At 38.8% G+C, this 72089-nt stretch overlaps 1 protein-coding gene and 1 non-coding gene across 2 annotated transcripts; both read left to right on the top strand.

Annotated features, from left to right (window-relative positions):
* The first annotated feature begins 33622 nt into the window (after window positions 1-33622).
* Window positions 33623-49338, top strand: Tmx1 (thioredoxin related transmembrane protein 1). The gene is made up of 8 exons (XM_042677899.1): window positions 33623-33902; window positions 37445-37560; window positions 40144-40189; window positions 43191-43319; window positions 46140-46185; window positions 46281-46382; window positions 46706-46772; window positions 48663-49338. The coding sequence occupies exons 1-8, from the start codon at window positions 33661-33663 to the stop codon at window positions 48839-48841; spliced, it is 927 nt and encodes a 308-aa protein (XP_042533833.1). The 5' UTR covers window positions 33623-33660; the 3' UTR covers window positions 48842-49338.
* Window positions 37684-37822, top strand: LOC122106579. Its single transcript, XR_006147207.1, has one exon. It is a non-coding gene; the product is annotated as a small nucleolar RNA SNORA70 (small nucleolar RNA).
* Window positions 49339-72089: the final 22751 nt, after the last annotated feature.

Raw genomic sequence — 72089 nt, forward strand, 5'->3', positions numbered from 1 at the left:
CCTGTGCCTGGCTATGAGTACATATCTTTTGGAATTGTGTCACCTTCTCCCTTGCTCTCTCCCAGTTTTTCCCTCCTGTTCCCATCCACAAGGTGCATAGTTCATTTTCTACATAGATAGTACTTAGTGAATACCACTGCTATATTTGTTCACACTTGTCCCACTTTTTCTTTGTTTTTGTTTTTTTTTTTTTTTTTTTGCTAGTCCTGGGGCTTAAACTTGGCACTGTCCCTGAGATTTGCTCAAGGATAGCACTCTACCCAAGTCACAGTGCCATTTCCTGCCATTTCTGCTTATGTGGTACTGAAGAATCGAACCCAGGGCTTCATGCATGCTAGGCAAGCACTTTACCACTAAGCCATATGACCAGCCCTTGTCCCACCTCTTCTGTGCCCCCACTTATCCTCTCAAAAACAAACTAACAAAATAAAACAGCATCAGCAGCAACAGCCTCTTGTTTCTGATTTTTGGAGTTCATTTTGTAAAGTATTATTTCACATGATCATATCTAGTGAGCCTTTGTGATTTGCTCTTATGAATATATTCCTCTGGTCTCGTGTGTATGTCTAGAGCCCTGTATAATTTATCATGTGGACACAATTTCTTATGTCATAGCTTTGCATATAAAGGATGTGTCAGTTCTTAGTTTCAAGTAAGTGAAATTCACTGCAGCTAGTTTAAGCAGAAAATGAATATAAGAAGTGATATTGGCACTACAAAAATCTTTTGGAGTACCAGAAAATCTTTGTTGAAGGTCAAATAACTCAGAGCAATGTGCAAATCCTACTCCAGGATGGCTCCTGTAGAGTTACCAGGTGGATTCAACACTGTGACTCACTGTTGCCCCAGAAAAAGCCTCTGGAAGCTTGAATCTCTGTAGTCACTTTTCCCAGAATGCATCTGGGCACCACTAACTTAGGTCACCAGTTACTGACCAGAGGTGTTGCATGAGTGTGGCTGGTTGGAGTAGCCTTTGACATTTGCTGGTGTCTTGTTACACAGGAGCTGAAGGGGAAGGTGAAGACAAAAGATCAAGACTATTCTAGCATGAGAAGTCTGTTTCTAGGGACAAGACAGACAAAATAAATTAACCACTTACCCTTGTGGGGCTTGAGTAAAGTGACTTTCCCCCTCTTAAGACATTTCCAAGTCCTTTCTTCTTGTCTAAGAAGTGGAATGGCTGAAGTACTGAGATGAAATCCTCTGAACTTGCCAATTTTCCAGCAGATTTTACCCAGTAATTAAATCAATAGGATGCAGGCAAAAGAAACCTGACTTATTTAACTCCTATTAGAAACTTAGTAATTAGAAAATTTAAATATACCATTGCCCTTATTGAACTTCAGGCTATTCTGTGTCTACTTTGTCTTACTTCATGCTTTTCATAAAATTTCCTCTTAAAACTGCCTTTGCTGTATACCAGAGGTTCTGGAAAGTTGTGTTTTATTTTCATTTGATTCCAAGAAGACTGTTTTCATCTCCCTATTCTTCATATGACAATGCCACTCATGTGACAAAAGAAGAAAATAAAGAAATAAGAACATTAAGGGGCTGGGAATGTGGCTTAGTGGTAGAGTACTTGCCTTGTATGCCTGATGCCCTGGGTTTGATTCCTCAGTACCACATAAACAGAAAGAGCAGGTAGTGGTGCTGTGGCTCAAAAAGGCTCAGGAACCTCTAGAGCCCAGACCCTGAGTTCAAGGACTGGTTAAAAAAAAAGAAAAGAAGAGACAAGAAAAAAGAATGCTCATGTCTGTAATCCTAGCTACTCAGGAATCTGAGATCTGAGGATCGAGGTTCAAAGCTAGCCCAGGCAGGAAAGCCCAGAAGTCTCTTATCTCCAATTAACCACCAGAAAACCAGAAGTGACATTGTTGCTCAAGTGGTAGAGGGCTAGCCTTGAGCTGAAGAGCTAAGGGACAGTGCCTAGGCCCAGAATTTAAAAAAAGAAAGAAGAACATTTTAAGAACATTTCTGTGTGAGACATAGTTTGTGGACTCAAGGTGATTTGTGATAAGCAAATGAGAATAAATTCTTAGATTTTTTAAAAAATAGTAACTTGATTTTGCTGATATCAAGTATTATTTTCTAGTAATTTTTTATTGCATTTTACAAAAAATAGTACATGGCAGTAAAGAAATATAAGAAATAGTCCTTTACAGATACTTTTAGAAATATTTAATATTAGTAACCTGTTGAATTATAGTATAGTGTAAAGTGTCTCATCTAAACAAGATCATGACTTTTCATGTAATCTATGAACACACCAAAATGGGCCCATTTGTTGCTAAAGCTGGTTTTATTGGGCCATCACATATTATGTTAGGACAATTCTACACAACAGACAAACTTACTGTAGTTCTCCCAGTATAAAGCTTCTTAGTACTGAGAAGATTAAGATGTGAATATTGAGAGAGCTGGTTTCATTTACTTACCTGGAAACACCCGATAGAAATAACATAATCCTTTGTGACCTTTCCCTCACCTTGAATTCTTTTATAGAGCAGCAGAGAGGTAATTAAAATTGAAGCATAAAATTAGTAAGATATGGCTGGCAGTGGTTAGCAAAAGACTGCATGAGGTTCATGTTCAATACAGCTTACTAAAGCTATGTAACTGAAGACATATCTGACTAAAGTTAATTAGAAGAATGAAAGCATCAATCTCTTAGTGACAGAGATTTATTTCTTTTCCAGTTTGAGTTCAGGGCCTGGGCCCTGTCCCTGAGCCTCTCTGTGCTCAAGACTAGTACTCACCCACTTGAGCCACAGTGTGCCACTTCTGGCTTTTTCTGTTTATGTGGTACTGAGGAATCAAATCCAGGGCTTCTTACATGCTAGATAAGCACTCTACCACTAAGCCACATACCCAGCGATATACTCTTAACTTTATTTTAGAACACAGAGTAGAAAAAAGGATTATTTGTCTCATAGGAAATTTTAAATTTGTCACTTTTATCATTTCTATTACAGGTATAATTATTGGTTATCATCAATCACTTCATTATGCATTCATTTGTTTAATGCATTTTTTGGTGCATTAGGAAATACTTTTGCAAACTAATAAGGATACAAAATAGACTAGAATAAAATTAAGCTTGAGAATTTTAAGATCCTCTTGCCCATGTGAAAAAGATGAGTTTCTTCCCTTTTTTTGAATCTATTATGTTTGGAAAACAGTCTGAAATGTCCATTGTTCTATTCATTCTAGCAGTCAGTTGTGCTAAAAAATGTGGGTACATCAGCATTCAAATGCTTTTGCTTAGATCATCTCTTAAGAAAACAGGTATGTTTTATCCCTTTCTTGAAAAAAGAGACCATAGGTATTTCTTAGATAAACCAGAAGAAGAGTCACAGAAAAAATGTATTGGTACTGGAGATTGAACCCAGGACCTGATGTATTCTATATACATGCTCTATCACTAAGCTACATCCTCATCACCATAAGAAAAAAAATTAATAGTACTTGGGTTTGGACTCAAGGTCTTGTACTTGCTCGGCAGTTAGTTTATCACTTGAGCCAGGCCCTTAGCCCTTTCCTTGTGGTTTTGGGGGTAGGGTCTCATGTGATTTCCAGGTTGGCCTGTACCACAGTCCTATTTACACTTTCTGAGTAGACAGGATGGTGGATGTGATCAGCCATACCAAGCTTATTATATTGGTTCAGATAGAGTATTATAAACTTTTTTTGCCTGGGTTAGCTTCAAAATTCAACATTCCCATTTTCCTCCTCTCTAGTAACTAGAATTATAGGTGTGAGCCATGGTGCCCAGCCTATAGCAAACATTTTTGATCCAATAACTCATCATCTAGAGTTTTGCCTGTAGTCAAATTGGTATAGCTATGCAAAAAACGATTGTAGTTTTATAATATTTATTTATTTATTTTGTCGGTCATGCGGCTGGGCACTGTCCCTGAGCTTTTAAGCTCCAGGCCAGGGCTCTACCACTTGAGCCACAGCACCACTTCTGGCTTTTTCTGTTTATGTGGTGCTGAGGAACCGAACCCAGGACCTCATGCATGTGAGGCAAGTACTCTACCACTGAGCCACCTTCGCGGCCCTATTATAGTTTTAATAAATGTCAAAAAATACCTTTCTACCTGCACATGTAATTGTAACCCCTCTGTACAGTATGTTCACAAATAAAATAAAATATAGAAAAAAAATACCTTTCTACTTGTTACCTCATGTTTAATACCCAGTTCTAGCATTTAATCAAACTTGGTCTACAAAATTTTTATCTTGAATTTTTTCTATAATCATTTAAACCCTTTTCAGTTGCTATTTCAAGACTTCAGTAAAACATGACTTTAAGACATTGTATGGGAACTATATTAACAACTATTTCAAAGTTTTCTGATTGAACTTGATACTTGCTGGACTTTTCTTTCATCTACACATAACCTGCAGGAAGCAAAATAGGGCTGAAGCACAATCTTTCAGAGGGAAAGAGAAGAAAACGAAGGCTATAGGGGGACCAGGTCTCCTAGGATTTTGGTTCCCTTGAATGCCTTGAATTTCCAAGTGTTCTTATCTATATAACCCAATACTCTTCTGTGCCTAATAAGTTCTAGCTGTTTTTCATGTATGAGTTTTAGAAGGAACATTACCATTAACAGTTAATACCCCACTATATCAGAAAAAATACCAAATAAAAATGGCAAGTGGGTGAACATTGAATTTACCAGCTAACACATTAATTATCCTAGGTGAGGTAAAAAGTGGGTGAAGTTAATACAGCTTTTCTAACTTGAATTGCAAGACAAAGCTTCATAGCCTGTCAACATATGCAACTTAAGTGCTATGTACATCACAATGTACAAATTTTTTTTTTGGTCTGGTCATGGGGCTTGAACTCTAGGCCTGGGCGCTGTCCCCCAGCTCTTCACCTCAAGGCTAGCACTCTACTACTTGGGCCATAGCGCCATTTCCGGCTTTTTTTCCCTGCTTATATGGTGCTGAGGAATCGAACCAGGGCCTCATGCATGCAAGGCAAGCGCTCTACCACTGAGCCACCTTCCCAGCCCTCAATGTACAAAATTTTATAAAAAAAAAAAAAGTTTTTTTTAAGTATGCAGCACAATTAACTAAACATAAAACACAAGAGCCCTTGTCTTCTGATGAACCAAGTCATAGCCTCTCCTTGACACAGTATACTATTACATAATTTCCGCCTCACCTAGGCAGAGAATTTTTGCCTTCTTTTTTTTTTTTTTTTGCCAGTCTTGGGACTTGAACTGAGGATCTGGGTGCTGTCCCTGAGCTACATTTGCTTAAGGCTAGCACTCTACCGCTTGAGTCACAGTGCTACTTCTGGCTTTTTGTGTTTATGCAGTACTGAGGAATGGAACCCAGGACTTTATGCATGCTAGGCAAGCACTCTACCACTAAGCCACCTTCCCTGCCCTAGGCAGTGAATTTTAAATATACAAATTCTGCCAATCACTGTAACTGATCAGTTGTTATTTAAGGCTCTAGAAATGCTACTTTTGTGAGATTTGCTCCATTTACTTCTATGTAGTTACAAAATTAGTATAGTACAATGCTGATTACTTTAGCTCATTTATGTAAGACTAGAGGCTACTTCTATGAATTCTGAAAGCTCACTCAAATTTGACATATATATAAACTCATTTAATTTTTATTTTGTTTTAAAAAGTTACAACTTCAGTAAGTTCAGATTTCTGCCTACAAATTTGGATTAAAAGCATATGTGAATACATAATCTCACATTAAAGTGTGATTTCTACACCTTTCTTTTCTTGTTTTTATTTGTAGGACCGAGACCAGGGCTCCAATTCAGTACCTGAAGTTTTTGCTCACTGGGTAGTACTCTACCAAATGAGCCTTACCTCCAGCTTCTCTTGATTGGTTATTCTTTTCTTTTAATTTTCTTGATTATTATTTACCCTGAGTATACTGAATATTATTTATTTATTTAGTCTGTTGTCGGGCCTGAACTCTGGGCCTGGGCGCTGTCCCTCAGCTCTTCAGCTCAAGGCTAGCGCCCTACCACTTGAGCCACAGAGCCACTTCTGGCTTTATCCTGCTTATATGGTGCTGAGGAATTGAACCCAGAGCCTTAGGCACGCGAGGCAAGCACTCTACCACTGAGCCAGCTTCCCAGCCCTGTTTTTTATTATATTTATAGAAAAAGCAACATCTGTGTTGAGAAATTTTGGAGACAATATCAAATTTTTTTATATATAAAATACAAAACTATATTCTTTATAAAGCTCTAAAACAGAAGTATTAATAAACATTAAATTTAGTCTGGCTAAATTTCTTTTGTTAAGATAAATTAAGGGCTGGGAAGGTGGCTCAGTGGTAGAGCGCTTGCCTTGCATGCTTGAGGCCCTGGGTTCGATTCCTCAGCACCACATAAGCAGAAAAAAAAAAGCCGGAAGTGGCGCTGTGGCTCAAATGGTAGAGTGCTAGCCTTGAGCTGAAGAGCTGAGGGACAGCACCCAGGCCCTGAGTTGAGGCCCCATGACCGGACGACCCCCTGCAAAAAAAAAGATAAATTAATACTTAATCCAGATCATGCAGTGATCACATTTGAAGTCTTACCTGTCATGAGAAAAAAGTAACTCACTTTTCTTGGCTAAACTACTCTGCAAGGAAGGAACTTTTTTTTTGTATATTTTTAAATGTAAAAATACTGTACAGAGGGGTTACAGTTACAGGAGCAAGGTAATGAGTACATTTCTTATAGAGTATTGTTGCCTCCTCCTTTGTTTTACCCCTACCATCCCTTTCCTCCTCTCACATCCACAACTACCCCCTTCCTGCCCCCTCCCCGGCTGAAGTTGTAAAGTTCCTTTTTAACATAGTGTTTTGTACATCTCACTGTTACAATGAGTCAAAATGTATTCCTGTTCAAGCATTTTGTTTTTTCCTTTCCCCTCACCAAGTTAGAGACGTGTATATACAAGATGCAGGGCACCAACATCAAATACAGTAAAAACAGGAGTTATTCTGTGGGAGAGGAACATATAAAGAAACAAAAAAAATCACATAGTACATTATAAATACATTAGAAACAATAACAAGAAAGAAAGAAAAATATTTGTGTCCCCATCTTGGGGACACATTTAACATCATCTTATCTGGTCATATGTACATAGCTTTTGACCTTTTCTGCTTGTCTTAGACATGTACTAGTTATTGCAAATAAGGGAAACCATAGGACCTATGTTTCTTTGGGCCTGGCTTTCTTCACTTAATAGAATTTTTTCCAAGTCTTTCCATTTCCTAACAAATGGGGTGATGTCATTCTTTTTGATGGAGGCATAGAATTCCACATTTTCTTGATCCATTCATCTATTGAGGGGCATCTGGGTTGTTTTCATATCTTAGCTATGGTAAATTATAATGTTGCGATAAACACAGTTGTGCTTTAGTATGGCCTTGTTTGTGATCATTTGGGATTGCTGGGTCATGGGGGAGCTCTCTGTGGCGAAGGAGGGAACCTTTTTAAACCAGAAATTGTGGATTCTGAGTCATGGCAAGCATCTTGGTGATGAGCTGATAGTTAATCTTAGTGTATTCTTTGGGTTTAGTATTTGAATTCAGCAGTCTTCTCTCATTAAAAGTAGAGGAAATGAAGGCCTTCTTTTTCAGAAGGCTGAGGCTATACTTAGAGCCTCTTCACTAGTTCATCATAAAGAAAATTACAAAGGATACCAATAAATAGCCAGATGGGAGAGATCTATGAGGGAAGATGGGGCAGAGGCTACATGCAGCTTTCATGTCCCATAGGGTACCTCCAGGTACCTCCACATATCAGCAACCAGGAAGCTCTTCCAAACCATTTTCTGTTGTTGTTGTTCATTTGTTTTGTGCCAGTCCTAAGGCTTGAACTCTGGGCTTGGGTGCTGTTCCTGAGCTTTGTTTTGTGCTCAAGGCTGAGCTCTACTATTTGAGCCACAGCTCTGCTTCAGCCATTTGGTGGTTAACTGGAGATAAGAGTCTCATGAACTTTCCTGCCTGGACTGGTTTTGAACCATGATCCTCAGCTGTCACCCTGTTGCTTAGCTAGGATTACAGTGTAAGTCATAGGTTCCCAGCTCCAAAGCCATTTTTATGGAAGGGATATTAATCATGTTGTCATGATTAGTTATTAACTAAATACTCAATCTTTCTCTTATCTCATTTAAGTGACTACCAAGAGTTATTTCATTAGAACAAAGGATGCTCCTATCATCTAGACAACTATAAATAGAAGCTCTGTGTCAGGAACATAACACCAAGACAAAATATTAGCCCAGAAGATGAGCCAAATCCAGCACACCTATTACTCATGCAATTATATGGTCTTAGGAAGTCTGTGCCAGGAACTTGAGATGGTACCTTTGGGACCCTAGACCACAGGCTTCTGGATTAATTAAAATTGCCACTACTGGGGCTGGGAAGGTGGCTCTGTGGTAGAGTGCTTGCCTTGCATGTCTGAGGCCCTGGGCTTGATTCCTCAGCACTACATAAGCAGAAAAAGCCAGAAGTGGTGCTGTGGCTAAGTAGTAGAGTGCTAGCCTTGAGTTGAAGAGCTGAGGAACAGTGCCCAGGCCCAGAGTTCAGGCCCTATGACTGACAAAAAAAATTAAGATGCATTGTGTTCACAAATTGACATGTTGAGTTGAAATCTCTTTGTATAACTACTTAAAATAAATAAAAATAAAAATATGATAAAAACGCATTTGCTTTGATGATCTATTCAGATTCTATTTAATTTTCCTAAACTTGAAGCTGCTAGGTGGTTTAGGAGACTTAGTTTTTGGTGAGTGGTTTTCTCTGTTTTTAAATTGTAAATCATATAGAAGGATGAGACCACTTCAGTTTTAGGTCACTGGCAGCTATCAATTACCTTTGTTGGGGAAATAAAAGGAGTAAGAATCATTCATGGTCATTTGAATACAAAGAGCCTGAGATGCATATCCATCTTAAGTTCTCTTTCCTATTCCTCCTCTCATGGTTACATTTTAATTTATATTGGTTCAGATCTTTCTTTCTTGGATTTTAATATTCATTGTTTACCGTTGTTTTATTGATTGCCTCTCATTTGTTTCCCAGATGATAGGTTTTCTCCAAAAGTACCTCATAAATCACTTTTAGCTTCTCTCCCATTTGAGCAGGATATATTCTTTTCTCATGATGGATGTGGTGGCAAAATTTGATCACAACACAAATGACAGAAAATTGGCTGTAAGCCACTGCACAGATTTCTACTTTTCTATTTCTCCCTGCTTTTGTAAAAGATGCCTTTCTTGAATACAACTCAGATTCCTGTTCCCCTTGATATGTTGACACATAACAACATCTTACATTTACTTGTTTTGCTTTTAGAAGTATTTTTAGTTCATCTAATTTTAATACTATCTGCCTTTAATCAGAAGGAACCACAATCTCTACAGAATCGTGTTACTTAACAAAGAAGCATTTAACAAATCCTTAAAATGCTATTTTACCACTAATAAGTGAGTTCTTTGAACATTTATTAACATAAACTGATTTGCTATTGTAGCTTATGAAGGGGAGCAGGTCTTTGCTTGTGGGAGGCGTTGTTTGAGTCAACATTTTTATACAGAGTTTATATAGATAAAATATCCCCTTATTTGTGCTGTTTGTACTATGCTCCCTACCTCCTTCTCTCAGCAACAGTTGGCCCAGAGTCTATAATGGAACTGAAAAAATTACTGTTGTTTCATGATATCATAGCTGGCTTAACAATGCAATGCAACACATTATATATGCATTTGTATTTGATGGGTAAAACAGACCTAATGTGATGCTATATAAAAATATAGCACAGGGCTGGGGATGTGACTTAGTAGTAGAATGCTTGCCTAGCATGCATGAAGCACTGGGTTAAATTCCTTTGTACCATATAAACAGAAAAAGGCAGAAGTGGCTCTGTGGCTCAAGTGGTAGAGTGCTTACCTTGAGCAAATGAAACTCAGTGACAGTGCCCAGGTCCTAAGTTCAAGCCCCAGGACTGGCAAAAAAGAAAACAAAATATAGCAATATAGCAATACAATATGTACAAAATATAATACATGATGATGATAAATGACTGTTATTCGTTTGTGTATTTATTATTTATTTATTTGCCAGTCCTAGGGCTTGAACTCAGGGCCTGGGCACTGTCCATGAGCTTCTTTTGCTCAAGGCTAGTACTCTACCACTTGAGCCACAGAACCACTTCCAGCTTTTTCATATAGGATAGGCAAGCACTCTACCACTAAGCCACACTCCCAGCTATAATCCTACCAACTCAGGAGGCTGAGATTGAGTATCCTGCTTTGAACCCAGACCAGGCAGAAATGTCCCACCAGCAAAAAGCTGGAAGTAGAACTGTGGCTCAAGTGGTAGAACACCAGCCTGGAGCACAAAAGCCAAGTGAAAGCATGAGGCCTAGAGCTCAGGCCTCAGTACTGGCACACAAACACACAAAAATATATTGTGCTGGGAAACAGTTCAATATGTTAGGCTAGCAGCAGCCTCATGTATCTTGTGTCTCTTGATTGCATCAAGAAGCCATGATGAGTAAGTAGCCTGTACCACCCAGGTGTGGGTAAGTAGGTTCATAGATGAACTGAATACATCTTCATTGTTAAATGGCTCCTGACTACAATTCTTATGGGAACTGGAGAGGTCTGAAAAAGGAAAACACAGAAAACTGTACTTTGTTTTCATAATAAAACTCCCTTCAGGGGAAGAGATTTTTTTTTTAATTTGACTGATGTTTTCAAGATCTGCCAATTTACTATGGGTCCAGTTGCTCCTACTGCTCAGTTTATATTCCCTAGCATATTTCCTATGTCTAAATAGTATGTTCCCTTTGGAAAAAAAAGTTCTAATCCAATTATGACATTTTCCCTAGTAGAAAAGTGTTTCTTTATTTTCTGTCAACTGTAGCTCATGTTAGAGAGCTCTATGAGTAATTTACCAGCCTGTCTGAGAGATGTAAGGCAGACCTCTTAGATAACACATACCATGCCTCAAAAGAGTATAAAATGGGCAGGGTGCTGGTGGCTCTCGCCTGTAATCCTAGCTACTCAGGAGGCTGAGATCTGAGGAATGCAGTTGGATGCCAGCCAAGGCAAGAAAAGTCCATGAAACTCTTATCTCCAATTAATCACCAGAAAACTGGAAGTGGAGCTGTGGCTCAAGTGGTAGAGAACTAGCTTTGAGAAAAAGAATGTGAGGGACAGCACCCAGGTCCTGAGTACAAGCCCCAGGACCAGAACACACATACACACACACACACACACACACACACACACACACACACACACACACACACACAATCCCCTAAAAAATATGAAGGAAAACTAGAAGACAGGAACACCATTCAAAGAAAGTCAAGACAACGTAAAGCATTCTGAAATGAAATACTGGATTTTAGTAATACTATAGAAAATTCTGGGTTAGAATCTTTTACTTGGAATTTGATCTCTGAGAGATGTGTTTTGGGGTAAAACCTAGGTTGATTGCATTATACTCGATAGAAGAGTTGAGCCTATATTTTGGGGATAGTACTCAGGCTTAAACTCAGGGCTTTGTACTTGTCAGGTAGGTACTGTACCACTTGATCCCCAGGCTCAGCTGTTTTTTGCTTTAGTTATTTTTCAAACAGGGTCTCAGTGTTTTCCCCAGGACCATCCTTAAACTGTGAAATTTTACATTTTGAAAGATTAACGCTATTCACTCTTCATAGTATAAAAGAGAAAATGGGTTTTATAGCTTTTACTCAATAGTAACAAATGGGAAGCATAAACTCTGAACCATGACACACCTTAAGTCTCACATGAGGTCACAAGAAGCAGAGAAAACATTTTATGAATTGACTTAAACTTTTAGTTCCATACCACAGCAGGCAGCATGGCCTATAATGTGATGTATTAATCTGGGATTCCCTGATGTGTCAGGCAGTCAGCTGTGCCCAGCAGGTTTCCATGACCTAACAGATGGCCCAACACTCAAACTTGTGCAAACACCTGTTGTTAAGAGGTCCCCCTAACCCAAGTCCTTTCCCTAAACTCAACACACATCTTCAACTAGATATAGAAGTGATTTGATTATATTCAATTGTATTAAAAGATAGTTTATGTTTGGAGACTCTATTGGGTGTCAGGGAAGTGGAGATAGATACAAGGGAATGTGTTTGCATCCATAAAAGCAAATAAATAGAAATAAATACAAGTGAATGGAGAGAGATACAAGAGAGAGATACAAGAGAGAGAGAGGGAGGAAGGGAGAAAGGAAGGGAGGGAGGGAGGGGGAAAGAGAGAGCGAGAGAGAGAGCGAGAGAGCGAGCAAGCGAGCTAGAGAGAGAGAGACAGAGAGAGAGAGAGAGAGACACTATTGTGGCAGAAAACAGGACTACTCCTCCCCCAAACAGCTGCCCTCTGCTCATGGAACCATCTGCTTCACAGCTGGGACAATCCCAGCATCTGTGCTGGATGATTAAATTGCCTCCACAGATGGTCACTTGTAAGCAGGTGCTGAACCAAGTTTAATCTCAGAAGTAACCAAAATGTCCCAGAGGATGGATAAAAGACCATTTGTAGCCTATTTAAAGTAACATGGATAGTAAAAATTTGAGATTAAAAATACTCTATTAGGTTTTTTTTGCCAGTCCTAGAGCTTGAACTCAGGACCTGGCCTGGGCACTGTCCTTGAGTTTCTTTTGCTCAAGCTATCACTCTACCACTTGAGCCACAGCACCACTCCTGGCCTTTTCTGTTTATGTGGTACATAAGAATCGAACCCAGGGCTTTATGCATAATAGGCAAGCACGCTTCCACTAAGCCACATTCCCAGCCCTCTATTAGTTTTTTTAAAACAACTTTTAGGGAGTAGATTGTTCAAAGGAAGTTCTTATTTTGGAATCTCATTTCTTTACTGCTAATTATTTGAGGGTTTAAGTTGGCATAGTGAGACAAGTTATCTCCAGTGGCATAAATTAAAGAGCTAGTTACAGATCTCCCAACCATTTGTCTGTTGTTAGTGGTGGTACTGGAGTTTGAACTCAGGTCCTTATTCTTGATTGGCTGGTGCTCTACCACTTGAACCATGTCTCTAGCCCTGTTTTTACCCTCTTTCTTTTGATAATACATATTTTTCTGCCAGCTTACTGTGTAACTAGGATTATTCATCGGAACCACTAGCATCCAATGGTCACTGAATTATTTTGACCATAGAAAGCACTAGGAAGATCAAAATCCTTTGGCTAATCCTCTCTAAATTTATAACTGTTAAATGACTGTTTACTGAAAGAATAATTATAGGTAGTTATGTTGTAGCAAATTAGTATTTTTATATACTGAACTGCAACTCAAAATTCAGGTCTTATTTTTAGTTCAAATTAGGGCAAAATGGTAACCTAAAATTTAAAATGGAACACAACCAAGACATGGTAAAGCTAAATCTCAAAGTTCTTTATTAAAAAAGAATTAATGAAAACTGAACTAGGCCATGGGACAGAGGGATTTCTAGTTGTAATCAAAGCAGGTTATTAGGTTGACTAATAAGAAAATATGATTTTCAAAACTAGAGGTAATGCAATAACACTGTCTCTGTAGGAAAGCTGTTGATCAAGCATGCACAGTGGAGGCAGAAGGGCAAAGGTGACAAACAGAAACCTTAGTTATTCCCTAAATCATTATATCTGAATACTTCTCTACTCTTGCTGCTTCCGTTTATTCAAGCTAATAAACATTGTAGAACATTTTCTAAAGCCTAGCCTTTTTAGTGAATTCTGGGGGTTGGTGGGTAGAGACAGGGAACCAGTTCAGGAAAGGAGCAGCTCTTACTTGCAGCAGAAGCAAATGGGGCACAAGAGAGCCAAAGTGGAAGAAGAACCAGCACAGGTGTCTTCTGCATAGCTTTTGCAAGATGCTTCTATGCTGTTCTTGGGTAGATCTGTGGAGTAGGGAAATTTGGAGGGCATGTGGCAGGCTCACTGGTGTGGGGATCTGGTTCTACTTCACCCAGATGTACATAGTCTCAGATCTAGTGAGTGTAGCCTTGTTGTTAGATCAGTAGATACTGGAGGAAAGAAAGAGAAACTGGAATGGTTTCCATTATTGCAATACCTCCCCTTGCCCCCTGCCTCAGGGTTGGAAGTGGGAGGAAGAAAAAAAGATACAGAACTGAAGGAGAAAAGGTAGGAAGAATATAGATATCAAAAATGAACAATAAATAAGTCAGAAATAGGGGTTAGAGGTATGGCTCAGTTGATAGAGTGCTAGCCAAAGAGCAAGCCAGGTACCAAGTTCACATCTCGGTCTCAGATCTAAAAAAACAAAAAAACAAACAAAAAAAAAACCACCAAAAAACAAAGAAATAAGTCAGAAATAATCATGGCCAAAATATTTTGAGAGCTTATGTTGCCAATTACACTCATTCCCCCATCCCCCACCCCCCGAAGTACTGGAGTTTGAACTCAGAACCTTGCACTTGCTAGGCAGGCTCTTTACCACTTGAGCCACATACCCAGTCCTTCCTGCACTAATTTTTTTTAATTTAATTTAATTTTATTTGTGAATATACTGTACAGAGGGGTTACAATTACATGAGCAGGATAATGTGTACATTTCTTACCAAGCATTGCAGCCTCCTCCTTTGTTTACCCTTCACCTCCCTTCCCAGCCTCCCCCCTCCCCCCCCAATCTCAATCCTTCTCCTTCCCCCCCTTCAACCCCCCCCCCCCCCCCCCCGCACCGACGTTGTAAAGCTCGTTTTGGACATGACAACTTGTACTTCTCATTGTTGCAACAGGTCCACCTGTATCCTTAAACAACTGGTTTTTCCCCATCTCCTCCACTAGTTATACTGACATCAAATATAGTGAAAGCAGGGGTTATACTGTGGGGGAGGGACATACAAAGCAACAAAGAGATAATCTTATAAATGCGTTAGAAACACATGCATGAAATAAAAAAGCATTAAAATACATATCTAAGGGTTCATTTTCCTGACATCACATTATCTGACCTTTTCCGCTTGACTCATACATACATGCACTATTTTTTTAAAAAAATAATCTTACCTTTATTTACAGGCTGGCCTGAACTGTAATCCATTTCATATAGCTACTTTTTTATTAGTTGAATCTATTTAATGGAATCTTTCACTTTTTTTTTTTTTTTTTTTTGCCTAAGCTAGCCACAAACCACAATCCTCCCCATCTCCACCATCCTAATAGATAGGATTTCAGGCATTAGCCACCTTGCTTGGCTACCACACTCTTATTTATACACAGTAGCTCACATACAAACACTTCATACATTTGTATATTTATATATTACATACTCATGATATATTTAATCAGTATAAAATTCTATAATTTGTGATTGAGCTGGGATGACAAACACAGGCTCTGAAGGCTTTCTCCTTCTCTGATGGGAATATAAGACAATACAATCCCCAGTGACTCTATTTATATCTATTAACAGTCTTATGCCTGGTAGTGGCAGAAATTAGTAGAGTCATTGTAGGGATGATCCACAGCCATCATGGGAAGAAGATGGTTTAGAAGGAGACTCCTAAGAATACAGAGGACCTCTGTTTCTCTGTTCTGTGTCCCAATGGGAGGCTGCAGCTCAACTCAAGCTCAATATGCAGGAACTTGTTGAACAGACTTTGGGGAGAACAGCAAAATGAATTTACTCTTCTTCTTAAATTAAGGTTGGCATAAGACATCACTACTTACATCTCAGATGAAAGAATTGGTAGAAATATTACAGTCATTGGGCTAAATATGTATTTTTGTTAGAGTTCCAAGATATTTCTGAGTGAGTCATAATATCGAAATGAAAAAAAGATAATATTTAGAGAAGAAATGTTATCATTCAAATAAAATCTGCCATAAGGATTAATTAAATATTATTAGTTATAACTATTATGAATACTACATTGACAAATAGCTTATTACTTTCTGTCATGACTTTCAGTGATTCTCATTACACGTCTGTAATTTGAAATAATTATTACTTTGAAATTTAAATAGAATGGCATGCATCCTAAAGAATATTAGATAACTTAGGACAGAGTATTAACATTAGGCTTGATGTCACATATTGAAGTCACTACATTAGTTATGTAGTTTAGTGATCTGTTACTGATAAAACAACTTAAATTACTTTTTTATGATGAACTAATAACTCTCGGCTCATAAATGGATATTTCAGTGAATTAAATTTTTATTTATAACCTATGGTCCAGAGCTACATATTTATAGCCAAGTAGAAAAATCCATATTCATTTTTTATGACAGTATAAAATAATTTCAAAATTATTTGAAGTGAACAAATGTATAAAACATTAATTGCTTGGGAATCAATTTACTTAAGCTATGAATTTAGATATTGTGCCTCCTGTGGTTACCATGGTAACAAAATAGAAGAAGTTATCAGAAGAGGTTTCACATAATCTTGGTGAAAGGGGTTAAAGCCTTTACTCAAATTTAAACAATCAAATTAAATTTACATCTGGTTAACTTCAAAGATTAAAAGGTGTTTATTATATTTGGACATCATTTTCAGTAACCAAATAACCTAATTACCAAATTCAGCGAGAGGCCCAACAGTTCTTCATAGCACTACGCTAAAAACAATGTTTTAATAATTTATTTTGAATATCACTAAACTATTCAGTAATACATTTGCTTATGAACCTATATAACCTCATTAATTTTCTGTTCAGTTTTTCCCGAAGCCAATTTTACTAATGTTAGCCACATTCATTATGAGCTCTGCCAGAGGTGGCATGCAGAGCTCTTATGGGATTTGAGCAGTAGCCTCAAGTAAATCTGAATTCCTCCTATGGCTACTTCATGTCTGTTTTTCCCCTTTTTCATGCTCATATCTACTTGAAAGCTTCCCAGAACCAAGTAACACTCAAGACCCACACCCCTCTCAGTGTAAGATCTTATTAAAATGAACCCCACAGCTTATTCATGGCTTCATATTTTGCAGTTTTAGTCACCAGTAGTCAAGTGTGGTTCAAAAATATTAAACAGGTTTTAAAAATAAACATGCTGGGCCCCTACAGCTTACATCCGTAATCTAAGCTACTCAGGAGGCTGAGATCTAATTATCACAGTTCGAAGCCAGCCCAGGCAGGAAAGTTGGTTAGGTTTTTATCTCTAATTAACCACCAAAAAGCTGGAACTAGAGATGTGGCTAAAATGATAGAATGGTAAAAGCTCAGGGTCAGCATCTAGGCCCTGAGTTCAAGCCCCAGTAAGTGAAAGCCCCAGTATCATCACGTGGACACAAGCTCACGTGTGCATGCACGCACGCGTGCACATACACACATACACACACACATTCATTAAATCTTAAATTGCACTTCATTCTGATTATCATGTTGAAATCTCATGTTGTCCCACTCTTTCATGCCTGGTTTGGGGAATAATCCCTTTGTCTATTATTATCTACCTTGTATACAGACCCACCCCTTAGTCACTAAGTAGCCCTTTTGTTTTTCAGATCAAATGTTGTGCTATTTGCCATTAGGTTCAAGTAATGCTTAGTCTGCTTAATAATGTCCCCAAGACCCCAATTTTATATGTCCATGATAATCCATAAAGTCCTTCCTTGAAATGAAAAGTTGAATACTCTCAAAGAAAAAAATATATCATTTGGGGAGGTTGCTAAGGTCAGTAAAGATGAATCTATAGGTGAAATTGTAGTAAAGGAAAAAGAAATCTATGCTAGTGTTTTGTTTTGTTTTGTTTTTTGGAGGGGTTCTGGTCGTGGGGCCTGAACTCTGGGCCTGGGCACTGTCCCTCAGCTCTTCAGCTCAAGGCTAACACTCTACCACTTGAGCCACAGCACCACTTCCGGCTTTTTTCTTTTTGCTTATGTGGTGCTGAGGAATCGAACCCAGGGTGTCAGGCGTGCAAGGCAAGCACTCTACCACTGAGCCACCTTCACACCCCCATATGCTAGTTTTATCATCACATCTCAAACTGAAAAAGTTATGTTTACAGTGAATGATAAAAGCTTATATAAGATGTAAAAGGTATTAACATTGTGTATATATGTTCAGAAAAAGAAAAACATGGTGTGTACAGAGTTCAGCATGGCCTGTAGCTTCAGGCATCCACTGGGGACTATTAGAATGGATCCACTGTGGAAATGGGTGGACTGTTGGCTTTTTTCTCCAACGATCAAATATTGCATATGGAGCATGGCACAGATATGGCTTGAACCCAATTGATTTCTACATAGTGCTGGGTTTGGGTGCTGGAGGCTCACACTTGTAATCCTAGATAGTCAGGAGGCTGAGATCTATGGATCAAGGTTTAAAGCAGCCTGGACAGCCAAATCTGAGAGACTCTTATGTCCAGTTAATCAGCAAAAGGTTGGAAGTAGAAGTGTTTCTCAAGTGGTAGAATGCTATCCTTGAGTGGAAAAGTCAAATAAGATCACAAGGTCCTTTCAAGTCTCAGTACTGACACACACACACACACACAAAGAGTTGATGAAAGTAACTTAATTCATAGAACTTCTGCAATGAGCTTGGCAAGGACTGCTACATGTTCAACAAAACAACTTCTTTTCCTCTTGGTCTTCTTTGTGTCCAACTGCATCATGACAACTTCAATAAGCAGAACCATACTAAGCAATTCCGTAATTGTCATGGAAATGTTCTGTGTGATGCTTCTTATCTTCATAGTCTCTGAATATAGAAGATACAGCAGAAAAGACTGAAATACTAGTAGATGATAGAGCCTCACATAAAAGTCTTCCTGAATGACCACATTGAAAGTTGATCTCCAAGATAGAACATTCTTAGGTTTTGCAGGAGAACAAATAATACACTTGTATTGTGTCAAGTCACTAACATTTTGAGAGCTGATTGTCATAGCAACTAGCCTTACTTACACTCTAGAACAGTAGAGAAGGGGATATTTTATACAATATGAAATCTTTTATCCTTTATGCCTTTTGCAAGGCTGCCCCCTTTTTGTTAAAAGTTAAACTAGTATTTTCAACAGTGATGGTTCTTGTTACTGGGTGACTAAAATGCAGCTACTTTTAGCAAGAAACAAAAGATTATACAAGTTCAAAGAAAAGGAGAAAGGCATGAATAAGTATATAACATGTATGATGTTTCATTTTATCTCAGAATAATACATATACAAGTCAGCGAAAACAAAAAAGGGAGCTGTAGTTCCTTTGGATTTCTAAATGATCCTACTCAGCTTCACATTTGTAGATGTTACTTACTGCCACTTTTCCAAAAATCTTTCAGTCATTGAGGGCTACTTAGAAAATAAAGAAAATGCCTTATGTTGTCATGGATGGCTTCTGACAGTTTGAGGTGCTGATACATGATGTGTTTTCTGAAGATGGACATAATGAACTTGGGAAAATGAGTCTTAACATCTCCTATCTGATTTCATTTTATTTTCACACTTGTACATTAGCACTAGTCATATTATTTTTTTCCCATTACATTCTGTTGCAGCGACAACAAATTTGAGAGCTACAGAAAGGTTTATGGGAAAAATTGGCTTTCATTGATGAGTTACCTCTTGTAGGCACACTGACACAGTGAAAGGAGAGTCTAAGGGAATAGGTTAAACACAATGATTAGAAAACAAAAATCAGCACTTGGCCTAACCACCTGCAAAATACTAACAAACTTATTCAGCTCACAAACATTAGCCTGACACTGAAAATATAAGAATACATCTAAAGCCAATGCATGCTTAACTCTAAGTCCATCATAAAGTGATTCAGCCTTCCAAAAAAAAATTCTCCTGATGCCAGTGGGGTGAGATTGCAATCCCTCAGGCTCTGAAGACCAAAAGACCTCGTTTGAACCCATCCTGTGCTACTTGCCTATGTACAGTGATTAACTTCCTCAAGATTCAGCCTCCTTCCTCCACAGTGTTACCTCACCAGGCTGCTGTGAGAAATAAACTGGGTTTGGTATAGGCCCTGCATTGTCTGGGGCCTGGCATATAACAAACACTAAATAAATGTTTGTAGTTTTGCTATTTATTGTTTATCACTATTACAATAAGCTGTATGATTACTCATAACAGGGCTGTGGAATACTGGTGCAACCTATTAACATCTATCTATCTATCTATCTATCTATCTATCTATCTATCTATCTATCTATCTATCTATCTATCTATCTATCTATCTGTCTGTCTGTCTGTCTGACTGACTGATTGTTTTCTACACACTTCCTATCTCATTCTTTAAAAAGTATTTTCTAGTGGTAATCAAAAGAAACATCTTCTGCCACCTAGTGGCTTCTTATTACCAGTCAAGAAAAACAAAAAAACAAAAACTGAAAAAACAAAACGATGATTTTAAGCCAAGAACTTACGCTACAGAATGTTTCAAAAGAAGAAATATGTATAAGATAAAAATACTTGACTTCCAATTTCTGAAATCCGATTACTGTTTTTCCCCATCATACTGTATTGATTCTATTTTATTTGAATATTTGCCTGCCAACAGCATCTGGGCAGATTCACGAGGAAGTTTTTTATAGCTTTGCGGTCACAATTAAATTTCTTCATGGCAGAGGTGAAATACAGCAGTAAGGATTTTATCTTTTTTTTTTGTTTTTTCTTGTCAGTTGTGGGGCTTGAACTCTGGGCCTGGGCATTATCCCTTAGCTCTTCAGCTCAAGGCAAGCACTCTACCATTTGAGCCACAGAGCTACTTCTGGTTTTCTGAGTGGTTTTATTGGAGATAGTCTAACGGACTTTCCTACCTGGGCTGGCTTTGAACCGTGATCCTCAGATCTCAGCCTCCTGAGTAGCTAGGATTACAGGTGTGAGCCACTGGCTCCTGGCAGGATTTTATCTTTTATGCCTTGAAAATATAAACAAAACAAATCTTGATTTTAAAAATGTATGTCCTGGGGCTGAGAAGGTGGCTCAGTGGTAGAGTGCTTGCCTTGCATGCCTGAGGCCCTGGGTTCCATTCCTCAGCACCACATAAGCAAAAAGAAAAAAGCTGGAAGTGGTGTTGTGGCTCAAGTGGTAGAGCGTTAGCCTTGAGCTGAAGAGCTAAGGGACAGTGCCCAGGCCCAGAGTTCAAGCCCCACGACTGGACCCCCCACCCCAAAAAAAAGATGTAGGTCCTTATATTTGTTTCTTAACTGGCAGAGCAAGCCTATGTTTACTTGTGTGTGTGTGTGTGTGTGTGTATAAATATGTGTGTGTGTTTGTGCAAGTGTGCACAAAAAGTGTTGAAGTCAGCTGGGTGCTGGTGGTTCACACCTGTAATCCTAGTTATTCAGGAAGCTGAGATCTGAGGATTGCAGTTTGAAGCCAGTCTAGGCAAAAAAGTCTGTGAGATTCTTATCTCCAATAAACTACTCAGAAAAAAAACTGGAAGTGGTGCTATGGTGCAAGTGGTAGAGTGCTAGCCTTGAGTACAAAGAGGCTGAGGGACAGGGTCCAGGCCCCCAATTTAAGTCCTAGGGCTGGCAAAAAATAAAAATAAAAAAATTGTATAAGTCCTACAGGTAAAAGAAGTGAGATAGGCATCTATAGAGAGGAATACTGGATGTCAAGGAAGATGTATAAGTCAAGGCTCTCCAAGAAACAGAACCAGTAAGAAAGAGAAGGGTTTAAATGGAGACAGAGGTGGGTAAATGGATAGACATACAGACAGACAGATAGATACAGCAAGGGAGGGAGAGATGAAACAGATAGAGACACAGAAAGGCATATTATAACAAATTGGTTCATGTGATCACAACAGCTAGTGTGTTCCAAGATCTGCAAGGTGAGTCTTACGCTTAGGAGAACGGATCATTTACTTTCAGTCTGAGTCAAAGACCTAATAACCAGGGAAATGATGGTGTCGTTTCAATATGTAGCCTGGCAAGCTTGAGTCCTGGAAAAAGGGGTCATTATTCAAGTCCAAGGCCAAGAAATAAAAGCTGTGTTCTTCTTGGAAGGTCATTAGGCATAAGGAATTTTCTCTTCATCTGGGGCAGGTCAGCATTTCTATTCTTTATGGGCCTTCAACTAACTGGACAAGGTCTATCAACACTATGAAAGGCAATCTGTTTTACTTAGTTTACTTATTTAAAATTAATCTCAGTGATGAGGTTTTAGCACAGTGATACAGTGCATGTACAAAGCCCTGGATTTGATCTCACAATTGATATCATTTAAAACACTCTTGCAAAATACTCATAATGTTGACCAAATATATTGGCATCCTATGACCCAGTCATGTTGGCTCATGAAACTAACCATCCTAGCAAAGGCTATAAACTAATAGATTCTGAAACCTTCAACTAGCCCAATGTCTGACACTATAGGATACAAGGTAAAGGGAGTAAGCGGAAAGGTAGTTAGGGGCTAGATTCACAAAGACCTGGAATGTAATGAATCGACTTCATCTCAAGGAATATTGTGAGCCATCAAAGGTCTCTACAGAGTAAATATACAAAAATGGAAATATTAAAAATCTAAAGTGTGCCTTTACTTTTCTTAGATAAGTGGTCATCTTCTATAATTATTGAATTTTAGAGAAATAAATAAGTGTGGCATATCAATGTACACACATAAAATTTTCCCTATAGTATAATTAAAATGAAACATAGATAAAAATGTATATTATATCTTATTTAGCTGCATATCTTCGTAGGCAGGGAAATAGCATCCTCCATAACCAGAAGTATCTGGTTATCTGATGTTCTAATTCAAGCAGTTCATTTCCTGGACCTGTATCATTTATAATCCCCTTCTATGCCTTAGACCATCTGCCTAGGAAGAGTTGCTACTAGTATCAAGAGGTTTTAATACTGGGTTTGGAAGCGTGGTTCAGTTGCTAGAGTGCTAGCCAATGAGCAAAAGTGGCAAGTGTTGAGTTCGAGTCCCAGTCCCAGACCAAAAAAGAAAAGAAAAGAGATTTTAATGCTAAGAGCAAAAACATCTCTTCTTCTGAAACTGATTGAACTTCAGAATTTAGATTTGGTGTTTATAACTTCAGTTTTCTTTCTGCCTTTGGACAATTACAATAACCTATATACTAAACTAATCTTGAATCACAAATCCTTTGCCACTTGCCAAATAACTATATTAGTTACATAATTAACTAGTTATAATCAGGGACTTTTTGGATGGTCAAATCTTGGATTATTAACACTAATCTACGGATTTAACATGATAGAATATCCTTGAATATTTAGATTATTCTCTATCATGATTAAAAGATTTTATGTGTGAACAAGACCAAGACCAGTGTGAACTGTTTAATAAGAGCCTTTACAGATAAATTTTAAATAAATTGAAAATTGAAATAACAATTTTTTAATTTTTAAATAAATTCTAAATAAATTTACAATAACCTTTATTTTTGCCTTTCTGCATCTAGCTGAGACAGGAGAATATTAATCTTCTTAATTTTGTCCTAAAAAGCCATGTAATTGTCTAAGGAGCTATGTCCTGCTGTGATGACATAGTCCTGTGTTTCTATTCTAGAGCTACTCTTCTGAGACACTAATATGAAAGGATTGTTTTTGCAGACATTGATATACAAACTTTTTTCCTTTTGACTATAAAGTTGATACAGGTCATTACACTATCTATAGTTAATCTGTAATTGTAAACATGTAAGATCTTCTAACATTTAATGGCAGAAAAAGTCCAGCTATTCTGTTCATTCCTTTTAACAAAATACATGGAGTGAGGTTCTAGGTTGTATGGCCATATTTCCTTTTTTTTTTTTTTTTTGTCGGTCATGGGGCTTGAACTCTGGGCCTGGGCGCTGTCTCTCAGCTCCTCAGCTCAAGGCTAGTGCTCTACTGCTTGAGCCACAGCGCCACTTCCGGTTTTCTAGTGGGTTTTTTTTATTGGAGATAAGAGTCTCATGACTTTCCTGCCCGGGCTGGTTTTGAACCACAATCCTCAGATCTCAGCCACCCTGAGTAGCTAGGATTACACGCATGAGCCGCTGGCACCAGGCTAACATATTTCTTATTCTTACAACATTTTATCAAATTATTTCCAAGAGTGTTCAGATTTATCAGGCTGTTAGCCATGTTTAACTACCATGGTGTTTGCAACTGTAGCCAGCCCTCTCAACCCACAGGTCCACATCTATATGTGTAACCAACTATAGATTAAACATATCTGAAAAATTGCACCTGCACAAAACAAGTGCAAATTTCTTCTGGTTATTACTCTTCAACTGTTTACATAGTTTTTTATTGTGTTATATATTATAAATAATCTAGAGATGAATCAATATATAGGAGAATGGGCAAAGAGCAGATGCAAATAATATGCCATCTTATATACAGGACTTGAACATCCAAGGATTTTGGCATTTCTTGGAGTCCTGGAACAAGTGTCCTGAAGACATTGAGAGAAGATTGCATTGCTGTTTGTTTATTTCTCATTAAAAATAAAGATAGTGATTCCCATTTTTTTTAAAAGACGGTTAATTTTTAAATTAATTTTTTTAATCTATAAATGTTGGGGCTGGGAAGGTGGCTCAGTGGTAGAGTGCTTGCCTTGCATGCATGAGGCCTGGGTTCGATTCCTCAGCACCACATAAGCAGAAAAATCCAGAAGTGGCGCTGTGGCTCAAGTGGTAGAGTGCTAGCCTTGAGCTGAAGAGCTGAGGGACAGCACCCAGGCCCAGAGTTCAGGCCCCATGACCATCCAAAATTAAAAAAAAATACTACAAATGTTGTAAAAGAGGGTTACAGTTTGTGTGTATAGCACATCTTGATCAGAATCACCCCATCCATTATTCCTCCCCATTTCACCTACCCCTTCCCACACTAAACACATCAAGTTTCCCACTTTCTTTTTCACATATGTACGTTGAATATTATGACTGTATTTGTTCACTGTTCCCTTTTCCATTCATTTATTCCCCCTCCCAGTAGTCCCCCTCCATCCAAAACTTGTCTTAGCTTCCTGATACTCATTTTGTCAAACCGTTAATTGTTCAAAAGGTTTATAGCATGGAATTTCACTCCTGTATACTTCAGACAGTATATACCCACCCACCACCCACACACACACACACACACACACTGTCTATATGCACATACACACATATGTACACATATATGCCCCTATGTGTGTTTACATGGTAGAATGTATGAAAGAAGCATGTACCCTTTATCTTTCTGGGTCTGTACTTCATTCAGTACAGCTTTTGGCCCCGGATCCATCAATTTCCCCATACTGATTATATTTAATTTTTGTGTGTGTTTGTAATACTAGGGTTTGAAATCAGGGCCTTATGCTTGCTAGGCAAGTGCTCTACTGCTTGAGTAATAACTAAAGCCTTTGTTTTTATTTTTTTTAAGGTAAAAAAGACAAGTATAATTTATACTTGTTATTTATGTTTATGTTGTAAAGATATAGAAAAAATTTATTATATTTAATACGTATGTGTGAGTATATACAAATGTATACAGCACATGTGCATTGATGTGATGTCTATTGAGTTAAACACATAAAACCTCTGTCTTTAAGGAATTTAGAGAAATACCACTTAAGCTTTGAACTGAATATTTAACTGACTTACAGAATTTGCTAATACCAATGACTTGTTGATACCAAAGAAACAATGATGAATATGATATACTTAGTTACAATCTAGAATTATTATGTGTAGGGAAGATACCAGAAAGCAGGCAAATATATTATGAGACTATGATAAGTGTGCAGTTAGAATTCTATGTGTAGTGGGTACCACAAAACAAAATTTATCTCCCAAATTTGGCTCAGAATAGAGTTCCTGAAGAAAGAAATATTTAGGTAAAATATGAAGATGAAATAGGTAGTTATATGGAGATGGAACAGGGTAGTTGGAGTGAAGGACAGAGTCAAAGGGGCTTATACTATAAGAAACCAGCACAACTTTATGAAAGAGTATAAAAAGGGAGGGCAAAAAATACGACTAAGCCAGGAACCAGTGGCTCATGCCTATAATCCTAGCTCCTTGGAAGGTAGAGATAGAGAGGATCATGGTTGCAGATCAGACCAGGTAAAAATCTTTACAAACCCTCCATCTCAGAGAAAAAAAAATCAAAACAACAACAAAAGACCTGAGACTGGTGGCACACACTTGTCAGCTCAGCTACAATGGTTCTTTTCTTTTCTTTTTCTTTTTCTTTTTTTAAATGTCAGTCATGGGCCTGAACTCTGGGCCTAGGCTCTGTCCCTGAGCTTTTCACCTCAAGGCTAGTTCTCTACCACTTGAGCTACACTGCCAATTCTGGCTTTTTCTTGCTTATGTGGTGCTGCAAAATCGAACCCAGGGCCTCATGCATGCAAAGCAAGCACTCTACCACTGAGCTACCCTTCCAGTTTACAATGGAAAAATTAAATAGGAGGATCACTGTTCAGGTCAATCTAGGGTTGGGGGAGCAAATAAAATAATTTATAAATATTTATATTTATTTATAAATAATTTATGTTGAAATAATGGAGAGCATGTTATTCATTGAATAGCTTTCATTGGTAATGGTTTTGAGTTTTCAGTAGAAAATAGACTGAGTAGCTGGGGAGACTTTATATGATGTAATAAATCTCACGTTATAAGAACTTTATGACAACTAAATTGACTGTTGTCTTTGTGTCTGGCAAGACTCCAACCTAGTAAAGCGATAGGAAAGTTTATTATTAAAAAATATGTCAGAGAAAGAGAGCATGTGGCAGAGATATGCCATGAGAAGGCAGGACTTCAGCTTGCCTCAGCCATCTGGCTCTATCTTTCCTATTACAGAGACTGGCCTAGGGTTAAATAAAGAGAATTTGAATCCTTGAAACAGCTGTTATGGTGGATTTCCTTTTTGTTTCCTGTAAGGTCAGAATGTCAAAATTTTAGTGCTCAATCCTTATTTCCTCATTCTTTTGTCCTTACTTCCTCATTTTTTTGTAGACCATTTGTCATGTAAGTTTTGGTTTATCAGTTTATCCTACCAACTACAAGTTGTATAGGCCTCAATTCCCTGGCTGCCTGCTTCTCTACTCACTCATGGGATACTATGATGGCTTGAGTTGGACTTTCAAATGGCAGTGTTAATCCCTCTGAGGCCTCAATGCTCACTCAGCAAAACAAGCATAACTGGTTGTTTTAGTTTTCCAGGCTGTCAGAACAAAGTACCCAAGTCTAGGTGGGTGGCTTTTAAACATTGGAATAAATCCCTCACAGTTTTGGAGGCTAGAAGTCTTAGTTCCTCATCCTTGCTAGGTAGGCATTCTACCACACTTCCAGCTTTTTTAGTTCTAGTTATTTTTCAGATAGTCTCTCTCTCTCTCTCTCTCTCTCTCTCTCTCTCTCTCTCTCTTTCTCTCTGCCTTAAGTGGGCTTCTTCTATCTTTGCCTCCCACATAACTGGAACCTCAGGCATATGCAACAATGCCCAGCTTATTGGTGGAGAGGGGGAAATCTTGCTAAGTTTTTGCTCATAATGAAGTAAGGAGGTCAAGTCTGGCCAGCACCATATTGCCCACATGGTGGATGGTAGGGTCTGGCATCTTGTCTTCTTGCTGGGGAAGGAAATGCCCCCACCCATCACCTGTCTCCCAGGTGATGGGGGTGCCTGGAATCCTGGAGGCACTTGACTGATAGGTTACTGAATCTGTCAGTCCAGTGCCTGGGACTGGGAATTTCCCCTGCTCAGGCCCTATTTAGCTCTCTATTGGAGCTGAATTGGTTTTTTGGTATTGTTTTTGTTCTTTCTTTCTCTCTAGCCTGTTTCCTAGCTGTTATGTGTATTTGGGGGCTGCAGGCCTTTCTAACTGGTTGCCTGCAGCCTGCTAACTGTATAATAAAGACTCCAATATTCCAACCTTTAAAATGTGGCTTCTTCTGGGGTGATTCACCTTACAAAAATGTGTGCTTGGAACTGTAATCCTCCCAATCTGTCTCCTAAGGCATAGGACGCTGTGCCCCACCTCCTTGTATGAGAGCCTCAGAGGGGATTAAGGCTCCTCACAATAGATTTAACTGCCTTTCTAAAGACCCCATTTCAAAATATAAACATGTTCTAAGTCACTAAAGGTTAGGATGTCAACATATGAATTTAAGGGGATACAATTCACTCTGCAACACCATAGGAAACCAAAACAATCATAAAGTTTCTGGAAATGGCCCTAGGTTATATAAAAATGATGACTGAAAGGATCCCTAACATTCATCCCAGGTGACCACACAGAGGCAGGCAGACTCAGGAGAAAGATTATTACAAGGTTTATTAGAGGAGCCATATTTTCCCTGGAGAGCAAGCACATGGCACTCTCCACTCTCTAGGTAGCAGCAAGGTCTGGGGGTAGGAAGTGAGGTAGATGGGAGCTCAGGTGGGTCTGGGTGGAGAGAGGGAGGGGTCAGCTGTATGGCGGGAACTCTAGGGCTGGGAGAAGCTCAGGTCTGGAGGGAGCTGAGGACCAAAGGTGGGCATGATGCTTACAGATGGCTTTTAAACTTTTTCCTAAGAAACCTACTAAGCTTTAGAAAGAACAATGAGAATCTGTGCTATCTGAGCTACCACAAACTCTTGTCTTCCTTTTCCTATAGCTCATTTTGGGAGAAAGCTCTGCTTTAGAGGGTGGAAACAAGAACACAGGGCTTCCTCCCCAGCTTCCAATCAAGAGATGGATTACCTCAACAGAATGTGAAGGCTTCAAATCTACTTGCAGAGTCCAAATTGCTGGTGCATGTAACCTCACACACAGGATGAAAAGCCCTCCCTCAGGTGCACAGACTGAGAATACTCAGGTCCCAACCACCCTTACTGTAAGGTATATTAAATAGGTAGGTTTCATTAGGTAGCCGATGAAGAGAACACCACGTGCTATTCAGGCAAGAAATGAAGTTTCTATACCGAACTGCTGCTCCCACCGTGCATGGTGGAGAGGCATGGCAGAAAAGCAAGGAGGCAACCCACCCCTGTCCAGAATTTATCTAGGCCAGGTACAAGAAGAGGTGTGGCCAGATGGGGGAAAGGTGTGGCCACACTGGATCCGGATGTGACCTCAGGGTCTGTGACCCTCTTAAAGTCAGATGGGAGGCATGTGACCAGAAATGGCCCAGGATGTGACCTAGTGGGAGGGGAAGGTGACTGCTTCCAGGTGTGCCAGTTACCTAGGTAACAGATACTGGGCGGAAACTTAGCCAAGAGGTAGGGAGGTGTCTCTGTGTAGACCTTATGCTTACCACACCTTGCTAATGTGGCAGAGGTTGCACTCCAGAAACAAGCCCAGAACACCCGGGCCTGCTGCTCTACCTAGAGCCCAGGTGCTAAGACTGTGTAACAGGGGTACCAGGAAGGCAGTCCACAAAAACAGAGAACTTGGAACTCTCACCAAAAGAACTGACTTTAGGGCTGGGAAGGTGGCTCAGTGGTAGAGTGCTTGCCTTGCAAGCCGGAGGCCCTGGGTTCGGTTCCTCAGCACGACATAAGCAAAAAGAAAAAAAGCCGGAAGTGGCGCTGTGGCTTGAGTGGTAGAGTGCTAGCCTTGAGCTGAAGAGCTGAGGGACAGCGCCCAGGCCCAGAGTTCAAGCCCCACGACCGGACCCCCCCCAAAAAAAAAAAAAAAGAACTGACTTTATATGAAACAGAACACAAGGGATGTTCAAGCCTAAGGTCACTCTTAAGAGCAAGAAGCTAATCTATAAGCTATTTAGTTCACCAGAAACAACAAACAAACAGGAAAGGAGACAGCTATTAGGAGACCCTCCTGGGTGGAAAAAAAGTCAAGGACTGACGTCACAAACTACCTCTACCTGTGTTGAGTCTGGTAGGGGAGCAATTTATGCCACAGGGAATCAAAACAAACAACCAACAAAAAATGGAAGAAAAACAGCAATTAATCAGCACTCTGCCCAACTGAACAGCTGTATATGATACCAAAGGGGCAAATAGCTTAACAAGGACATTCAGAAAAGAGCCAGAGACAGACAGTCAGTCCTGCTGAAACCATTATTACCCTGATGACTTGTGAGAAGGTCCAAGGCTCACAAAAAAAAAAAAATAGCCAAATTACTAAACAATCAAACAACAACAACAAATGCTGAGGTGGGAAATGAGTGAGGGGCACCAGTATACAGTTACTACAATATATTACTTAAATTGTTTAGATTTCAACCAGAAAAAATGAGTCATGTATAAAAAAAAGTATAACCCATACAACACAGGAAGACAAGAAGCGAGCAACAGAAACTATCTGTGAGAGGTCTAAGACATCAGATTTAACAGATACTTCAAAGCATCTATTACAAATATGTTCAAGGAACTTAAACAAATTATTATTAGGGTTTAAATATGTTAGTAACAAAGGACTATACAGCATGATTCAATTTATATGAAATGTTCAGAGAATGCAAAAATCACAGAGACAAATTTGGCTAGTTTCTGCCTAGGGCTAACAAGAGTGGAATTGGCTATGGGGTTTCTCTTGGGGAGTGATAAAAATGTTCTAAATTTGCTTGTGGTGATAGTTATGTATCTCTGTGAATATACTAAAGACCATTAAATTATACATTTAAAATAGTAATTGTGCTGGGCACTGGTGGCTCACACCTGTAATCCTAGCTACTCAGGAGACTGAGTTCATAGCCAGCCTAGGGAGGAAAGTCCGTAAGACTTTTATTTCCAATTAACCACCAGAAAACTGGAAGTGGTGCTGTGGCTCAAGTGGTAGAATGCTTGTCTTGAACTGAAGAGCTTAGGGATAGTGCCCCAGGCCCAGAGCTCAAGCCCCACAATCACCACCAACAACAGAAAATAGTAATTGTATGATATATGAATTATATAGATGCATATTATATATAGACTTATATTAAAAGATAAACACTACAGACTCCAGATAAGAAAAAAAATAAAGAAAAATCTATGTGAATTCGATGACAGTAGAATAAAGATAGGGATTTGAGAGCAATTAAGGAGAGAATCCGTCTAGTTTGAGTAATTCAAATTTAATATCAATTCCTTGAGAGCTTTCATGGTAAGAAGCTAGTGAAGTTAAGTCATAAGCAGTTCCTTGTCCTAAACCTAAAGAAATATATCAAAACAAGGGGAAAAAGTTATTGTTAGTGAAATGAGCTCCCTTCCCATAGCTTAGTCCAATCCTTCCCTTTGCCACAGTTTAGCATGCTCCCTTCCTAGGCAACACTAGGCCCATGTAGTAAAGGCAGTAAATAATCAACTTCCAACCCCCTTTACCTTGGGGTGGCACTTCTCTGGGGCAGCTACCACCATATAAGGCAACAAGAGCCCCTTAGAGTGGCCTTCAGGTCTGGGCAGCTGCAGGACCCTTATCTACTATTTGGATAGCAGCCATAAGTCCACCATGATGAAGCCCTTGGCCCACACATCCACACCAGGGTCTCCACCTCCTAGCGCCTTCTAGCTCCTCCCAAGCCTCCTACGTTATATAGGTCACCTCAGACAATAGCAGGTGCTTCTTCTCACTTCTCCCTTGTGAGAAAGAGTCTTCCCAGCAATAAACCTTTCTCTGTTCTCTGTACCTGGATGTCTAAATGGTTCTCTGGCAAAGTCTAATAATCTTTCATTTAATATTTCAATTATCAGAGGAAGCTGAATAATCCTAGCCTAGGATAAAGTATTTGGTCACCATGTGGCAGTCAAATTACACCAGTTAAAATACTAACATACTTTCCAGATGGTTGCTAAATAGATGCCTTCTGGAACCATCTCTAGAAACTCCTAGCTGCGGTAAACACCCTGGCCTCTCCTGCTAACCCCTACTTTCTTCTGAAGAGACTTCTCCAGAAAATAAAAGGTTAGTATCTGTCATAGGGGGCCAGATATAGGGGATATTGCTAGGACACTATGGCCTGTAGTTGTTGTAACTGATGATCCTCTGGTCATCTTTCTAGCCAGTGCCAGGACACAGATCTGCTCTCCCACAAGCTAACCATTATACACTCTTACCTCTAGTTTCTGGAATTTTTTCTGAGGCTTTTCTCCATAGTATGTATGTGAATTTTAGTAACAACTCTCTGAGTAACTGGAAATACTAAACTTTACAGTTTGTTATTGCTAGATGGATCTTTTCCAGAATATTGTTGTTTTTTTTTTGGGGGGGGGGGGTCCGGTCGTGGGGCCTGAACTCTGGCCTGGGCACTGTCCCTCAGCTCTTCAGCTCAAGGCTAGCGCTCTACCACTTGAGCCACAGCACCACTTCCGGCTTTTTTCTTTTTTCTTATGTGGTGGTGAGGAATCGAACCCAGGGCCTTGAGCATGCAAGGCAAGCGCTCTACCACTGAGCCACCTTCCCAGCCCTAAAATATTGTTTTAAAATATTAAAAATTTTTTACTTTTGAAAGTTTACTAGAAAGTTAAAAATCATATATCGGCTCCTCATCATATTTCTAGTGCCCCGCATTGCCTCCTAACCTTATTCCTCTAGTCATTTATCAAATATGTATTAGTCATATGACTTGTAATATCCTGTGTGATGGTCATGGAGAGGCACTACTCAAGACTTCCAGGAGCTTGCTGTCATCCAAAGTTGCCATGGTCAATGCTGAAGCCATATTCTTTCCCCCAGCTGCTGCCTTCCCTTCAAGCCAATGGCTAAGCGACAGATGTATGAGTGCCAGATTTTTCTACCTGATATGGGATTCCTCCAATGGGCAATTTTGACTTCTGGTTGGTCTGGTACGACTTAATAAGGACAGCAATCTAAGCTCTTCTCAGCCTCTTTCTTGTTCCACAGGTATCAGACTGATAATTTAGTCTGAATGATCCCCTGCCCGCTCCTAACTTTTAATTCTGATTTTACACAGGTCCTTCCCTTATGGTGATATGAAGAGAAACAGAAGACCAGTATGGCATCCTAGGACATGACAATGTCTGGAAATCAAGGAGAGACAACCAGTCAAGAAATGGGAGTGCTGAGAATGTGGCTTAGTGTTCACATAAGCAGAAAAGGCCGGAAGTGGTGCTGTGGCTCATGCGGTAGAGAGCTAGCCTTGAGCTGAAGAGCTGAGGGACAGCGCCCAGGCCCAGATTCAGGCCCCACGACCAGGAAAGGAAAATTCTCGGTGCATCTTCTATCTATACACCCTCTGAGAGGAACCATTCATTCATCATTCGGCTTAATAACCATCAACAATCCATTCACTGTTTTGTTGTTTTGCTGTGGTTCTTGGGCTGGGCCTCCAGAACTGGGTGCTGTCCCTTAGATGTCCCTGCTCCTGGGCCTTTTGGTGGTTAATGGGAGATCAGAGTCTCTCAGCCTGCGCACTGGCATCCTCAGATCTCAGGCTCCCGCCTTGCCAGGATTACAGTCCTGAGCCACGGAAGCACGGCTTTCCATCAAATTTATTGAAGAGTTTTTCAAATAAGTCTTCTGAAGGTTCTAGCAAACTGCTTTAGTGTAACTATACTACCCACTGGCGCGGGTGTCAGTTTAAACGCCAAGCGTTTGGCGCCAAAATACAGGCGGAGACGTATTCGGAGAGACACTTCCTCAAAGTCCCGCCCACTTTCTTCACCACGCCCCCTTTCTCACTTTTCATTGGATCTCGTGGCTCCGCTCCACCGACGGAGGCCAGAGACAGCTTTTGTGTGCTGAGCCGAACCAAAGGGCGCGCTTTTCTCTTCACGCCCGCAGCCACTGAATCCGAGGCCTAGACATGCGCACTGAGCCTGCTCCCTAGGAGCATGCGCAGAGCGGCGAACGAGGCCGGAAGCGGGAGCTTGTGCGGGGAGGTGGGGCTGCCGCGCGGGCTGAGGGGTGGGCGAGCAGGCGACATGTCGCTCTCGGGGCGTCTCGTGGTTCCCCTGGTCGTCTCGGTGCTTTTGTGTTGTGGGGCTCCGCGGGCTGACGGACGGCGGAGCGACGTGCGCGTCATCACGGACGAGAACTGGACGGAGTTGCTGGAAGGCGAGTGGATGATAGAATTGTGAGTGCGGGGTGGCCGCGGTCGGCGCGGGCCGGGCTCCAGGCCGTGGGCCTGCGCACCTGCGCTCGGCCTTGCCCACCTTCCCCTTGCTCAAGCCTCCACCCCCGGACCCCGCTCCTCCTGCGCCCCGGCACCCCAGTCCCCACCTCCGCGGGGTCCCCCCGCTCCCCGTTGGCATCCACCTGCCAAGTCCCCGCTGGAGTGTCGAGGCGCCTCCAAGCCTCGAACTTGCCTCCTTCGTGGCCTTGAGCGTGGGGTGAGATGGTGGGGGTGGGGGTGGGTGGGGGCCGGTTACTCCCTTGACCGTATTATATGTAATTGGCTTGTTTTGGGGTGATCTTGAAGCGGATGGGTTTGTAGACTTAAATATCCGCCAGACTCTTCAGGAGAGCCCGTGTAGCACAGCCTTTCCTCGCCTTTGGTCTCTCCCTAGGAAGTAGGTTGGGTCTGTTTGCCGTGTTAGCATTTGGGGCTAGTTGTGTATGTTTATGAAGTAGGTACTTTTGTAAGAACATTATTTGTGCCTGGCTGAAATCGGGTTACTTTTTAAATCTTTTGTTTCCTCGTTTCCTCCCCGTTACTTGCTTCCTTTCTCTTTCATTCCTCATCCCAGTTTTCCTTCGAGTGTGTGTCTTTTGCAGTGTAGAGAATGCTTTGAATTGTGACCCGTGGGCCTTTGCAAGTGATACTGTATTAAGAGATTAATATACTAGCATAATTATGATAAGCTTTTTAAGAGCACCAGGTCATCATTTATTGTTCCAAAAAGAAAAAAAAAAGCATTTCTGCTGTGATAGGAAATAATCTGCTTTTGTTTTAGATAATAAGCTAGTGATGGTAGTGAAAATAGTGTTGATATGAGGGGAAACTAATAGAAGATATAGTAAAAAAAAATACAACAAAACACCAGTATTGGCTATTAACTGTGTACCGGACACTGCCAAGCTTATTACATGTCCTACAAATTCTCCCTGTGTAGTAATTTCCTCCTTTTTACAGATGAGAGAAATAGATGTCTAAATACTTAACTGCCATGTTCAGATATTTCTATACTTTAGGCTTATACTGTAAGCATGTAGTTATTGTGTGATATATCACACCCTTTAACAAGGCTTAGGTATTTTCTTGTATTATAGGTATAGTTGGGCAAGCGTAAGTAGACATTCCCCAAGGAAGAACCCTCAAGACTGAATGAGAACTCCTGAATAATTAAAAGCACTCCCGCCCCCCACACACTTAGAACATATTTATGGAGGGTAAGATAGAAGAAAATGCTTATTATGCATATGGTCTGCAACTCTGAAATGAATTTACATGTTTTGTTGAAGGGACAGGGAAGAGGAAATAAAAATCAGTGATAGTATTTTTCCCCCCTTTGGTCATTGGGCTTGAATTTAGGGCCTGGGCACTGTCCCTGAGCTCTTTCACTCAAGGCTAGGACTCTACCACTTTCAACCACAGCTCCCCTTCTGTTTTCTGATTTCCACTTCCAGTTTTCTTATGGTTAATTGGAGATAGGTTCTCAGGGAGCTTCCTGCCTGGGCTGTCTTTGAAGCGTGATCCTCAGATCTCAGCCTCCTGAGTGGCCAGGATTACAGTCATGAGCAATCAGTGCCAGGCAGAGACAGCATTTTTTCAGTCATTGTTGTTACTTATATTTAGATTTTTCCCATAAAGTATGTAGTTATAAACAATATGTTAAGCACTCATGACTTTTAATTTAAATATAAATACAGAGAAATATTATTCATTTTAAGTTCTTTTGGTCAGAGTAAAAGCAGCATTCATGTAGTAAGAGGAGTAAAACAAAGTACTGGATAATCCAAATTAACATCTAACCTGAAATTGTAATCCAGAATGTTTTTCTTTTTCCTTGCCTACAGATTCTGACTTTTAAAGAAGTTTTCAAAGCATAAGAAACAACTTGAAAAGAAAGGATATCTAATCATCTGTTTTTAAATTACAAATGAATTATTTCAGAAGAATCTATTTCTGATTAGTTTTATTGGAGAGATGTTTTCATTGTTATTCAACTTACTGTTAAGGAATTTGGCTTGAAATACAAGCTTGTCTTCTTTTATATATGCTATGCAAATTATAAGAGAATACAAAATAAAGTGGAAAAATCCAAATTAGAAATTAGGACCTGGGAAGATAACAAATTTCAGAGACATAATTAGGATGCTAATATGGTTGGACATAGAATTTTTTTAACTCAGGGTCTTAGAAACTGGTCCCAAGTTTCCTTTGGGGGTTAGGTTATAAAGTAATATTGTTACATAAAATATGAAGTAATATTGTTACATTTGCCAGGTGCTGGTGGCTCATGCCTGCAATCTTAGCTACACAGGAGGCTGAGATCTGAGGATCGTAGCTCAAAGCTAGCACAGGGAGGAAAGTCTGTGAGACTTTTATCTCCAATTAACCACCACCGAACCAGAAGTGGTGTTGTGGCTCAAGTGGTAGAGTGCTAGCCTTGAGCTGAAGAGCTGAGGGACAGCGCCAGGCCCAGAGTTCAAGCCCCATGACCAACAAAAAATTGTACATTTTTAACTGTTCTATATATGAGTAGACCTCCATCATAGGTCAACTTTCTCTTGTCATTCTTTCCCAGAAGTATGATAGCTTTAAGTTGAAGATTGTGTTTTCTTATTTATCAAAGCCCATGGCACCTTATGTTTTTTGAGTACCTTGCATTTGTGATGGAAGTAGAAAAATAAAACTAACAGTCAGTGCTGATGGCTTAATGCTTATCAGCCTAGCTACTCAGCAGGCTGAAATATGAGGATTGTGATTTAGCACCAGTTCTGTAGGCAAATCATGGAGACTCTTACCTTCCAATTAACCAGCAAAAACCAAAACTAGAGGTGTGACTAAAGATAGAGGTCCAGCCATTAACAGAAGAACTCACTGAGAGTGCAGGGCCCTAAGTTCAAGCCCTCAAAGTATTAGAACACACATACAAAATAAAAAATAAAGTAGGTGATTTCTAAAAGAGCCTTGAGTTTCTTGGTTTCTGTATCTTAATAGAAAAATCCAAAGGTTTTGAAAGATCTGTTGTTTTTTTTTTTTGGGTCTGGTCGTGGGGCCTGAATTCTGGGCCTGGGTGCTGTCCCTCAGCTCTTCAGCTCAAGGCTAGCACTACCACTTGAGCCACAGTGCCACTTCCGGCTTTTTTTTCTTTTTGCTTATGTGGTGCTGAGGAATCGAACCTAGGGCCTCAGGCATGCAAGGCAAGCACTCTATCACTGAGCCACCTTCCCAGCCCTGAAAAATCTGTTTTGCATGTGGAAAACCTTGCATCTTAAATTTTCTCTAAGCTACTTTTTTATATAGCATTATTATCTTGATATCCAGATTGTTAAACTATACTTATAACTTTCTTTCATCTACATAAAATTAACTGCCGTTATTTTAAATACATTTAAGTAAAAAGTTCTCCATACATTTTTTACAATATTCTCGTACTACTTTATATTTTATCCTAAGTTACATGAACATTAGAGGATTTAACTTTTTTTTAAAATAACTATATTTCTTAGTTATGCTCCGTGGTGTCCTGCTTGTCAAAATCTTCAACCAGAATGGGAAAGTTTTGCTGAATGGGGAGAAGATCTTGAGGTTAATGTTGGAAAAGTAGATGTCACAGAACAAACAGGTACTGTAAATCTGGTTGATTCTGCTTTCTTGCCAGTTCTCTTTGTATTTACTTTATTTTCCACAGTGCATAGACTTACATTATGTTTTGTAAACATAATAGTCTGTAGCTATTTAAGGTAATATGCAATTAGATAAGCCCACTTGACCTGTCACATTGCTGATGGACACCCAGAGTGCATTGCCTGCTAAAGGCAGATTCTTTAGTAATGTATACTGCTCTTTTCTTGTATGTGTTGCTCTAAGGGACTGTGGAAATATTACCCTACCCCCATTCTTGCCCATGTAATTTCTTTTTGTGTGTGTGTTCCTGGCTCCAGACTAACTTGTAAGATACTTTTGAGAAGTCCTAGAACACTGTGGTTCAAGTGGACTTTGACTAACGCATCATTTCTGTCTACACATTTTCAGAATAAGGCATATGTGGTTGAGTTACCTTGTAGAGTCAGCATCACATTCTATAATGAGATCTGAATCTTGACTATGAATTCCAGATTTAATACCTATGATTTGAAGATGTTTAAGGCTCTTTTTCAAAAAAAGGTTAACTTTATTGTCTAGGTGATATACAAGATGGTTACAGTTTCATCCATAAGATAGTGAGTACATTTCTTGTAGAACTTGTTACACCCTCATTTTTCTCTCACTTTTCCTCTGCCCCCCCCCTCTCGCAAGTTGCATAGTTCATTTCCAACGTATTGTCTTGTGATTATTGCTGTTGGCTTAGTTTACCCTTCGTCATTTGTCTCACCATTTTGTTGTTCACCTTCCCTAATTCAGATTATACAGTAACCAGGGCACCAAAATCAAATATAGTGACAACAGGGGATAAACCATTGGGAAAAAAACAAAAGAAAAAACAAATCACAGAGTACATTAAAAACAACAACAATAAAGAAAAACCTCTTGTTTCCATGTCTTGGAGTTCATTTCACTTAGCATCATCTTTTTTTTTTTTTTTTGGTATATATTTTTTATTGTAAAAATACACAGAGGCGTTACAGTTACATGAATAAGGTAATGAGTACATTTCCTATCGAGCATTGTTACCTCCTCCTTTGCTTTTCCCCTACCATCCCTTCCCTCCCAGCCTCCCCAACCCCCGAAGTTGTAAAGTTCCTTTTCAACATAGTGTCTTGTATATCTCATTATTAAAATGGGTCAACCTGTATCATTATTTCAGCATTTTCTTATTTCCCTTCCCCTACCTAAATTAGAAAAATGTATATACAAGAATCAGGGCACCGGAAACAAATGCAGTGAAAAGTTATACCATGGGGGAAGAACATACAAAAGTAACAAAAAAATCACATGGTACATTATAAGCACATTAAAAACAACAGCAACAAAGATAAATCTTCTTGTGTCCCTATCTTGGGGTTCATTTCACTTAACATCATCTTATATGGTCATATGTACATAGCTTTTGTCCTTTTCTGCTTGTCCTAGACATATACTAGTTATTGCAAATAAGGGAAACCATGGGACCTATGTTTCTTTGGGCCTGGCTTACTTCACTTAATATAATTTTTTCCAAGTCTTTCCATTTCCTAACAAATGGAGCAGTGTCATTCTTTCTGTTGGAGGCATAGAATTCTATTGTATGTATGTATGTGTGTGTGTGCATATATATATACACCACATTTTCTTGATCCATTCATCTACTGAGGAGCATCTGTGTTGGTTCCATATCTTAGCTATGGTAAACAATGCTGTGATAAACATAGTTGTGCTGGTAGCTTTAGTATGGCCTTGTTTGTTATTGTTTGGGTAAATGCCCAAAAGTGGGATTGCTGGTTCATAGGGGAGCTCTATATGTAGTCTTTTGAGGAACCGCCATAGTGCTTTCCAAAGTGGTTGAACAAGTTTACACTCCCACCAACAACGCAGTAGGATTCCCTTTTGGCCACATCCCCTTCAGCGTCTGTTGTTAATAGAGTTCTTGATTCTAGCCATTCTAACTGGGGTGAGGTGGAATCTCAAAGTTGTCTTGATTTGTATTCTTTTTTTTTTAGCAAGATCTTATATAGTCTTAATTATAAAAATGTTAGGATTGTTGAGTCAATTACACTCTTGACGTGGTCTCTTGCTTAAGTGGTAGATTTTGCCTTTAAGGCTATTTCTTTCTCAGACCAGTCAGTTTTGTTCTGGGTTGTAGTTAACCTTGGTTCCTCACTGCCTTGTCCCAAATGGTAATAATAACTACTATTTATTAAATACTTACCTCTTGCAACATTTGCAGTTATTTAATTTAATCCTTAACTTTGTGAGCTATCTCCATTTTGCTGAGGTTCCAAGAAATTAATCCTCTGTCATCAGTGTCACACAGTAATATAATTAATCAAGTGCTTATATGTATCTAAAGATGTCTTCAATAGTTTAGTTGCTCAAACTTAGTAATTAATATATATGTGGTGGTATGTTTTTTAAAGTTGCTTTAAGTGTATAGTTTGTATTTTCATTGTTATAAGGTCCAACTCTTTTAGCTATTTTCATGTTCTAGTAAGCATTTTAATAATTCAAAATCAACTTTTAAGTAGTCAATGATTGATCCATATAAAATCTGCTGTGTATTCATTTGTAGGACTGAGTGGACGATTTATCATAACTGCACTTCCCAGTATTTATCAGTAAGTATTTGAAGATTCAGTTATGGGAAAGGATACAGCACAATACAATTAGAATAGCAAGTCAGGCTTGAATCTTGTTGAAGAGCTCAAGTAATTTCAGTAATAGTCTTAGAAAGCTTGTTTCGCTCTCAGTGGTTGGTACCTTTTTTTTTTTTTGTCGGTCGTGGGGCCTGAACTCTGGGTCTGGGTGCCATCCCTGAGCTCTTCAGCTCAAGGTTAGCGTTCTACCACTTGAGACACGGTGCCACTTCCAGCTTTTTCTGCTTATGTGGTGCTGAGGAATCGAACCCAGGGCCTCATGCATGCAAGGCAAGCATTCTTACCACTGAGCCACCTTCCCAGCCCGGTTGGGACCTTTTCAGGGGTGAGTAATGCCCAGGTCAGAGGGTATATGAAGCCTGCATGATGGGGCAAGCATGTGTGTCTCACAAACATATATATTTTTTTGTCAGTTGCCTTCCCTGTTAGAGATATGCAGTGGTTTGGAAGTTGATACTCATGTGAAATGATGTGATCCCATTACGTATAGTTCAGTCTGTGAGCCCAGGGTGGTAGTGAGTCCTATAGTACTGAGTGAAGAGGAGAAAAAACTTTGAACTGGTGCAGTTCCTGGAGAACATGGGGTTTAAGTAAAGTCTTAGAAGTAGATAATTCAGGAGTGTAGGGTAAGCATTCCATTCTGAGAACAGGTTCATCATAAACAGTAGAAATGCAGTAGGTGCTTCCAAAAAGTGGTTAAGAAGGTGCTGTTGTACTTGGGACTAGTGGAGATTCAGTTGTGTAAGTTAGAATGAACAAGATTATATGGTAATACCGATAGCATCAACACTCATTTAATTGGTCTTAATCTTCTACACTGGAGATAGGAACTCTCAAATCTGTCTTCCTCTTCTGTACCTTAACCTAAGTAGCTGGTAGGCTTAATACCAGTAAGCCCTTCACATTTAAAGTTATAAGACCAAGTCAGCTTTTGGTTACATCTATATCTTGCTTTCCTGTGTTTATTGTTTTGCACGCACGCACTCGTGTGTGAGTGTGTGTGTGTGTGTGTGTGTGTGTGTGTGTTGAGGCTTGAGGTATTGGGTACTATCCCTGAGTTTCGTGTGTGTGTGTGTGTGTGTGTGTGTGTGTGTGTGTGTGTGTGTGTGTGTGTGTGTGTGTGTGTGTTTGTGTGTGTATGTGTGTGTGTGTGTAAGCTTGAGGTACTGTGTGTGTATGTGTGTGTTTGTGTTTGTGTTGAAGCTTGAGGTACTGTGTGTGTGTGTGTGTGTGTGTGTGTGTGTGTGTGTGTGTGTGTGTGTGTGTGTGTGTGTGTGTGTGTTTGTGTTGAGGCTTGAGGTACTGGGTACTATCCCTGAGCTTTAGCACTCTTGTCACTTGAGCCACAGCTCCACTTCCACTTTTTTTTTTTGTTTTTTGTTTTTTGTTTTGGGTGGTTAAGTAGAGATAAGAGTCATGGACTTTCTTGCCTAGGCTGGCTTCAAATTGTGCTCCTCAGATCTCAGCCTCCTGAGTAGCTAGGATTGCAGTGTGAGCCACTGGTACCTGGATTTTTGTTTGTTTGTTTGTTTTTAAGTAGTGTTTTGGATTAATAAACTCAGGATCTTGAGACTGCCACACACATACTTGCCCTACTTCCAGCCCTTTTCCACTTTTTAAATTCATCTTCTGGTTCTAAGTTTTTAAATTTCTGTCTTTTGTTTACTTAAGGTTCTTCTCCCTTTCACTCAGTCCTTTTCCCTATATATCCCTTTTGTGGTTAGATTCAGTCTTCCTATTTCATTGCTTAATGCCTCTGAACTTGTCTGTAGCTTCTTGCCCTTTCTATTTTCAAGTCTTTTTTTTTTTGTCAGTTGTGGGGCTTGAACTCTGGGCCTGGGCACTGTCTCTCAGCTCTTTAGTTCTAGGCTAGCACTCTGCCACTTGAGCCACAGCACCATTTCTGGTTTTCTGGTGGTTTATTGGAGATAAGAGTCTTACAGACTTTCCTGCCCGGGCTGGCTTTGAACTGTGATCCTCAGATCCCAGCCTCCTGAGTAGCTAGGAGTATAGGCATAAGCCATCTGCACCCAGCTCAAGTCTTTTTTTTAATCTTGCCTTTTTTCTTAAAATTCTCCCATTTGAAATCTTAGTCATCCATCAGTGAACAGCTCAACTGTCACTCCTCAATTTTTTTTTTTTTTTTTGGCCAGTCCTAGGCTTGAACTCTGGGCCTGGGCACTGTTCTTGGACTCTTTTTGCTCAAGGCTAGTGTTCTACCACTTGAGCCACAGTGCACACCACTTCTGACTTTTTCTGTGATTAATTGGAGATAAGAGTCTTATTACGGACTTTCCTGCCCAGGCTGGCTTCCAACTGTGATCCTCAGATCTTAGCCTCCACAGTAGCTAGGACAATAGGTGTGAGCCACCAGCCTGGCTAAATGTTTGGTTTTGAATAGAGGTTTCCTTGTGTTTTTCTAGATGGATACAGGATCCCCTACTCAGCTATACATAGTAGGGAGGTGTTGACTCTGTACACTTGCAGATGTAGGAGCTAACAAGCATTTGTAATTGTGACAGAACTCATACACTGAAAAAGGAAAGGAGGCAATGGATGGAGGAAAGAATGCAGAGTTGATTGACTAGATAGACTGAAATCTGTGGGAGGGAAGCATGGTACCAGGTGGCTGGCAGTTTAAAGTAGGATAGCTGAGATGATGGGATTATAACTGTAAGTACCAGAAAAGTACTTTAAAAGCTTAACTTTCAGCTTAAAAGTGGTTCATAATTGTCAGGAACTATTTAGCTTTTCAAATAGTAATACCATTAGTATGCTATTACACATAAGGTTTGAGAGATTTACTATATCGGTTTAATTATTGAAGGGATAGCAGTACAATCAGGCTTTTGATTGTTTATACTTTGGGTCAAGATGGTAGCAGTACATAACATATTCTTGGACTTTAAAATGAGGTGAAGAAATAACAAACATGTTAACATTTCATTCTGATCTTCTATAGTTGTAAAGATGGTGAATTTAGGCGCTATCAGGGTCCAAGAACTAAGAAGGACTTCATAAACTTTATAAGTGAGAAGGAGTGGAAGAATATTGAACCTGTTTCTTCATGGTTTGGTCCAGGTTCTGTTCTGTAAGTATGATGTATTTTTTTTTTTAAATTTACTTCAGAATTAATTAAAACAGGTAATCATATCTCCTGTTAATAAAGTATGGGTTCTAAGTTGTTTCTGGGTCTCTTTAATACTAAGGCTTTTATACTTTTATAGGATGCAGCAGTCTATAAAATGCCTTTTAAGGGATTAGGGACATTATGAACTTAATTTTCTAGACACTGAACAAAGTAGTGGGTAATACTTTTATTGAGTCTAAAATTTTCCCTATCCATACTATCTTTAGACTTCAGTTCTTAAGTAGAATGATTGAATTATGTTTGGTTAGTTATTCCACCTGTTTGATTACTTGTATTAATAGTTTGTCTGAACAGTGACTAATGGCATGATTGAACACTAAGCCTACAGATAGGTTAGGATTGGGAATGGCCAGCATGTTTCCTGCTACTCAGCTGGCATATAAGACCTACCTGGTTGAGAGTTATGGGACTGTTGAATTTTGCTGAGGTCTCATCCTGGTATAACTTAATTATTCCTACTCCTCACTATACTTGGCCCTTGAAAGATGGAGAGCATATAAATATAAAGTAAAAACAAAAAAAGTTTTGGATTCTAGGAGTGTGGGAAAAATTATCCCTATGTGGTATTTTAAAGTAAAAATATAAGTATCTTGTCTATTTGTGACTGACAAAGCCTGTGCTGTCAAAACTCACCCACTAAGCCTCCCATGTCCAAATACAGAACTTCATATTCCTTACATAGTTTAATTAGTACATTCACACTGAGGTTACACACTGGTCCACATTTTAGTTTCTTATTACTATTCTCACTTGACTTAAACAACAGAAGAATCATGATTAAAGTACTTTTCTGTGTTGGACTTAAAAAACAACATATTTTTGTTCTTTAAAATATAATAAGTGACTCTTAACATTTCCTCAGAGCAGAAGCTTAATCCTTTCATAATAGGTAGACTAAATAAGGAGCACTCCAGTGTCAGCTCAGCAGAGTCACCCACTGTGATTGGCAATTGGCTCTTACATAGAAAAACCTACTGGTAATACTACTTGTACTTGGTAGAGGAGAAATGGTTAGAAACTCCAAAACTTATTCACTATATAAGTGAAAATTAATCTTTTCACAACCAAGTGCAGGTATAGTTTACATGAGCATTTAAAAAAACTTACTTTTACTTATGTAGTGACTTAGCATTTATTTCCTACAATCATTTGTGTATCACTGAAAGATAATAAACTAATACTATTGAAAATTACAATTTACTTTAACATTTGTTTTGTGATGGGCTGGGAAGGTGGCTCAGTGGTAGAGCACTTGCCTTGCATGCCTGAGGCCCTGGGTTCAATTCCTCAGCACCACATAAGCAAAAAAAAAAGCCGGAAGTGGCACTGTGGCTCAAGTGGGAGAGCGCTTGCTTTGAGCTGAAGAGCTGAGGGACAGCGCCCAGGCCCAGAGTTCAGGCCCCACGACCTGAACCCCCCCCCCCCCCCCCAAAAAAAATTTTTTTTTTTTTTGCCAGTATTAGGAATTGAGTTCAGGCCCTTGCCTCTCTTTTTTGTCACAGCTGGAACTCTAACACTTTTTTTTTTTTTTGGTCACAGCTGGCATTCCAGTTTTTTGGCTGGTTCATTGGCTATAAGAGTCTTAATGATTTGTCTGCCCTGGCTCTGGCTTTAATTCCTTATTCTCAGGCTTCAGCCTCTGGAGTAGCCAGGATTATAGGTGTGAGCCATCAATGCCCAACCCAATAGAAAAAAGAGAGGGGATGCTAAAGACCAAACCTAAGGCTTTCAATATACTAAATATATTAGATAAGTGCTCTACCTTAGCTCAAAAGGTAATTTCCTTTTTTTTTTTTTTTTTGGTGCTAGTCCTAGGGCTGAGTGCTGTTCCTGAACTTTTTCTGTTCAAGGCCAGGACCCTACCTACCACTTGAGCCACAGCTCCACTTCTAGCTTTTTGGTAATTAATTGGAGATAAGAGTCTTTAGGACTTTCCTGCTTGGGCTGGATTTGAACCTCTATCCTCAGATCTCACCCTCCTGAGTAGTTAGGATTACAGGCATGAGCCACTGGCACTCATCTTCTCAGCATTTTTTTGCAAGGCTAGCGCTCTTCAACTTGAGCCACAGTTCTACCTCTTAAGTAGTTCGGCTACAGATGTGAGCCACTGGCACCCCAGTGGTTTTTTTTTTTTTGTCCATTGTGGGGCTTGAACTCTGGGCCTGGGCGCTGTCCCTCAGCTCTTCAACTTCATGCAGCACTCTACCACTTGAGCTACAGCATCACTTCCAGCTTTTTCTGTTTATGTAGTGCTGAGGAATAGAACCCAGGGCCTCATGCATGCAAGCACTCTACCACTGAGTGGCCTTCCCAGCCCCATCAGGAGGTAATTCTTAATTGGGAAGGTCAACAACTTGTTCCATTAAGCTCCCTTCTTTGCTCAGTTTTTGGGGGATTTCAAGGGTGAATAAGTAATATTGCTATTACTAACTGATTTCATAGAGCTTGTAGTTTGTTTCTCAGTTATTGCAAAGTCATCAGATGAAAGTTAAAAAGAATGCCAAAGCAATAGGGGGAAAGGAAAAGAAACCATCATATGTTTTATTTATGAGACCAGATGGTGGAAGCAATTCAAGAACTTAGTTTTCATGAGCAAGCCTTATTAGAGGCATGCATTTAGTATTATATCATAGTCTTGATTAAAACTAGCAACAAAATCTGTCATGTTGGGAAAATTATAGAGCAGGAAATAGAATATATAGATATAGACATTGGAAAATTATGTATCTTACTTAGCTTTTCAATCTCTTTTTATTTTAGGATGAGTAGTATGTCAGCACTTTTCCGGCTGTCTATGTACATCAGGGTATGGATTTAACTATTTCATCTCTTAAGCATTTTAACACTGTTAACTTTATTTTAATGAACATATTTTGAGTTTCTATTTTCTTTTGATTTCAGACTTGCCACAACTATTTTATTGAAGACCTTGGATTACCAGTTTGGGGCTCATACACAGTTTTTGCTTTAGTGACTCTCCTTTCAGGACTATTATTAGGACTTGTAAGTACTTAATTTTAGAGTACTAGGAAGAAAAATCCAATGTAATAATATAGGTAGATTGTATCCATATATTTTTGATCTTGTTCAGGGCCTTGGTGTTGTGCTCAAGGCTAGTGTTCTACCACCACTTAAGTCACAGCTCCACATCTGGCATTTTAGTGGTTAATTGGAAATACAAGTTTCATGGACTTTCCTGCCTGGACTGCCTTCAAACTTCAGTTCTCAGATTTCATCTTCTTTAGTATTAAGGATTATAGGCTTGAGCCACTGGTGATTGGCTGTATCCATATGTTGTACATTTACATTTCTGTTTATTTTTGCAGTGTATGATATTTGTAGCAGATTGCCTTTGTCCTTCAAAAAGGCGCAAACCACAGCCATACTCTTCAAGTAAGTATATTTAATTTTCTTTTCCTTTATTGTGCAGGGGATTAAATGTGGGCTTTGTATATGCTAGGCCTGAGCTATATTCACAACCCTAATTTTTTTTTTAAATTTATAAGTCTCATTAAGTTGTTTAAAGATAGCCACACACTTAAGCAAGTGTTTTTTACCATCTCTCAGCTATGGCATAAAGGAAGGGGGAGGAAATAGATATTTCACGTGAGAATGGTACCCAGTGGTTTTTGGAACATTGTTCCTTTATTTGTACAGTGTGAATAACTTTTAATATAAATAGCTTGTAGATAATAACATTGATACCATTACTTGAAAATTTCCTGTTATTCAAGGATTCATCTTAAAATAACTGAGTTAAAATTTTAAAAAATTGAATGCATTCTGCTTTTGAAGGAATTCAGTAGTAAAATGGTCACATTTGAATACTATTCATTACGTCAGTTATTATTTTTTTTTGGCTAGGATATTGGGAAAAGCAATTCCTGTACTTCATTAGGATTGACCGTGCTACAAAATGAGTGTAATATAATTAGAAGCATTTGTTATTTGTCTAAAGGCTTACTTCCTTAAACAGTTACTGTAAATCAGTTTCTCAACCTTGACACAATTGCCCCTTTTTGCTCCTTAATTTTACTTGTGATAGACTGTTCTTTTACTTTTTTTTTTTTTTTTGGTCAGTCATGGGGCTTGAACTCTGGGCCTGGGCGCTGTCCCTCAGCTCTTCAGCTCAAGGCAAGCGCTCTACTGCTTGAGCTACAGTGCCACTTCTGGTTTTCTGGTGGTTTATTGGAGATAGGAGTCTCAGTCTTTCCTGCCAGCGCTGGCTTTGAACCACTATCCTCAGATCTCAGCCTCCTGAGTAGCTAGGATTACAGGTGTGAGCCACTGGCGCCCGGCTCGTGTTTTACATTGTTGAGTGTTCCACTAGTTGCCAGCAGTATCATTCTGCTCATATGTGACTGCTAAAGATGTCTTCAGATATTGCTAAGTGTTGCTTGGGGGATAAAACCACTCCTGATGGGAAATTACTGTTGTAAACCAGAGTATTCACATGAAATACAGTTCAGGCCAAGTTCTATGAACCCAACATACCAGACACACCACAAAATAGGTTATCAAAGACTGGGAGTGCTTTCTATAGTTTGTTCTTATTAATTCCTCCCACACACCCTGACTCTTGGGTTTCTGGGATTTACAGCATTCTGGGATCATTGACTGCAATAAAGCTTTTTGGTCCAGTTCCATCTCCTGTTTCTTAATAACATAGCATGATCCAAATTTAGGTTAACTAGAAACTGGCCCAGCAAAGAGCATAGGGTTTACATGTGTGTTTGCCTAATGTTTATACATTCATTGTTTATAATTAATACCCTAATAAAATTATATAGATTAGGATGAGGAAAGAAAAGCACACTTATGAGACTAGGAAACTTATAGACAAGAATGTAAGTAACTACATTTATGGTTGTTTTCCTAGGAACCCAAACAGTCCAGTGTTGAAGTGTTAGTATACTTACAGGCTAAAAGATTAATTGCAAATTAATATGAAATCTGTTTAGTCCAGAATGCTTTTCATTCACAGCATTAATGATAATTCATTAATTCTTAGTAAATAGATTCTTAAGTAAATTCTTAGTAAATAGATGTGTAAAAATTTGTAAAATGGATCTTCAACTAATTTTTTCTTTTTATAAAATGTATCTTATCTAGTTTGAAACATAATATCCACTTTTTTTTCTTTAATGATTTATTCCTTTTTAAAATCCAAATGGATGTTCAAAGAGTTACTGGGCATATGAATCATTATGTCTTGATTTTATTAGGAAACAAATCTAATATATCAACAAAAACACATTTGTGGTTTTTGTTTTTTTTTTTAAGGAAAACCATTACCAGAATTTTCTCAACCTTTGAAAAAAGTAGTGGAGGAACAAGAGGCTGATGAAGAAGATGTTTCAGAAGAAGAAATGGAAAATAAAGAAGAAACAAACAAAAACTTTGCACAGAATGCCATAAGACAACGTTCTGTGGGTTCTTCTTTGGCCACAGATAAATCCTAGTTCATCTTTATATGTAACACTTCATAGGATTTTGATGAAAGATTGATCATTTGTTTTGAAAACTGTGACTTGCTTGTATATTGCGGGGCTCAGTCTAGATTGAACAGTTTTCATTCAGAAAATAAAGTGGATATAAAAATTTGAATATGATTTAAGAATATTACATAACAGTGGATTAAACATTTAGTTTTGGAAAATCTGGTGCCAAGCAATAAGATTTGTGTATATTTATTAATTGTTTCAAATATGAGATGGAAAATTATATTTCTGAAGACTTGCATTATTGGGACATTTAAAATTACTTTAGAGAAAAAGATTTCTCATTTGATCCAATTTTTCTCAGTTTCACTGTGTGAAAAAAAGAACATTTCCCATAAATGGGAATTCTGCCCATTGTCTCAAGAACTGTGTGTTTGATAACTGATCTTTTAGAAGTATAGTTCAAAATTTCTTCTTGGTTTTAGATAATGGAACTAATAAAGACTACCTTGTTTTAATTACAGTTTTCTACACATGATATTACATGCTACTGATTTAATAGATGGTTGTTTTAAAGTCCATCATGCTCTTTTGAACCTATGAAGATTGATTGCCCTCATTCTGTGTGTGTGTGTGTGTGTGTGTGTGTGTGTGTGTGTGTGTGTGTGGGTGTGTGTGGGTGTGTGTGGTATTTTTCATGGTTACATTTAAAAAATTGGATGATGTGAAGAGTAGCACTTAATATTTGTTGTTGGTAAGCAGTACTTTTCAAGTTTCAAGTTGAAGTTTACTGAATGAACCATCAAATTGAGCTATTTATTGATATAAAATTTTGGCTCTCCATTTCGGATTTTACATAACATTGAGTCTTTTCATTTTTTTCTTAACTTTTTGTTTAATGTGTAGATATACATTCCTAATTTTTATTTGATGTGGAAAATCTGTGTTTTTGGAAGTTTAAAGCTTACTTTGATATAAAATGAAGTTTTCATTCTGCTCAGGAAACAAGCATCTGTGTTTTCAGTGTGTCTGCATACACAAAGTCCTTAATTGATATATTCAATATATACTTACTGTTTTAAAATTGGCATTCTTGTTTTTGAAAGACAAATTTGCTATTTTATTGTTATTGACTTCTGTTGTATTTCACAAGAGGAATTCAGCAAACTGGGTAACAGTTTTTACCTTACAGCCAGGGAAAGATGTAATGGAGAACTATACTAGCCTCAAAGAAGGAGGAAACCATACAGTACATTCAGAATAAGTTATTCATTGTGTAATAGGTGATTTTTGTAATGTTCTTCTCCCAATAAATTCATTAGATTTTTCAGTACATAATGTACAAGTTTTCTTTAATACCTTTTCTTTAGAATATTAAATATTCTGTCATTGGTAAGTTTGGATGTATAATCTGATGCCTTAGAAAGCTCTTCTCTGATAATGAAGACAAGTATAACTTCAGATAGTGTATTTTAAAGTATGTTTGCTATTCTAGCTACTCTGGGGACATATCTGAGGATTGTGTTGAAGGCAATCCAGGCAGGAAAGTCTTAGAAAATCTTACCTCCAATAAATTACTCAAAAAGCCAGAAGTGGAGCTATGGCTTAAGTGGTAGAAAAGCTCAGGGACAGTGTTTGGGCCCTGGCACACATACACAAGTTTTCTGACATGTGACATGATTATGGAAAAACAATGCTCATTAGTCCAACATTTTATTTTAGTAAATTTGTTATTGTCAGGTTTTTGATTAGAATATACTACAAAAAATGTACTGAGCAGGTACAGTCTTGAAATTTCCATAAACAGTATCTTCAGTTCATTATAGACAAATGCTTTCTTTTATCTTGAGACAAAAGGCTTAGAAAAACTAGGATTATTTATAAATGATTTTGGGATGAGTTCTATGCATTAATTTTTCACAGACTAGAAAAATCATAGTTCCTATGTACTAAGAGTTACTGTTAGAGTTTTGTTGTTTTTCCGTATTGGTTCATTTAGTCCTTAGAACTGTGAATATCTTTCAGAACAATTTTAAGAGCTATACTGAAAAATTCAATTCTGCCTCCAAATTATGTCCTTTTTTCCAGTATGAGTACAGAAAATTCACTCATCTATTTTGGCCTTACAAAAATATTATTCCTATCAGGAAGGCAACAAATACTCTCCTGAATGGAAATGGTTATATCTATTCAGAACTAATGTAATCAATATTTTGCACCTTTGATGTTACTGCATAAAGAAAGCAGTTAAGGTAAATGATGCTTTCAAAAGCTTAGAAGGTATAATTACACATTTTGATACAGTAAACATTTTTGAACAATTTTAATTCAATGTACTGTTTAGTAGGACACCCTTATTCAATGCTATGGTTTATAAGATAGTTTTTGCAATAAATTTCTTTTGATTTGGGTCTTGTTTTTAAGAATATTTGGTATTTGGTGAGTGATGGTGACTATTTAAAGGGAGATTTTTACAAAAAGTTGGACATACTTGCAGATAAGAGATAGGTTATTAGCAGGGTGCTGGTGGCTCACACCTGTAATCCTAGCTACTGAGGAGGCTGAGATCTGAAGATCACGGTTCAAAGCCAGGCCGAGCAGAAAAGTCTGTGAGACTTATCTCCAATAAACCACTAGAAAACCGGAAGTAGTGCTGTGGCTCAAGGAGTAGAGCACTTGCCTTGAATTGAAGAGTGCAGGGATAGCGCCCAAGCCCAGAGTTCAAGCCCCATGACCGACCAAAAAAAAAAAAAAAGATAGGTTATTGTGTAAGTGGCTGCTTTTGTATTTGAAACTTCTGGTGGTGCTAGGAATCAAACTCAGCCTCATCCATACTGAACAAGCGCTCTACCACTAAGTGATAGGGCTCCAACTTTGATGTTTCTTTAAAAAAAATAGTTTTTATGTATTTACTACAAATGATGATCATGCCAGTATTATCACCAATAATGAATTAAACTTGTATCTCGTTTTTGCTCAATCACCTGTTTGTAGTGTTACTTAGTGATATCACAATTCAGCTTTCTATCTTGAAAAATTAAGATTGAATAATGTTAGAGATTTATCTAAAACAATATAATTGAGTCATGTCAAATTTGTGAAAATATACTTCTATTTGAGTATAACCTAAACAGTCTGAATATTTTTAATAGTGTCAGTAACACAGCTGGTAGGTTACTAGTAGTAGTTGGAATATACACTTAGGAAGATTACATTTACTTCTTGTTACCTATGTTAAAAAACAAACTAAAGCCTGGTGCCAGTGGCTTACACCTGTAATCCTGGCTACTCAGGAGGCTGACATCTGAGGATTGCAACTGGAAGCCAGACCAGGCAGGAAAATCCAGGAGAATCTTATCTTCAATAAGCTACTCAGAAAAAGTTAGAAAAGTGGTGCTGTTGCCTAAGTGGTAGAGGGCTAGCCTTGATCCAAAGAAGCTCAAGGACAGTTCCCAGACCTGAAGTCAAGCCCCAGGCCCGGCAAAGAAAAAGAAAAAAAAAGAAATTTAAACTGATGTCTGCAGCTTCCCCAGAACAATGTATATCTGTTTTGGTAGAAGTAAATCACCTGCCCCACCTTGTATTCCCCCAAACACAAATATAATCAGCTGTTTCATGAAAGTTTATTTTCATTTTAAGACTTAGCTCAAAATTCTTTTAAAGTCTTTACATGTCTAGTTCCCTTCCCACAAACTATAGTGTGTGGTGTTACTTTTAGCCACTTTACATAATATTGCAGTTCAGCTTTCTATCTTCTGTAGTGGTTAAAAATCCTATTGTGTAACAGTTTTTTTTTTTTAATCTTTTCTTGTTTTTAAATTTATTTATTTATTTGTTCATTTATTATTTTTTTTTTGCAAACAATGTACAGAGGGGTTACAATTATATGTGCAAGTTAATGAGTACATTTTTTTTTTTTTTTGTCGGTCGTGGGGCTTGAACTCTGGGCTTGGGCGCTGTCCCTCAGCTCTTCAGCTCAAGGCGAGCGCTCTACCGCTTGAGCTACAGCACCACTTCCTGTGTAACAGTTTTTTGTGTGTCTATTGGTGTGCCAAGAAGCAACAGTGTCATCTGTGATCCTTATTTGTAAAATGATTTCTGAGTTGTTGTTTTTTTCGTGTGTGTGGGAACAATACTGGGGCCTAAACTCAAGGCTTTGCATTTTTTGCTTAGCTTTTTTGCTCAAGGCTGACACTATCACTTGAGCCAAACCCCCACTTCTGACTTTTTTTTTCCAGGTTAATTGGGGGTAAGAGTCTCTTGGATTTGCTTAGGTTGGCATCAAACCAGGATTCTCATACCTCAGCCTCTGAAAGTAGCTAGAATTACACGCACGAACCATCTCCCGGTGGTTACTTTCAACACACTGATTCCTTGAGAGTTGATATCTCACAAGAGTAGTGTGGCACAGACTTTTGTACATTGATTCGCATGTTTGTAAAAATGAGTTACATGGCCATAACTCCTGTCCTCAGTTGACTATGATAGTGAAGGAAAAAGAGAAGGGATAATCTCGTCCTTCCATAGTAAACATTTGTGGCCTTATACTCCTTCACAGTAGAAGCCAAATTTTAAGTCTCCCTCTCTCTGCACCTACAGTGACTTCATCCTTGCCTACTGAGGTTAAGTATTAATATTTGTGGTAGCCCGATTCAATGGTATGGTCAATGAACTTCCTGTGTAATTTCACCAAGGACATGTTGGAGACTAATTTAAAAGGAGCTCAAAGAATGGGCAATTCTCTACTGAATGTGATGAAATTTTGTGATTATCCCACAGAATGGGGTTGAAGCCAGTATGCAGGAGAGCAGAGCCAAGAGAGTGTCAGGACCTGACCTGTGAGCATCTTATTTGAGGTAATTTCCCTTACTGCAACCATTTTGAGCAAGGCTTTCCTGTTACTTGAAACTAAAGTGTGAGCATTGTGAGCAATGGCATCAATTTAGTTTACCCATGTCTGTTTGATGGTCTAAATATTATCTTCAAACCACGGTTTACTTCTAGTGACATCTCAAGGAGAAAAAGTTTAAATATGTGGTTGAAACTAGCAGGCCAAATTAGACATGCTCCAAACTCTGGATAATAAAAGGTTAAATGAGTACAGTTTAGGGGAACTATTATTTATTGCTTGTAATTTATTACATTATTTTAAAAATGTTCTAGAGCTAAAGTACCAGAAACTCAATATGTATAGTGTGTTGGGTTTAGATGTAGATGTTCTGTGTAAAATCAGACTTTGAGCCACAGAAATCTTGTTCAACTTTTAAAGTCCTTTTATATATTTAGATTTGAAAGTTTAGTTAAACAGATTTTTGTTGTTGTTGTTGTTGTTGGTAGTAGGGCTTGAACCTGGGCCTGGGCTCTGTCCCTCAGCTCTTCAGCTCAAGGCTAGCACTCTACTGCTTGAGCCACAGGGCCACTTCTGGTTTTCTAGTGGCTTATTGGAGGTAAGAGTCTCAGTTTTCTAGTGGTTTATTGGAGATAAGAGTCTCACAGACTTTCCTGCCCTGGCTGGCTTTGAACCCTGATCTTCAGACCTCAACCTCCTGAGTAGCTAGGATTACAGGCGTGAGCCACCGGCACCTGGCATAAACAGATTTTTTAAAAATCTAATTTTATTTCTTATTCTTAAGGTGTTATACAGAGGGGTTACCATTTCACAATTTAGAATGTATACATTTCTCTTTTGGACAAAGTCACCCTTCCTTCCCTTTTCTTCCCTTTCCCTCTTCTGTCCCTGCTCACAAATTGCATAGTTCATTTTTTTACATAATGTATACTGAATACATGATTTATTTATTTATTTATTTGGTCTTGGGGCTTGAACTCAAGGCCTAGGCACTGTCCCTGAGCTCTTTTTGCTCAAGGCTAGTGCTCATCACTTTGAGCCACAGTGCCACTTCTGGTTTTTGAGTGGTTAATTGGAGATAAGTCTCATAAGGACTTTCCTGCCCAGGCTGGCTTTGAACCATGATCCTCAGATCTTAGCTTCCTGAGTAGCTAGAATTACAAGTGTGAGCTACAGGTATCCAGCTATAACTTAAATAAGTTGTTGTTGTTGTTGTTGTTGTTTTAGTTGTGGGGCTTGAACTCTGGGCCTGGGCACTGTCCCTGAGCTCTTCAGCTCAAGGTGAGAGCTCTACCACTTGAGCCACAGTGCCACTTCCAGTTTTCTGGTGGTTAATTGGAGATAAGAGTCTCATGGACGTTCTTGCCTGGGCTGGCTTTGAACTGTGATCCTCAGATCTCAGCCTTCTGAATAGCTAGGATTACATGTGTGAGCCACCGGTGCCCTGAATAATTTTTGAAGTATGGTTTTTGCAAACTGGCCTAGAGTTTTTTGTTGTGATTTTAAAACTTCTCTTATTGATATGTTCATGCTTTGATATCTTATTGCTGGGGAACATAAATTATAAGTTATAGTACTATATTACTTGTAAGTATTTTTCAGTTCAGTGTTTATAAATGAGTTTAGGATATTAAATGGTCTCAACTTTCAAGCTCATTTTTAATTTGAGGATATACAAACTGTATAAAATGTTTTATTCCTACCCTTGGATATGAGTTTTAGAGAAATTATGGCATGCATAGGCAGCTAAGCTGTGTTATCCATCAAATATGTGTTAAATATGACCTGTTCACATTGTTAAACAGAATTCAAGTCTTTGGTCTATAAGGACTATTGGCTTTAGAGATCTGTCACATGGCAGTTCTACTACTTTACTTCTAATGCTGGCACTAATTTTGTTATCCTTTATGACCTTGTTAAGTGTTGCTGTATATCCGAGGGGAGTCATTAAGCCCAAAGGGAATATCTTTGACCAAAGATATTGAGAATCTCTGAGAGATTTGCTGAGTTTTAGGGTGGGGTTGTCGATTTAATAAAAGGCAAGGGTGTCGCAAAAGCACCAGATAAAATTGGTGCCTCTGTTACTAGAAAATGAGGTTGTAATTCCCCAGAATGCAGATGTAATATCAGGTAAATTTTTTTCTACCATGGAATTGTAGCTTCCTGGCAAGGAAAAGGCTTCAATCTATGCTGAGAATAATAATAATAAAAATAACCAAGACATACCAAAACCTCATTGCAGGGTATACTTAATATAGAACCTATTTGAAAATGTACAAAGAAAACCTGAATTTTGGGCTTTTGTCCACGTTCAGTCTTTAGAACTTAGCCAAGGGCATGCAATTGACATGGTATGTGCATTGATGGCACCACTAGCAATTTCAGTAAAGTTTTTCCACAAATGTTCATTAAGTACAATGCTAATTTTTCCTTATTGTGATAATTTCATGTAAAACTTCCATAGTGGTCCATTCATGCTGAGTCTCAGGTTATCCTCATACAATATGTATCCAGACTTCTTCCAAATGTCTTTTCTGAATCCAGATCTAATTGCTGACATTGTACAATAGCCTTTTGTATATCTCAGGATTTTATGGGTGTTAGAATCTTAGCAGGATGTTGTCTTACACAGCAATCAGCTAGGACATTTTGATGAGAATTTTTTTTTTTGGTTGGTTGTGGGGCTTGACCTCTAGGTCTAGGTGTTGTCCTTCAGCTCTTCAGCTAAGGTTAGTGCTCTACCACTTGAGTGATAGCACCATTTCAGCTTTTTCTGCTTATGTGGTACTGAACAATCGAATCAAGGGCCTCATGCACACGAGGCAAGCACACTACCACTGAGCCACCTTCCCAGCCCCTTGATGACTATTTATATATCCTTTTCAGGATCCATTGTGACCTTTATAATAACCACTCCCTTAGGAAATATTAGGGCATATATATGTTCTTTAATCTGGTAACTGATTTTGGTTGATTTCTTGCTGAGATAAAGATCCCAAGGATATCTGCTATGACTGTATATGTAACTCCAATTTTTGGAAACTAACCAGTAAGCTCTGGTGAGTGTAACAGCTTCAGCTATCTAGGCAAATTTTGCCTTCTGTCCTATTCTGAAAGTGAAGTGTGATCTGATATAATGTATCCATTCTGACATTTGACCCAATAAACAAGTTTAATTTTGTTTTTTTCTAATCAATTTGTAGTATAGATCATATCTGAATATTAGTCAAAGTCACCAGCTTCTCTCTTTTTCCAGGTAATGGAAGAAGAGCAGCTGCATCTAATGTATGACAACACTGTATGGGACTTCCTAGGAGGTGAGCCTACTTGTGAGGACTTCTCATTCCAACAATATTCCAACAATCAAGATTCTACAATATTAAACACCACTAACTTTAAAGGTGACCTTAAAACCAGGTCTGCAGATCTAGCTTAGTTGCTATAGCTATTGCCCTTACAAGTTAAGATGGTTTTGCTGAAAGTAAAAAGATGGTTATAAACCATTGGTTTCTAGTGACTCTTGGAAGTTGAATCACAACATTCAAAGCTTGTTAAGATCTTCAATGTACAAATAGGCAAAATATTTGTGATCATTAAGAAAGTCCAGAATGAGATGCTGAAGATCTCAACTCCATGTTATAACATAAAAACAGCCATGGTGATAGGTAAATGAGTGACTTGTATCTAGGTCCCAGTGACAATTTACAAAGCTAGTACAGGTCTTAGGATGACAAGTGTTTTCTTTTACAGAAGACATTAATCCTTTCACATTTATTGTGGTTACTAATAAATTTGGAATTTCTATTATTATATTTTGTGTTTTCAGGTATCCTGATTTTTATATATGCATTTTCCTTTTCATTTTGATTGGTAAAGAATTTTCTTTTCTATATATATGCTCTATTTTTCTCCTCTATTGAAAACGATGCTATTTTAATTATTTTATGGTTCTCTTCAAAGTTCTTACAGGCATGTTTAACCTAACACATTATAAAGTTAATCATGATTTTTATCCATCTTTCAAATGATAGAGTATTGTTTTTATTTTAGCTAGCCATATTTTAACCCCACTGTTTAGGTATTGCTATTATTTTTGTTACCTTCTCTAGTCAATATTAGCTTACATTTTCATTTATTTTGCTCACTTTTGTTTTTTGTAACAAGGACCTTTTGGGGTTCATCTTATTTCTTCCTAGAGCAGGTCTTGCAAAGTGTGGAATCCACTAATAAGCTTTTGAGGTAGTCTATTTTCCCCTGTGAATACCTTTAGAATCTGCTCTCCGTTGCTCTTTGGTGTTTAGGTGTAAATCTCTTTGTCAGTGCTTCTTAGGATTCTTGAAGATACTTTATTCTGATGGAGTTTTGTCTTTTACCAATTTTGGAAAGTTTTTAATCATATCTTGGCATATTATTTCTTCCTTATATTTATTGGAGTCTTCTGATACTCTTTATGATAAAAATTCTCCTTCTGTCCTCAATTTCTAATTAAATCCCTTTTATGTTGTTCCTTATTACTCTTTGCTTCATTTTGAATAATCAGACCTATCTTCACATTTTTAAATTCTCAATTATATGCAGTGCTTTGTTTAATCTCTTCATTGGGTTTCCAAATTCATGTATACATTTTACATTTTTAGGAAATCTGCCTGTTCATATATAAACACATTCTATACAATCCCTTATATATTGTGCTTTTCTGCATTTGGTTATTATGAGTCTGTTATGGTGGTTTGTGTTCTACTGAGTGTCAGTCACAGTGGTTTCCTCTTGGGTAGGAGGGCTTTGGAGCTGAGGTTCTTATTTACTTATGTATACATTCTTGGAGGCTGGGCTTTCAGAGTTGTTCTTCTAGGTTTTGCATTTATTTCTACCAGTTACATAGAGGTGCTTTAAGTCCCCATCTTGAAATTTTAATACTCTAGGATAGTAAGACTTTTGTTTTTGTTCAGGGTCAGATTGTGGATAAAAATCTACAGAGGAAAGAAAGAATTTATTTTTCTTTTCGCAGCATCAAGGTGAAATGGACACATTCTTTATTATTATTATTATATTTTATTGTTGACCTTGGGGCTTGAACTCGGAGTGGGTGCTGTCCCTGCGCTCTTCAGCTCAGGCGAGCGCTGCTTGACATAGCACCACTTACAGTTTTCTAGTGGTTTATTGGAGATAAGAGTCTCCCAGACTTTCCTGCCTGGGCTGGCTTTGAACTGTGATCCTCAGATCTCAGCCTCCTGAGTAGCTAGGATTACAGGCGTGAAGGCGCCCGGCCGGCACATTCCTTATTAAGAGCCATTGTTATCCCTTCTTATCACTGTGGGAATGTAAGTTGTTTTCATCTAACCTCTCATTGTTGTTTCTTGGGTTTTTCTCCAGTGCCTCTGTTTATGTAAAGACCAGCAAACTAACAGACTCTCTCTACCAGGAGCCAGTTGTTAGCCCTTGGTCTTAGCTACTTCACTGGATTAAAAGTTGTTTTTTTTTTTTTTAATTTTTTATTCTTGCCTCTAAGGAGGCCTCAAATGCCTGGTCATGTGTTTAAAGAGATTTTTATTTATTTTTATTTTTATTTTTTTTTGGGGTCCGGTCGCAGGGCCTGAACTCTGGGCCTGGGCGCTGTCCCTCAATTCTTCAGCTCAAGGCTAGCGCTCTACCACTTGAGCCACAGCGCCACTTCCGGCTTTTTTCTTTTTGCTTATGTGGTGCTGAGGAATCGAACCCAGGGCCTCAGGCATGCAAGGCAAGCGCTTTACCACTGAGCCAACTTCCCAGCCCCTTAAAGAGATTTTTAAAAAATGATTCAGGACTGTTAGGTATCTATCTCATGAGTGACTAAAATGCTTGAGATTGAAGTATTCTTTAGGTATCATTTGTTTAGATTTCAAAATCTTTTAGTACCTTAGTAGTGTTTTGAGAAAGTTAAAACATTAGCAAAAACCTTTTATTGTAGATGATAATTCAAGTATTATCTGAGGCCCTCTTAATACTGAAGCACAAAGATGAGGAATTCACAAATACGGAATTGAGTTTACAAAGGTAGCTGTATCCTGAAGTGAAATAGGATGCTTTTGTTCCTCCCCTTCCTATTACTAAGGCCCTGGAGCTTGGCAGCTGAGGATGTGCATCTCTACAACATTTCAGTCATAATTTCTACTCATTGTAGTGAAAATTAAAAGTGCTCTGAAATAAATATAAAGTTGTAGATGTGGGTCTTTTACTTCTGAATATATTTTCTAAAATAATGCCACTATCAAATTCCAAGAGGGTGAAAAAAATGTTGACTTTTAAAATTGTGAAGGATAGAGAATGTTCTTTTCATGGGGCAGAGAGAAATTGCCGAGAAAATGTTTGACACCTAGCCACTTAAGATCATACTTAAGTGAAAAAAAAAAAAAAAAATATATATATATATATAATTAAGTTGGTAGAAATAAATTTTTCTTTATCTTTGAAAAAGGGACATTTTGAATTGGTTGTATGCCTCACACAGGACTGATTCTGAGAAAGTCCTAGTCAATATGATAAAATGAAAACTCCATTTATGAACTAGTCTCATAGGGCTTGGGCCTTCTGAAATTAGGCAAAGTTTTACAGATATATTTATATTTATGTACTGTTCTGGCCAACTGCTCCTAGGTCCCTGGGTTGCCTTTGCCCAGATACATTTGTTCAGTGTACAAACTATGTAACTGTATGTGATGATCTTGGCCTTACTCAAGTATAGCTTACCATAGTCTTACTTCATAATTCCTGTTTACGCTTCTTCAGGGAAATGGTTATGAAAAAACTTTACAAGGAACAAAATTGGTAGCTCAGAGGTGGAACACTTGCCACTCATGTACAGTGTCCTCAATCTCACTCTACCAGCACAAGAAGAGAAAAAGAATTATAGAAAGATAAAAGTAGCAGCAAAAATCTGTGTAAAAGATAAAAACAATGTGACTATAAGTGGTATAAATTGTTAGGGTACTGTTTTGTTGAAAATCAAGTAGCAATGGGCTTAGATTTATTTTTGTTATTGAAAAAAATCAAGTTTTGAATTTTCTCTCTCCAAAAAAAAAAAATAGACCAAATACTTTTTATCTGATATTTTGCACAGGAATCTCTCTTTGGAAAAAAGTGAAACTGTAGGACTTGCCTTTTATGTAATGCCTCCTTTTTTCTTTTAGATCCAAATGCTTTCATTTTATTTCCTCTTTGTTGCTGACTATTCTTTTTTTTTTTTGGGGGGGGGTCTGGTCAAGGGGCCTGAACTCTGGGCCTGGGCGCTGTCCCTCAGCTCTTCAGCTCAAGGCTAGCACTCTACCACTTGAGCCACAGCACCACTTCTGGCTTTTTTCATTTTGCTTATGTGGTGCTGAGGAATCAAACCCAGGGCCTCATGCATGCAAGGCAAGCGCCCTACCACTGAGCCACCTTCCCAGCCCCTGTTGCTGACTATTCTTTAAGAGCTCCTGTACACGAGAGGTCTTTGGCCAGTGCTGATATAGGCCTCTGGCAATCTTGTTTTCCATATGGCAAAAGAAAGCTCAAGTTGATTTATCTTTGAATTCTCTCTCTGTGAAGGCAAAATGCCCTCTTGACTATGCTCTCAAGGATTAGCTTACAATTTTTAGTAAATTGGTCATGGAACAAAATTCTCTTCATGACTATTTTGTGAATTTAGTAAAATACTCCCACCAATTGGTATTTATTTCTTTAGGCGTTTTTGATCTATCCCTTAGGATAAGCTTATATATTCTTTCCTTAGCTTGAGACTCCCTTAACTTTCCCCTACAGACTCTTTCCCCAAAGTCGTTTATTTGCAACTGAACCCATTTAAACTAGAGTGAGAGATCAAGGAGACTGAATTGAATTAAGTTATTTATTCTTGTGGATGATTGGTAATCTTTGGTTGTGGGGCTTGAACTCAGGGTCTGGGTATTGTGTTCAAGGCTACTGTTTACCACTTAAGCCAGTGCCCTTTCGTTTTTGAGTGGTTTACTTGGAGATAAGATTTTCTCTGGGACTTTTCTGCTCGGGCTGACTTTGAATAGTGATCCTTAGATCTCAGCCTCCTGAGTAGCTAGGGATTACAAGTGAAAACCACCAGCCCCCAAGTGATGATTGGTAATATTTAGGGGGAGGGGAATATTCTTTCTCTCCCTCCCTCCCTTATTCCCTCTCTCCCTTATTCCCTCCTTCCCTTATTCCCTCCCTCCTGTCCGTCCTTCCTTCCTTTTCTCTTTTTAATTTATTTTCTTTTTTATTCTCTATATTTATACCAGTGTTCTTAACCCATGAACAAAAAGGGGATATTCTTATCAATTGGCTTTTTTTGATATGAATTTAATAGGACCCAGCTCAAGTATGAGCTCCTACTTAATGACTTGAGAATTTTGGTTCTATCTCTGAAAATAGAAATAGCATGAATAGCACATTTTAATTCATATTTTTCTCAGATCTGATAAACAGACAAATAGGCTATGTTTAATTTTATGGTATTATAAATAAACTATTCTGCTGAGATTGTGGGGCCAGTATCCAACATTCTTCATACAGAAATTATATATCAGTGTGTACAGAGCTTAACTTGATTAATAGCAAAAGAGTATTTCACTTGACCTCTCCCTTCAGAAATGTGACAAATAGAAATATTTACCCTATGGAGTCATTTTATTTTGAAATATGTACAGCCTTACAGTAAGGACCTGTTAAAAGAATACCTAGTTCCCATATTCCAGTAACCTGGTTTTCTCTCATATTAGCATTTATTCAGCATTGACATTGTACTGTAACTGCCCTACAAAGTTTATTCAAATTTTAAGCTTTCCACTAATAGCCTTCTAGTCTAGGATCTAACCAGAACCCCACATGGCTTTTAGTCTCTGCTTATGTCTGATCTTCCTTTGTGTTTTATGATCTTGATGCCTTTGAACAGCACATAGTGCATATGCCATTATCATTTCATGGCTTGAAAGTTATTTTTAATCTTTTTAAATAGAAATAGCATATATAGAAATTGTCATTCCTGTTTTCCCTAGATCTGCTAAAAAGACAAATAGGCTATGTTTTATTTTATGATAGATTATGGCATAGACTGACTTTACAGGAGTTTGTCTGATGATTTTCTAATGTGTGTCAATCTGATAGACAGGAAATGTTATCTTGTTGGCTTTCATTTATGTATTTCTATACTGTTTTTCATATATTAAAGGCCATTGACATATTTTCTAGTGAACTGCTGATCAAAAGGACCTTATATATTAAGGATCTATCTGATGCTAATAATTACCTCTTTCTGTTGTCTTTTGCTATTATTCTTATTCTTCTTATTTCTATTGCCAGTCCTGGGGCTTGATCTCAGGGCCTGGGCACTGTCTCTGAGCCACATTCCCAGCCCCTCTTTTGCCGTTATTTAAAGCGAGTATTCTTTGTCTGCATTATACTTTATTTTTTTTTTTTGCCAGTCATGGTGCCTGAACTCTGGGCCTGGGCACTGTCCCTCAGCTCTTCAGCTCAAGGCTAGTGCTCTACCACTTGAGCCACAGCACCACTTCCAGCCTTTTCTGCTTATGTGGTGCTGAGGAATCGAACCCAGGGCCTTATGCATGCAAGGCAAGCACTCTACCACTGAGCCACCTTCCCAGCCCTATAATTTATTTCTTATATAATCAAGTTATCAATCTTTTATTGCTTTTCTACTTTAAGTCTTTGATCTACACTGACACCAAAGAGCAATTTACTCCTTTATTTTGTAGCACTTTTTGTTGTATAGTTGCACTTAAGCCTCTTGGAATTTTTTTTTTTTTTTTTCTGTTGGTCATGGGCCTGAACTCTGGGCCTGGGCGCTGTCCCTCAACTCTTCAGCTCAAGGCTAGCACTCTGCCACTTGAGCCATAGCGGCACTTCTGGCTTTTTCTATTTATGTGTTACTGAGGAATCGAATCCAGGGCCTCATGAATGCAAGGCAAGCACTCTACCACTGAGCCACCTTTCCAGTCCCTCTTGGAATGTTTTTGTGGCATGAAGCACATGTGTCTAATTTTCTTTTTCTCCAGTGGCCTCTCACTTGTCCTGACTCCCTTTGTAAAAAGTCCATCTTAGCTCCAGTGTCTCGAGATGTCACTTCTATCATATATTAAATTATGTGGAATCACTATTAACTCTATCTATCTATCTATCTATCTATCTATCTATCTATCTATCTATCTATCTATCTATCTATCTATCTATCTATCTATCTATCTATCTTTTTTTGTGTGCCAGTCCTGGGGCTTAACTCAGAGTCTGAGCACTGTCCCTCAGGTTATTTGCTCAAGGCTAGAACTCTGCCAACTGGAGCCACAGTTCCAAAGCCACAGTGGCTTTGGATCACAATCTTCAGATCTCAGATTCCTCAATAGGATTATAGGCATGAGCCACTGGTGCCCAGCATTATCCATCTGTGCTATACATGAATAATATAGCCACATGAAATAGGTAGGAAGGAAAGAACTTTTCTATGTATTATGGCTACCATAAAGAGAAGTATATGTATATGTATGTAACTGATATATATGTATATATATGGAATAACAATAACTATGTATATATAGTTATTGTTTGTTCCATTTGACTTTGTCATGGTGTGTTTTTTTCAGAGTACATGGAAATCACTGGATGAATTTATACTAGCTGTTCATTGCCTGTGGCTTCAAATAATGTTCTTTGTTGGTGTTTGTTCTTCTAAAAGAATAGTTAATTGTTGCAGCAGTAATCTTGAAAGCTAGAGAAATTTGCCTTCTGGCTATGTATTTATAAAACACAGCTACCCAAATTGAACCCACAGCTAAGAGACATTACTCCTTCTGTCCAAATGTTATCAGTGTCTGTTCTATTGTAAAATCATTAGGCTGAAATGAAGTATCCTAAAATTAGTCTCAGTGCTACTTTGGAACCACTGTATTGAAAGCTTGAAGAATGGCCTCATGAGCCCTGGCTTTATTAAAGTTTATTGTCCTTGGTTCCTGAACTTGCTTCTGTAATTCAGCTGATGGATCTAGATCATCAAATTGTAATTCTGTGATTACTGCCAGACTAGACTCATTAGAGGTATGAGGTACTTTATCTTTCTTGTGCACCTGTATGTAGAGAACAGAGTTGTCTGGCAAAAATAATATCCTGCCACCAGTTTAGAAAAACTGAAACATCCCAGACATTGTCCTTCTCAAATGATTTTACACTAATGTGAAGAGGAATGTGAAGAATAGGCAATGGTTTGGTCAGAGATACAGATTAATAGACGTGAATGCTACATGTAGCATCTTGAGGTCAGTCTCGAAAAGATTTGGCTTTGTTTATGAAACAACCCTGACCAAACTTGGGTTTCAAATTTCATAGTATGTTGGAAGTGATAGAGGAATTTTCAGTTTTTGCTTTATTTTTGTCTTAATTCTGACTTACGTTCTTTTATAAGCACGTTAACCATACTATTGGCCACTAGAGGGAGCAAGAAGGCTATAGCTGTTAAGAAGTAGTAAATCCTGAAAAACAACTCAAATCTTTTGGGTTAAGGAGGAGTCCTTCACCCAAAAAAGAAATCAGCTTCAGCAGGTGGGGCTGTTTCTTTGAGTAAGTCTTTTTACTTCCTCACCTCACCCCTCTACCTTACTCCCCACCTTCACCTGCCATTAAGGTAGAGAGGCTGATTACAATTCTTTCTCCCTATTTCTATCCTCTCTCCCCCACAATAATAAGTATATGGTCAAAAACTAAACACAAGGTCATTTTGAGTAGCTAGAGAGCCCACATTATAGGTGGGTTGAAAAGTCACTGTATCACAAGGCCCTTTGATAATAAGTCCGAATTGTTAAATAATGCCTTGTTTATTGTTAGTCTTATGTTTACCAGAATTTTCATCATTTTGGTTGTTCCCAAATAAGTACCTGTAACTCTGTCAGGAATAAAAGTCCAAAGAGTAGTGATGTCCTGGTTCCAAAATGTATATTTCTTCTCTTCTCTTGGGATATTGCTGAATTAAGCTGATTTCTGGTGTCCATGCCTGGGTCTTAAATATTCTGCTAAGCCTGAGAGCTTGCCTTGAGTTAGGTTTACAGTGTGGTTGGGATTGTGTGTGTGTGTGTGTGTGTGTGTGTGTGAGAGAGAGAGAGAGAGAGAGAGAGAGAGAGAGAGAGAGAGAGAGAGAGAGAGAGAGAGAGACAGAAAGAGAGAGATTCTCTTGGGTTGGGACTTTTCTGTGTTATCCTTACGTGGGTTAGCCTGTGGAAACTGTCAGCCCTGGTACATTATCTGCCTAGACTGAAGCTTTCTATGTGTTGGGCTTTCAGACCCCATTTGTATGCTGCTGACTCCCACAGTTTTATTCTATCTTTGACCTTCTGAGTTGATTTTAGACCCCATTTGTATGCTGCTGACTCCCACAGTTTTATTCTATCTTTGACCTTCTGAGTTGATCAACTTGATATTACTACTTGCATGTCTCCATCTAGGTTAAAAACAGGATCCTTAGTGTTCAGGCTCTGAGCTCAAGCCTTACTACTAGCACAAAAACAGAGAAACAAAACCCAGAATCTTTTGCTTTTTTTCACGCTAAACTTATTTCCTACCTAGGATTCCCCATTCTACTAAAATGGGCCATCATCTGTCCATCTGTTACTTAGATGTTATTCTTGGTTCTTACATTTTCTCCAGCCCCCCCATCATTTAGCCAACTTTGTGAGTTCTATCCCTGAAATATTCCCAAAACCTGCCTCCTTTTCCTCCTTATTCTTTACTTTTCTTCTATGGAGAGCAAGCTGCTCTTCTCTGACCCAGAATATCCAAATGATTTCCTAACAAGTATAATGATGTGACCATTTTGGATAAATGTAATGTGCTTTTCTTTTCTTTTTTCTTTTTCTGAATATGGCTGCCTCCAAGATGGCATAAAAGAATGTAAGCCAAAAGAAAATTAAGATTTGGTTTCTGCTATTTAGAATGGATTTTACAAAAGGACAGGAAGCTGTCTTTGTAGGGAGATAAATGCTTTTATAAATGATTTTAGTTTTATTTATATGGCAAGGATTAGCATGTAAGATTATAAATTTCTCCCATAACATATAGACTGTTTATTATATTAATGCTCAGTAATAAGGCTGGGCTTCAGAAGATAAGGGCTATTATAATGAAGCCTGATCTCTAGTCTGAATAGATTTCTGGAGTTGGAAGACTGAGAAAAGACAGACATACAGAGATGATAGCTAGTCATTTATGTATTCTAATCTTCTCTCTAGATTGCAGCCTGGAGAGAGAGAGGAACCTGCTATATACCTGTAGGAAAACTTCTAGTCTGAGACATCAGAAAGAGGTCACTCAGAAGCTCCCTAAGGAACCTTCTTGGCTAACCTGGAGATGTCCAGTTGTAATAAATCTTAGCGATGTGGTCAAGGAATGTGACTCTCATTAGTATCTCCCAAGCTGTATTGAGAGCCAGCAGGGCCTATGTGGGCCTGTTGAGATGGGGACATAGAGGGATGTGAGATGCTGAAAAGCCAGTGAGAGCTAAGTGAGCAAGGCAGTCGGGATCACCAGGACCCCACTGAGAGGAGAGGGAGGACAGACCAAATGTACACCACGTACAGCCACAGCCACCTCCTCTGATGATACCAATGAGGAATGATTACAAAGAGGGCAGGAGACACTGGGAGCCAGCAGAACCAGAGAACCCTAAATACTTTTGAGGAGTCTTTTTGCCTAAATCTGCAAGGTCATATACATTTCTTAACCCCTGCTACTCTGTCCTAGGAGCAGAGTGGAACCAAAATCTAGAGACTACACATGTTTAACTCAAGAGGCTAATTTAAACTGTAGTAGTCTAAAAGTGATTTTCGCCCCTTTGGCCTCTTTATTATGGAGAAACAAGTGAGAAAAAGTGGACAAAATGGAAATCTCATTTCTGCATATTGATTTCTCACAGATGGGATGCGTTCATTGCATCCTGGATAGGTTGCTTCCTCCCTCTCTGTTTACTACTCCTATGATGCACCTTCCATGTAGCAGGCCAGCAACACTTAGAAGTGTGAGAATCTAACCAGATCTTCCATCCCAACCTTGTAAGAGCATCTCATTGCATGGAATGAAATAACAGCTGCTTACTGTGGCCTACAGGACCCCTTCTGATCTGGTCTTGCCATCCTATCCTCTCTGCCCTTATTCCTTGTGAAATTCCAGAATAATAGTCCTTCCTTTCCTTGAACAAGTGCTGTGATATCCCTCCTCAAGTCTTTGTACTTACTGTTGATGCCAGTGCCTTCCTTTTGTCCTTCCAGATCCCATTCCTTCCCTTTCCCACCTGTTCTGTGTGCCAGTAGGTGGTGGTCAGTATTTTATCACTGAGCACTCTTGTCTCTTGGCTTCCTGTTGGAATTGGCAATGGAGGCACTGGCAGATCAGAGAGAGAGAGAGATTGGGTAGGGGGAGAAGAGATAGTTATTTTGTTGCCTGCCCCTGCTCTTCCTGGCTAGTTACCTGGAGTTGAGGAACATTCTTTTACCAAAGGTCTCAGCTCTTAACAAGAATCCCCTCCATCTTTTGGTTGTAGCTCTTCCCTTTGCTCCTTCAGGCAAGGGGGGGCATGGCTCCCTCACCCATACCTTTGGTAACCTGGGTTTGCTAGTGTTAATTAAATCTATTTTTATACAGTCCCTCTGAATGCTTCTGCTTCCTATAAGACCTTGCTTGTCTACCTGCTCCTTCTGCATGCTCCTGTTCTCTTCATGTCCTTATCTTCTCAGAAAGACCATTCTTGTCTACCCATCACCTCACTGCCCACCCCATGTCCTGATCTCTGTCCTTAACCTTTTGTTTATTCTGTTTTCATTGTAGTAAGCACAGTTAACATTAGATCCACCCTTTTAACAAAATTTTAAGTGTATAATACAGAATTTTTTTATGGTAGACACTATGTTGTACATCAGGGCTCCCGAATGTACATATCCGATATAACTAAAACTTTATACCCACTACATAGCAACTCATTTTCTCCTCCCTCGTCCCCTGCAATCCCCATTTTACTCTGGCTCACATTTGTAGAAGTCACTGTAGAGCTCACAAAGCTCTCTATGCTGCTCTCCAGTTCCTTGGGTTTATAAAACTCATAAACACAAGTTCTGTGGTACATCTAGGGTGCAGCTAAGATGATAGCCACTGGACTGACACAAACAGGACAAGTCCTGCTTATTTCCCTAAACACAGAGAGATAATTATATTGTTTTACCTTTCTTGAATGATTAGCACAAAACTGACCATCTCCAAACACATTTTATGTTTGAACCGATAGATGCTTCCTCTCATTTCTTTGAAGTATTTCTTACTAGCAATTGGGGGTCTTTGAAACTTGGCATTTGAAAGCATTAGTTTTAGTTTTATAAATAGGAAAACACAATTGAAAAGGTTAGCAAACTTACTTCACCTCAATGGCTCAGAGAATATACTCTCTCTTCTCTTAAGCCTTTTGTTACTCAATAACCCATCCTGTGAAGCAATTTTCCTTTAAGTGAGATCTCCCCCTCCCATCAGGTTCCTATGGGTCTTTTCTTTGTGTCTTCTTGTTTCTCTCTGTACTTCTCTATCTTATTTCTGAAAAGAGTAACCTTAAGTTTGGCACTGCTGGGCAGGCTTTGTCTTCAAAATTCCTGTCCAGCTTATTTTCTAATTGGTGCTCATAAAGTAGTGTTTATGGATCAACCTCATGTGTTCACTGGTCCATGTCATGTGCACTTTCAAGTAGTACACACTTAGAGTAACAGTGCAGCTATAATTCCATATATATATATATATATATATATACATACATATATATATTCCATTAATATCATGCCACATGCTGAAGGTAGCCAGAAATAAACCCTGTTCTATATGTTCTCATTTCTTATTTTATCTTTGCTGTAATCTCATGAGAGATGGATCATCACTATTCCCATTTCATAGGAGGAGGCTGAAGCCAATGTAAGTTCTCAACAATTGCAGGAAAAAGTGGTAGTAAACATTTTATCCTCTCTTCATATGTCATGTATTTGTGAAAATAAGTTAGGAGCATTTTAGAGGCATACAAAAACAGAATCACCAATTTCTCATGCTTAAAATAAAAGCATGCCTGACACTGGTGTTACTCAGGGGCTGAGAACTGATGATTGCAGTTCAGAGCCAGCCTTGTCAGGGAGGTGTGTGAGGCTCTTATCTCCAATAAACCACCAGAAAATGGGAAGTGGTGCTGTGGCTCAAAGTGGTAGAGCACTAGGCTTGAGCTGAAGAGCTGAGGGACAGTGCCCAGGCCCAGAGTTCAAGCCCCCCAACGGACTAAATAAATAAATAAATAAAAATAAAAGCATACTTCTCATGCCAAATTATTGGCCAAAACTTGGAGTAAGAGTGATCTACTGTACATTAACTTGGGGTGATCTCAATTTTGCTATTGTCATTGGAGAAATGAAGATGCATATAGAGGTATAGAGTACTTTCTATGCTTATTAAATAAATGTTGATCATATTGTCTACTGCCTTCCAATTTGGCTTGGCCAAGCTGTAGGAGTTTCAAATTAGCTTGTGGGAGGAGAGCATGGTTGGGGTTTGTTCCCCACCCCTGCCGTTTCCATCTTGCTTGGCCATGATTTATGCAGATGGCCACAGTCCTGAGGACATGTAGCTGTGGCCCCAATGATGTTCCCTCCTTAGGCTTCTGGGTGTTGCTTACTTCTTGCCATTCTCAGTGGCTGGCTGTCTTAACATTTCCTTCCTCATATTTTCTGTGTTCATATTATTACTAATAATATTTCAGAGGAGTGTGCTGTGGTTTGAGCCCAGGGCCTTACACTTGAAAGGCAGGTACTATACCACTAGAGCCATTTTCATAGATAATTCCCCCCACCTACACCCCCCTTCTCTTTAGTTATCTTTCAGATAGGCTCTTGTGTTTTTGTCTGGGTGCTAGCCTGGACTGTGGTTCTGCTTACACCTCCTGCGTAGCTTAGATTACAGAAACATACCACCATACCTGGCTTGTGCTGGTTGAGATGAAGTCTGATTAACTTTTTGCTCAGGTTGGCGTCAAACTGCATCTTGATCACTGCTTCCCTAGTAGCTGAGATTGCAGATGTATGCTACCATCCAGACTTCTGTGCTCCTTGCTAAGCTGGTATTGTTCAGCTTTTGAACTACCCATCTCTGCCCTGCAATTTGTATAGGCCTGTTATCTTTGCAAATGATGACCCCGACCTGTTTGTTAGCAGATTGCTAGGTGGCCTGCCAATGCAGGTGCTGCAATGAGCCTGCAAGGCTGGAGGTGGGAGGAGGGCAGCTCTTCTTATTAGCTTCCCCTTAGCATCAGCTTTGCCCTGTAGCAGCAGAGGGCTGGTTCTCCCAGATCCGTCCTTGGCACTGATAGCAGCTGGCATCAACTCTCCTCCAGAGGACTGAAATCCTGGTCTGTGGTTTCCTTTAGGCTTCTGGTCAGCATCCCACCCTACAGGTAGTTTTGTTTTGTTTTCTAGTTACTATTATATGTTTTTAGTTTGGTAGTTTTTTTAAAACTTTTTTTCCTGTGTTCAGATTCCTTTTTTCCTTTTTGCTATGATATAAACCGCATAACAAAATGCACTGTTTTAACCTCATCATTCAGTAAAATTAAGTGGTGTGAACCTCATCTCCAGAATCTTTTCCTTGAACTCTGGGCCTAGGTGCTGTCCCTGAGCTCTTCAGCTCAAGGCGAGTGCTCTCCACTTAAGCCACTTCTGGTTTTCTGGTGGTTAATTGGAGATAACAGTCTCACAGACTTTCCTACCCGGACTGGTTTTGAACTGTGATCCTCAGATCTCAGCCTCCTGAGTAGCTAGGATTATAGGCATGAGCCATCAGCGCCTGGGTCTTTTTTCTTTTTCTGTTATTTTTGTGGTGCCATTTTTAGGGCTTGAACTCAGGGTCTAGATGCTGTCCTTGAGCTTTTGTGCTTTACCACTTGAGCCACAGCTCCACTTCTGGCTTTTTGGTGGTTAATTGGAGATGAGTCTCACAGGCTTTCCTAAGTGGGCTAGTTTTGAACTGCAATCCTTAGATCTCAGCCTCCTAGGTAGCTAGGATTACAGGTATGAGCAGCACCTTTTCAGCTAGTAAAACTCTGAATACTTCAATAGCTTCCATTTCTAGCCTTTAGTCCCCAGTGACCACCAATTTTTTTTACTAATATGATTTTTTTGATTTCTCATTTAAAGATCACAAACTCTTTTAAACTGATTATTTTTAAAGATTGTTTTTAAAGTTTTAAAATTATCTTTAAGTAGTTGTATAGAGGAATTGCCATTCAACAAAGCTATTTATGAATATAATATATCTTGATCAATATCACCTCTTTCAACATTCTTGCCCATCCCTCCCCTATCTACCCCTTTTCTCACTCTTCTTAATTTGTAA

The sequence above is a fragment of the Dipodomys spectabilis genome, unplaced genomic scaffold, assembly GCF_019054845.1.
Source record: "Dipodomys spectabilis isolate Male_0828 unplaced genomic scaffold, ASM1905484v1 ptg000042l, whole genome shotgun sequence".
Lineage (NCBI taxonomy): Eukaryota > Metazoa > Chordata > Mammalia > Rodentia > Heteromyidae > Dipodomys > Dipodomys spectabilis.

Excerpts from the sequence above, each read along its gene's own strand:
- Tmx1 (XM_042677899.1), top strand. The coding sequence starts at position 33,661 with ATGCGCAGAGCGGCGAACGAGGCCGGAAGCGGGAGCTTGTGCGGGGAG. Across the intron at positions 33,903-37,444 it reads GGCGAGTGGATGATAGAATT|TTATGCTCCGTGGTGTCCTG; the intron begins GTGAGTGCGGGG and ends TATATTTCTTAG. Across the intron at positions 37,561-40,143 it reads AGATGTCACAGAACAAACAG|GACTGAGTGGACGATTTATC; the intron begins GTACTGTAAATC and ends ATTCATTTGTAG.